At 32.1% G+C, this 71,551-nt stretch overlaps 7 protein-coding genes and 1 pseudogene across 15 annotated transcripts; 2 read left to right on the forward strand and 6 right to left on the reverse strand.

Annotated features, from left to right (window-relative positions):
- Positions 1-3,869: 3,869 nt before the first annotated feature.
- On the reverse strand, positions 3,870-21,127 carry LOC124823914 (uncharacterized). Of its 3 annotated transcripts, XR_015786967.1 has the most exons (5): positions 20,181-21,127; positions 19,286-19,327; positions 16,336-16,439; positions 12,270-12,333; positions 3,870-4,062 (listed from the first exon to the last, which is right to left on the reverse strand). XR_015786967.1 is itself a non-coding variant. In XM_088116666.1 (2 exons), exon 1 carries the CDS (start codon positions 20,838-20,840, stop codon positions 20,202-20,204), a length of 639 nt encoding a protein of 212 aa, XP_087972792.1. In that variant the 5' UTR covers positions 20,841-21,127; the 3' UTR covers positions 19,028-19,327; positions 20,181-20,201. The 3 variants fall into 3 exon arrangements, 1 of the variants encoding a protein (XP_087972792.1); XR_015786966.1 differs by lacking the exon at positions 16,336-16,439; XM_088116666.1 differs by lacking the exons at positions 3,870-4,062; positions 12,270-12,333; positions 16,336-16,439 and having other exon boundaries at positions 19,028-19,327.
- Positions 4,150-8,039, reverse strand: LOC124823913 (calcium-transporting ATPase 12, plasma membrane-type-like). The gene has a single exon (XM_088116665.1). The coding sequence runs from the start codon at positions 7,669-7,671 to the stop codon at positions 4,519-4,521; it is 3,153 nt and encodes a 1,050-aa protein (XP_087972791.1). The 5' UTR covers positions 7,672-8,039; the 3' UTR covers positions 4,150-4,518.
- An 8,981-nt stretch (positions 21,128-30,108) lies between the features above and the next one.
- On the reverse strand, positions 30,109-31,018 carry LOC124835819 (uncharacterized). The gene is made up of 4 exons (XM_047310819.2): positions 30,870-31,018; positions 30,618-30,775; positions 30,452-30,529; positions 30,109-30,362 (listed from the first exon to the last, which is right to left on the reverse strand). The coding sequence occupies exons 1-4, from the start codon at positions 30,943-30,945 to the stop codon at positions 30,228-30,230; spliced, it is 447 nt and encodes a 148-aa protein (XP_047166775.1). The 5' UTR covers positions 30,946-31,018; the 3' UTR covers positions 30,109-30,227.
- A 6,497-nt stretch (positions 31,019-37,515) lies between these two features.
- On the forward strand, positions 37,516-45,653 carry LOC124835824 (Cyclophilin-like peptidyl-prolyl cis-trans isomerase family protein). Of its 5 annotated transcripts, none has more exons than XM_047310826.2 (14): positions 37,516-37,665; positions 38,148-38,335; positions 38,547-38,601; positions 41,626-41,714; positions 42,203-42,227; positions 42,334-42,372; positions 42,494-42,611; positions 42,766-42,926; positions 43,035-43,377; positions 43,470-43,597; positions 43,708-43,927; positions 44,039-44,290; positions 44,415-44,495; positions 45,023-45,653. In XM_047310826.2, exons 2-14 carry the CDS (start codon positions 38,258-38,260, stop codon positions 45,393-45,395), a joined length of 1,962 nt encoding a protein of 653 aa, XP_047166782.1. In that variant the 5' UTR covers positions 37,516-37,665; positions 38,148-38,257; the 3' UTR covers positions 45,396-45,653. The 5 variants fall into 5 exon arrangements, with proteins under 5 accessions (XP_047166782.1, XP_047166779.1, XP_047166781.1 ...); XM_047310823.2 differs by having other exon boundaries at positions 37,517-37,665; positions 44,039-44,326; XM_047310825.2 differs by having other exon boundaries at positions 37,517-37,665; positions 43,473-43,597; positions 44,039-44,326.
- Positions 45,654-48,301: 2,648 nt separating this feature from the next.
- D27 (beta-carotene isomerase D27-like protein) lies at positions 48,302-56,961 on the reverse strand. 3 transcript variants are annotated; one of them, XM_047310828.2, is made up of 8 exons: positions 56,426-56,923; positions 56,213-56,352; positions 55,677-55,772; positions 51,294-51,355; positions 50,029-50,135; positions 48,922-49,014; positions 48,725-48,773; positions 48,302-48,533 (listed from the first exon to the last, which is right to left on the reverse strand). In XM_047310828.2, the coding sequence occupies exons 1-7, from the start codon at positions 56,643-56,645 to the stop codon at positions 48,733-48,735; spliced, it is 759 nt and encodes a 252-aa protein (XP_047166784.1). In that variant the 5' UTR covers positions 56,646-56,923; the 3' UTR covers positions 48,302-48,533; positions 48,725-48,732. The 3 variants fall into 3 exon arrangements, 2 of the variants coding, with proteins under 2 accessions (XP_047166784.1, XP_087971643.1); XM_088115517.1 differs by lacking the exon at positions 48,922-49,014 and having other exon boundaries at positions 56,426-56,961; XR_015786735.1 differs by lacking the exon at positions 48,302-48,533 and having other exon boundaries at positions 50,025-50,135; positions 56,426-56,961.
- Positions 56,962-58,500: 1,539 nt separating this feature from the next.
- Positions 58,501-61,886, reverse strand: LOC124835821 (calcium-transporting ATPase 12, plasma membrane-type pseudogene; annotated as a pseudogene).
- Positions 61,887-64,609: 2,723 nt separating this feature from the next.
- On the reverse strand, positions 64,610-65,934 carry LOC124835818 (histone H2A variant 1-like). Its single transcript, XM_047310818.2, has 2 exons — positions 65,751-65,934; positions 64,610-65,121 (listed from the first exon to the last, which is right to left on the reverse strand). Exons 1-2 carry the CDS (start codon positions 65,862-65,864, stop codon positions 64,825-64,827), a joined length of 411 nt encoding a protein of 136 aa, XP_047166774.1. The 5' UTR covers positions 65,865-65,934; the 3' UTR covers positions 64,610-64,824.
- Positions 65,935-66,117: 183 nt separating this feature from the next.
- Positions 66,118-67,315, forward strand: LOC124835817 (uncharacterized). Its single transcript, XM_088115493.1, has 4 exons — positions 66,118-66,540; positions 66,639-66,755; positions 66,893-66,972; positions 67,071-67,315. Exons 1-3 carry the CDS (start codon positions 66,208-66,210, stop codon positions 66,968-66,970), a joined length of 528 nt encoding a protein of 175 aa, XP_087971619.1. The 5' UTR covers positions 66,118-66,207; the 3' UTR covers positions 66,971-66,972; positions 67,071-67,315.
- The last annotated feature ends 4,236 nt before the right edge of the window (positions 67,316-71,551 follow it).

Below are 71,551 nucleotides of genomic sequence, written 5' to 3' on the forward strand. Positions count from 1 at the left end.
CAAGAAAAGAAAAAAATGTGTATTTATATTAAGTTTTTATAGTCATGTTGAGTATTCCTTGATGATAAGAAAAAGAAAACCTGCTTCTGCAATCCGATTTATTCAAATCTACTTGTACAATGTTAATTTATTGCTATTTAAACTCTCCAAATTTGAATTTGCCTTTCTGTTTTGTTTTATAACATTTTGTGTGTGTCTAATTATATGTGATGGAGAATCTTGAGCGTTTAATATAATATGAGTGTTAGGGTTTTGAGTGACAAGATCTCCCGCGTTTACGTACGGTTGGAGCTTTTTAGAAATTAAAGCTTGAATCCAAGTATAAATTTGCATATATTAATTGAATATATTTTTTTCAATGAGATGCAGTATAAGCATATAAAAGTAAAGGATTTGATTAGTTTACTCTCATGACCTTGGACAGAAGTAATATAAACTATTTTTGTTAGAAATCGCTCTACTATTTTTTTTATGACATTTCATATATAATCACATGCTTTTGTCCACTTCTTAATTTCTAAAGTTCAATTACATTGTTAAAGACGAAGATACCGTAAACGTATTATGAACAAAATTTTAAGTCAATTTAGTCTAGTTCTTGTATATATAATTCATAGTGAAAGAGTATTTGTCGCTGTTGGTCTTTTAATTTTGAAGAACACTCAAGAAAATGAGAAGATAAGAAGGACCAATAGAGAGCAATTGAAGAGACAAAGATAATGTGGTTTGCTGAAAATGGTATTTTGTTGGGATATTTTGGATGAAATATCATCTCTATATATCTTTTGTAGTATGTGGGCTCTTTCAACTACTTTTGTATACTATTTTTTTCTTCTGTATGGGTTGATGTATCTCAACTATATTCACATTTATAAATTCTTTTTGTTTCTAAAAAAATATCATTTTGGAAAATTTTAATAAGATATTTGACTTTTGAGCTTTGATGTATTTTTGTTGATATCATTCTAAGTATATTGATCTTATTCAACAAAACATGTTTGTTCTTCATAGATTTCAATACATGAGTGCATTTAGTCAAAATCTTATCAATTACTCCTGGAAAATTTGATAAAGTTTTGACAACTTGTTAAAAAGTTCATAGTTCTTATCGTTTGCTTTGTTGGTATATTCTACTCTTTTTTTACATGTTTTGACAAACGATTTGGTAGTCTTATATATTAGTCTAATAGAACTGAAAGATGAATGATTAAATATTATTAGATAAACTTATATTCACAAAAATAACTTTTGTTACACTCTTTCAACAAAAAAGATAAATTCGATTAAGCTAGTGAACATATAAATTCTTTATCGATAATACATTTAAATAAGGGTTATTTTGTGATGAGTTGTATCCATTCATTAATAAATTTTGAAAAAAAAAATAATCTAAAGTTTGAAACAAAGACAACTATGACTTTGAAAGTTAAAGGACTAAAACTATATCTAACCTTTTAAAAGAATTATAAACATTTTACTTTTTAATATACACAAAAAAAAAATAATGTGTCTTATTCTTTTCAAAATAATTATTAAAATTTGTTTCAATGAGTTTAACTTTTATATATATATATATATATATATATATATATATATATATTAATAGATATGTTTTTACCAATTAATAGTAAAATATTTTTGTTAGTTAACTATAAAATAACCATATTAATATTATTTTTCAGTCCAAGTGCAACTAAACTTATCTGGCTATATCAAAAATGGAACACATCACTGGTGTAGAAATGCATTGAAATAGCATAATATATACGTTTCAATTTAAAGAGAAAAATAATGTCTTCCAAAATAAAGTGACATTTTTTAAATTATTTACATGACCATAGACTTTAATTCTAAAATATTTGAAGCCTATAATAGTACAGGTTGTAATTCTACAAAGAACCTAAGCTTATTTTTATGGTTAGGGTTAAATTTTTAGAATAGTTACTTTCTTGTCCCAAGATTGTGTTATCGTATAACCTTCTCCATTGAAACTACGAAAACTCACACTCTTCCTTCTCCATTGCAATTGAATGATTCATTATTAGTCTCTTCTCCATGTGAAGCCCTTCATTGCCATTGTTGGTTGTTGTGAAGCATCTTGTGTTGTCTCCTCTTCTCATGAAGCATTTTGTTCTTCTCTCTTCTTCAGTTCCATTCTTGGTACGAATCATTGTTTGCTTCTTGGAGATTCTTTTTTCTCTTTCTCACATATGTTTTAGTTCGTTTAATGTTTATTCGCAATAAATAGAAATACAATGATACGTTTTGATTTTTGTCGTGAGTTTGTCAAGATGACACCTTACTTCATGACACCTTACTTCATTACAGCTTACTTCATTACACCTTACTTCATTGCTCACGCCTTCTCTTTCCATTATTGAGGTATTGTTTGTTTTTCATTTCATTGTTTTCCCAATTTTGCACTAAAAATAATTGATGTTAAATTTCTTTTCTGTATTAATGCATATCATAAAAATGTCAAAATAGTGGACCTATAATTCTTTTCCAAAAAAAGTATGACATTAAAACCCTACAAGAAAGTGGTTGCATATTCTTTTAAATCTTTATCTTTTGCATAACAAAAATTGTGAAATACAAATTGTAAAATTAAATAAAATAAAATTATAATAAAAAATATATATAATTTTATTTTATTGAAAATATCATTTTTTGTATTTCTCTTTTTATTTCTTTTTTTTTATCATCTATCGAAATATAAGTAATGTTAAAAATTTTATTCATAAGCACTTTTTATAGAAATAGTCCTTTGAAAAAATGTAATGATTTATAAACACTTAAAAGGTATAAAAGAAATAGGAAATAAATAAAAAACCTACCAAATTACAAGAGAATAAAATAAAATTTAAATACTTACATTTTTTATTTTTATTGTGTGTTCTTATAAGCAATAAACTATAAACTATTGATTACAATTTTGTTCAATTTATACTTTTATATATTAATGTGTAGCATATATATATATATATATATATATATATATATATATATATATATATATATATATATATATATATATAAAATTTATATACTAAAATGGTTAGTTAATACAATTTAAATAATACAAGATAAAAATAAAATAAAAAATTAAGTAATAAAGAAATAAAAAAATAAAATTATAAAAATATATTAGAGATAGAAACGTTAATAGAGAAAATAAGTTAATTTAAGTGTTTTTTTATAATAAAATTCATTATTGATTATCTAAATATTATTATTTAATTAATTAATATTTTAAATTTTCAAATTAGTTATTGTAAATTTTCAATTAATTTTTTAATTATGTTAACCAAATTACATTTTCAATTAAACATTATTTTGTTTAATCATATCTATTTTTTACTTATAAAATAAAAAATTAATTAATCAAAATACATTCTTGTTTAATTTTAGTTGAAGTTTTTACCTTTAAATTTAATCAAAATACATTCTCAACTAAAATTAAAAATCAAACTCACATGATGAATATATTATGTAGATTTAACCGTGATAATTTGTTACATTATAAAAATTATTATTTTCATTTGATTAAAAGACAAAAAACATAAATAAAAATAAATCATAATAATAATTAAAAAAATCATTTTATTATAATATCATAATTAAATTATAACAAAATCAATATGAGAGACTTAGTATTCCATGAAATAGAAATAACATAAAAATATAAAAAGAATAAAAAAAAAAAAAAGGTAAGGAAGATGTAGAATCATTCCTAGATTTGTTTTACCAGCTGAACTAGAAGCTTGACCAAGAAACCTGATTAACAATCAAACTATGTATTTGAATAGAATAAGCTCTGGGTACCGGTATTTAAGCAGTCAAAATCTTCCTATAGATGCAAAGCAATATCCAATCCAAGATTATATAATAGACTAACAGCTAAAAAATTCGTATAGCTTGTTTAGCAACAATATTTGAAGACAATGCCAAACATACATATTTATTAAGCACATGAAATTTTACTAGAGGAGGCCTTCAATAGTGCCCCATAAGAAATCCTTTTTCTTCTTTCTTCTGGGTTCTCCTTCATTCTGTGTTCGCCTGGAATTTTAGTTTAGCATGAAACTCAACATACCAAAGTCAATTTAACCAAGAGTCATAATATAACATATCAATAACAACCTAAGGTACAAATGAAATAGTGGTCTTTATTCAGAGCCTTGAGGGATATCAATTTTAAGTTCCCACAACCCCAAATATTTTTTATATACTTTTCGGTACAACAGAGAAATTGATTATATCCTAATTCCAACCCACCCCAATTCACCATTAAATAATTTCTAGACTGAATCAAGCATAAATTCCACAAAATTCCAAGCATCTTGCACACTATTAAATATGTGATATTTAGGTATAAGATACATATAAATTCAAGATCCTGTATGTTTTAACCATAAAGGATCTTGAATTTCCATGCATGGTATACACGAATATTTCATATTCCAGTGTTGAAGATGCTTCGAATTTTTGGTTCCTCACGCGAGTGACGAGGTAAAATTATAAATAATGCTTAATCTTCAAGACCGATAATTTTACCCACTTAAAGTGGCTTAAAAAGGGTTTATCTGAAACTGGTATAAGCTTTGTAATCCAAGCAATTGGCCATGACACAGCTGCAATTCCAATACAAATTCCCCATTGCTCCCATGTTAATCTCTCTGTATCAGCAAACTTCCTTAAAAGTTCCACCATCACAACTTGAAGAACAAGGGTAATCCCCACAATTCCAAGAAACAAATGGTTTCTGTGAAGGCCTCGGAATACATTTAATTTCTCCATACTTCTAGAGTTGAACTCGTTGAATACTTGGCAGAGAACAAAAGTATTAAAAATTAGAGTATCCTTTACCTCGTCTGTAACATTGAAGATTGACTTTCCCTTGAATTGTAAAACCAAGAGAACAGAAATCTGATATAAAGCTTGAGCTAAAAGGTTTCTCCACATAATACTAGTAATAAGAGGCTCAGTCCTACCCACTGGCCTTTTCTCCATTAACTCCTTTGTAGGTCTTTCTGTTGCCAGTGCCAATGCTCCTAGCGTATCCATAATCAGATTTACCCATAAAAGTTGAACTGTTGTCAGGGGAACATCTCCCGAAGAAACTGCTGCAATAAAATTGATCACTAGAGCTGCAACATTCACTGTTAGTTGAAACTGGATGAATTTTTGGATGTTGTTGTAAACACATCTTCCCCACCTTAAAACAGTGGCAACAGAACTGAAGTTGTCATCTAAGATGACAATGTCAGAACTCTCCTTGGCAACTTCAGTTCCTTGGATCCCCATAGAAAGTCCAATGTCAGCTTCTTTCAAAGCAGGTGCATCATTTGTGCCATCTCCTGTGACTGCAACAACATGACCTTTCTTTTTCAAGCACTGCACCATCAAATGTTTGTCCAAAGGGGATGATCTTGCCATCACGCGGATCTTCTCTACTCTCTCCATTCTCTCTTCTTCAGAATAATTCCTGAATTCCACACCCTCCACCACTTCTCCCGCACTCACGTGGCCATCAAAGTCTAATATTCCGCATTCTGTTGCTATTGCTCTAGCAGTGAATATGTTATCACCTGTGATCATCTTGATACTAACTCCTGCATGTTTACAGGTTTCCACAGCCTTCTTGACGTCGGATCGGCATGGATCCTTGAGGCCAACAATACCTAGCAAGGTCAAGCTATCTTTTCTAAGGATTTGGTGTGCTTTCTCCTTATCGCTATAATCAATATCTTCTGAAATCTGCATGAAAGCAAAAGCAATACATCTAAGGCTGCTAGCAGCCATGCCTTCAATTATGTTTTCAAGTTTACTCCGTTCTTCATCAAGGGACTTCTCTATGCCGTTATTGTCAATATAATTTGAACACATTGCAAGTATAATCTCTGCAGCACCTTTCCAGTGAATGTGAACTGTGTTGTTAGTCTCCTTCCTTATTGCGACGCCACTTCGTTTCTTTTCAGAGTTAAACGTTTCAACATGGAGAACTTCGTGTGTGCGCTTCAGTTCATCCATGTCCATGCCTAAATCTGACAAGGCCCACAAGAGTATAGCTTTCTCTGTTGGGCTGCCAGAAATTTCAGGTTCAGATATTGATGAAGATTTATAGATACTTCCAGTTGTGTTGAGGCCAACTCCTTGTTGGAATAATTCAAGAACTTTAGGGGCCATTGCATTGGAAAATTTGTCCGCGACATTTTGCAGGCCAAGCCAAAACTTGGTGACTCTCATTTGATTCAAGGTTAAGGTACCAGTTTTATCAGTGCAAATAACTGTAGCCGATCCCATGGTTTCGCAAGCAGAAAGTTTCCTCACCATTGCATGGTCTGCCATCATTCTTTTCATGGAGTAAGCAAGAGTGAGAGTGACGGCCAATGGAAGACCCTCTGGGATTGCCACCACCACAATCGTCACTGCAGCAGCGACAATCCTCACAACCGCATTGAAAATGTCGTTTACATCAGTTTTACTCCCCTGGAACTCTGTGTTCCCTTTTTTATCTTCTGTGTTTCCAGTGAAATAACGAATTAACAAGACTACAAGAACAAGAAAAGCGACTGTGAGGCCTACCTTTCCAATAGAAGAGGTTAACTTGTCAAGGCGAGCCTGTAATGGTGTCCTTTCGTTGGTGTCTCGCGATATCGAGCTCATCATTTCACCCCATGCTGTGTTGGTTCCCACAGATGTCACTAGCATCTGAGCATATCCATCGACCACTTTTGCACCAGACAACAAGAAAGGGCTTCTTGAAGACTCAATTTCTACATGATCGCTCTCACCTGTCATACTGGATTCATCCACTAGCAAAGAATGGCCACTCAAGAACAATCCATCAGCTGGAATCTGATCACCAATCTTAAGGGATGCAATATCTCCCACTACAACATCAAAGATGGATATCTGTTGTGGCCTTCCATTTCTCACTACTTCTACTTTGATGTCGTTGCTTATCTTTGACAATTTGTCAAACTGTCTCTCTTGTCTGATGTTGCTGAGTGCGGTAACAACCACCACCAGAAACACTGCTACAAATATACTCCCACCTTCATACCAGCCTTCCCCCGGGCCATGTTCTTTTATGCCAAAACCAAGGGAAAGACCGGCGCAAACAAGAAGAATCAGAATAGTAGTGTCATTGAAAGCTTCCACTACAAAACTCAGGAAAAACTTAGGCGGTGGCCTCTGGTAAGTGTTGGAACCGAATACTTGAATACGTTTGGCAACATCATCATGGCTGCCAGTGATTCCCTTTGCTGGAATGGTTCCAAGAATGTTTGCAACACCTTCAACTCCTCCAAACTCCGTAAAGGCTGACAAGTTTTTGTCCTTGACCATACTGGTAATCCTGACCTTGTCAACATCAGGAACCAAAGGACAATGATTGGTCCCATGTTGCGGAATCAAGGACTCAATGATATCAAGAGTACTGCTGCAATTTGAAGATTGGGTTTGGAAGAGGTTAGAGTAATGACTGGTTTTGGTATTTCTCTTAGATATGACTTCTTTAGCCAAGGCAAGCATGACTCGCCTAGAATAAATTGCTGTGTAAGCAAAACGCCATCTCTTTTTGGCTATGTTGATGGTGTAATTAACAGTGGAGGTTATGTCAATGAGGAATGAGGTGCCATCATATTTAAGGCTTTGGTTGCTCATGGTGGATTTTGAGAGAACTTCATTCTGAAAACTCAATGCTGCTTATCTCCTATATATAAGACATAATATGCTAAAATTTCGTGCCAGAGGGTACATAGAGGCAACTTCCGAGTAGCTTCCTCCTAGAGGCAAAGTTGTAAAACAAACAACTGTCTTTTTATTTTATAGTCCAATTTAGTCAAACTTTTAAAGGACACGCTCCGTGAATACAACATGCTTGCCGCATAAGTGAAAGTGATATCTGAGAACACAGTAACTACTTTGCTAAGAAATACCAATTCACATTTGAAGACCACTCTTATTGCTTTCACGGGTGAGCTAACCAAACCAATTTATATTTCATTTCATAAGCTTGAAAATGTGCAAAACTTGAACCATCTAATTAATTTAATGTAAACGTGTCTAGTTTTGTATAACAGAAAACAGAATACGAAACAGTACAATAAAAAAATTTATGTTATTTTAAAAATCATATGACTCTTATTATTAGTTAAGCGTGTGAAACTGTTGCATATGCATTAAACTCAACGGAACTAAAAATTTACAATAAAAACTGCTCCGCTGGCGGGTGTAAAAGACTTTTGTTATAATAATTTTATACATTTTCTTGAAGCCGACATAGAGACGAGTAGTGGGTAACCATAATCTCTATTGCTATTCAATTCAGATCCCAGAATAGTGGGAACACTTACTACAGTTGTTGTATAAATCATTTAAACATATTAAATATATATAACCAGATAGTAACATCATTTATAGTTGTCTTATTTTTCAAGAAAACCTGTTAAAAAAAACTCTTAAATAGTTGAAGGATCCAGAAATACAGTGGTTTCATAAAAAGGGATGAAGTAGAAGAGAAATACAAAAATATGCAGTTATTTGAGTGGAGGTAGAACAAGCTTCGCGTGGAAGTTAATGGCCTAATTAAAGCTACCAACCAACTTTAAGAAACTAAAAGAAATTGAATTAAAAACGTACCGTGCAACAAGTGCTTGTTGACTGGGTCTGAGAGAATGTGATGTACGATAATATAATTGTCTTTTTCGTAAAGCCTATGTTTCTAAAAAACTCCGGGTAAAACCATGCCGTCCTGGGCGGGCATGGATTTTGCGTGGAATATGCGTGCCCACAACTACAAAATTGCAGACTAATTTTTGGCATTATATTCTTCTTCCTTACAAAATGTTTCTATTCTGTTTTTCCGTTTGCTACAAGGCTATGGCGTACTATTTTATAGTCAAATATCTATGATTATTCAGTCTTGGAAATGTAAACTAGATAGCATAGCACGCTTAAAAATGATGAATAAGTTCATAAGAATCAAACAATTAAGATTTACAAACATCCACTCACAACACAATCCAGTTAATTAAGATTCCAAGTTTATTGAAGAGAGCAGAGATTCAAACAAATAAAAGTACCTATGAAAAAAAGAAATTAATAACTGAACTTTAAATCTAATTTAGTTTTACAAAATTAATTTGTAAAATAAAATTTACATTCAAATACATATATATACTCTAGATTAATTTTATTTTTAATCAATATAAAACTCTTAATATATTTTTCTTACACTATATGAGATTAAATATTAAAAAATATCCAATAACAATCCGATAAAAAATAAATAATGTCCGATAAATATATATTTCACCAGACTAAATATTAAAATATTAATGGATAATACAATAATAATTTAACAACAAAATGAATAATATGTCTCATAATTATTAATCTCACTGGGATAAATTTTATTTGATATTAAGAACTAAACTTCAAGTAAACTTTTATATATTATTTGACAATAAAGGAAGAAGTGTTGAATTGGTGAGTACATGGAGAATGAATATCATCAAAATATGCGGCTGGTTTCACACTCCCAATGGACCAAATGCAAATTCAAAATGCTATTACTTCCTAACTGGTGTGTGAAACCCAGGTGCTGGGCGGCGGCCTTGTCGGAAATTTAATTTTGACAATTACGACTTCAGTGTTTTCTTTTTTTAAATAACCGTGTCAAATTATTTTTAACTATAAACATCAACGTTACACTTTTTTTAAATTTTCATCATTTCATAAACCATATATATGTTAGACATAGAATAAAGTTTAACTTCACCAAACTAATTTATTCAATTATAAGTATTTAATTAAATTATTTCGAAAATTGGTTGATAAAAAGAAAATAGCATGCATAGACATTTATACATTATTTTATACAACACGTTTATTTATTTATTATGGATAAATCTATTTACAATGGACAATTATAATTTTAATTTTTTACTAAATTTATCAATCTAATTATTTTAATAAAAAACCAGCTATTTCAATTACATCTTTATTTCTTCGTAAAATGCATTCTCCTATCAGATGTATTTATGCTCCGATGTTTTCGGATTTATGCTACGTCTGAGTCTTTCACTATTAATTAGATTATTTCAAAGTGAAATTTCACGCTTTAAGACAAAAAAAAAAACTAAAGATATCATATCTTGACAAATGTGGTTAAATGTGAACAAATACAATACTAGTACATAAATTAGCATCTGATAAGTGATATATCAATAGAAAAGAAAAAAATCTATGAAACTGACTAAAAATATTTATGATTGAGGAAGCATTGTAAATTGAGTAATTTTGTGGGAATGAAGTGAATTGACTCGTTACTAGTGGATGAATCCAAAGTGTAGTTATGTCAGTTTATGTGATAAGTCTGCACTTTGCGTGAACCCAATTGCCTACCTCATTTGAGGTTTAATAATAAAAAAATGTATTTTTAATAAGTTTTTTATAACAACTTATACAGTAATTTATGATTATTCGTTTCAATACAAATCAATAAAATAATAATACATAATTTATTGTCAAAAAAATTATTAAAATATCATGGTTATTTGATTGAATAAGCATATTAGCAGCAGACTCTGCAATTCATCTACCTTACCCACAAATATATCTATTTTATAGACTTGCTTAATATTCTGAAATAAAAAATAAATAAAAAAACTGCAATTGCCCGTTTCAGCCACGACACTGCTGTACTATGCAGTATAATACAGTAATACATATCTGTTAAATTGTTCGATTTTCATCTTTATATTAACTTCAGATCCGACGCTTCAGAATATTGGTTTTAAATTTGAATTACTAAAACTTTATATTAAATAATGACATACATATATCAAATATCATATCACTTTATAATTTTGTACCAAAGCATGAATAAAATTAAATGGCCTAATTATTCAGATAATTCTTTTGTATTACACAAGCAAAAATATTAATCATCACGATTTAAATTAGTATTCTTTTTTCCGCAATTAATGATTCAATTTAAATATTTTTTATTTTAAATGTATCTAAGCAATGCTTAAGCATACAGATATTTGTAATTTAAAATAAGACTAAATATTATTAATTAAAATTTGTTATTTACAAAGTTTACGTGTGCTTCACCCTAAAATCACTTGAATTAAAAGAAAGGATTGAAATCAAGTTATTAAAAATTAGGACTTTCAACAATATTTCAACTTTTGGTTAAAAACAAGTTGGAACCAAACATATACAATTCAATTAAATTTGATTATAAAAAAAATCCAAATAAAAATTATATACAATTCGATTTAATTTGAATATAAAAACATAACCAACTTTTCACGTTTGGTTTGTATCAATTTGCCATTTTATTTATAATTTATTCTTACATGTATTTATCTTTATCTATTTTTACACAATAATCTAATATTCTACCACTATAACTATTATTAAATATTTGTTCTCTAATATGGGTATATTATTAGACAATTTATTTATAGATATTGGTAACTTTCTTTCCTTTTTTTTATCAATAGAGGAATTAAAATAAAGGGGTTCTATGTTTTTACAACAAAAGATAAACAAAGATATGTTATTTGTATAGATTGTGACATAAATATGAAATAATCTCCAGAATCTATCTCTCAAAAGTTTCACAAACCTTTTGCGTACGCATGGATAGTATTGCGTAAAATCCAAAACATAAATGAGTCTCTTTTATATTGTTCCATAAATTTCTTATCGTGTCAAGCACAATCACATTAGACACATTAGATTGTTTTCATCTCACACGTCCCTTATAAATGAGTGAAAGAATAATATTAAAATAATTAATTTCAGTTCACGTTAGATCAGTTTTGAAGTGTCAAAGAGTACATTTTGGTTCTGGAAAAAGAAAATCCAAAAAATTTCAATTTCAATTGATATTCCATTAATTTTTTTTGAACCAAACATAAATAAACCAAAATAAAGAAATTCAAAAGCTTCCCAAATACTTTATTATTGGGATTAAAAATATATATTAATCTCATCTTGAATATAGAATTTTATAATTTCTAAGAAATTCAAATATATTAAATTTAAATAGTCTTTTTTCATATTATTTCATTTTTCTAATATTTTGTTGGATGAAGTAATTCAAATTCGTTAAAAAAAATACTTGTATAGAGCATTCAATTATCATCAAATGTAAAATATATATATATATATATATATATATATATATATATATACTATTTCAATCTTGCAATTATCAACAAAAGAAAAAGACTATTACATACCTCAATTGAAAAAATCTTGTGGTATCCATCCAAAGATACATTGATCAGCTTTGGAAACTTGAATCTACATCGACCAATAAATAACCTCAATAATGTTAATGAAAAAAAAATTAAAAAATCATAATGAACAGTGATAGAAAAAATAATACAAATGTCATCAACTATAAATAATGCAGGGTGATGTCAACAACAACAAAAAGGCATGTTTAACGTCACCTAGAAAAGCACGATTAATATAAAAAAGTTCCTTGATCATAACGATAAAAAAATTCACAATTTACTTTTAATTTTAAAATAAATCATTGTTGACACAAGTAAAAGAAAAAGAAAAAGAATTGAGTCAATAACATTAAGATATCTCGTTCCAAGTTGAGCTAAAAAAATATGAATGGAATAAACATGGATTGGAAAGAAGATAGAGTATGAATTTTCTTTTTTAAATTATTACTTTTTAAGTTAAATTTACAATTGTTCATTAAATAAATTATTCATATAAATTTCTATAATGTTAATTTCTTTTGAAATTCTTTGGAAAAATGAACTATCCTCTGAAAATCTTCTCCTGAAAACACAGACTTTTAATAAATTGTATTTGTACTAGTTAGGTAATGCATTATTAACTAAAAGCAAAGAACATGTTGTCCGTCTTTCCAAAGGTGCCAAACTGCACAAAGATGGGAAGAAAAAGACTTGACTAATAACTCCAACACTTTAACGCATGCTTCAGAAAAAAGAGTACTCTTACCCAAAGCAACGCATTATTTTTTAAACACGCTATGTTGCTAACTAAATTTTATTAAAGATATCAAGTATTTTAATGAGTTTTCTAATCTAATAATTTTGAATATATTTTAAGTAACTGAAGAGTTATTATTTAAAGAAGAATATTAAAGAGAGTACGGCTAAGAGATAGTAACTGGTGATGGTAGACAAATAGAAAATACCTAGTAACTTGGCAACCGAAAATGTGTGGACTTTTCCCCTCTATATTAAATCACCGACTGGAGGCGGAAACTACCAGGAAATTTCTTGGAAAATGATATTTAGAATTTTATCATACTGAAGTGAACAAATAGTGGAATCTGAAACGCAATCAACAAACAAATTCTTCCCTATACAACTTCCTAGCATCTTCCAACGTCATTCTTAATCAACTATTATATACTTTCTAAAAGCTATTAGTCAAATCATCCCCATCATAGGGTTGCTTTTATGCCAAGCAACTTCTTCCGTTGGCAACTACTTCCAACAATGGAAAGGGCGGCCAATAAGTCCAAATTCAGACATTCAATCTGATAAATCATCACAAAATGTAAATATTTCCTAAGTAACAGTTACAGAAGAAAAAGTTCACAATCGCGTGCATGACTTTTTTTCGCATCTTGTTCAGACAACGTGCTACCCATTCCGCCGCAAATAGGTAGCAATCCTACTGGAAAGGAATGTTGTGGTAAATGATGGGCGTAATTTGCAATCCACCCTAAATTACGCCCAAACTATATCCTCACGCGGTTTCCACACTTATTTGCTAGGAAAAAAAAGACAGACAGCTAAGGAACAAACTTTCGGGATTGAACTAAGTTACTTATAAATTAAAATTAAAATAACTGAATAAAAACATCATTTTTTTTAATTTGACGTAGAATATACTTCAAAAAAAGCTAATGAAATATACGAAAATAACCTGTCTATAAATAGAAATATAAATAAATCTATATGTTGATGATCAAAACTTCATAAAAAAAACTAATTATTTATCATCTTGAAACGACTAATGTATATCATGTTATGAATAATATTCAGGCAATACTCACCACGATTATTGATAAAAATAATTAATAATCTTTATCCTATACAAAAAGAATATAGATTGAGTAAATAAATATACATTTTATTAAAACAGAATATTTATTTTTTCTCGACATTATGTACAAACTACAAATCAATGTCACATTAAGGCTTTGCAACAGTGTCGTTAATTATTTAGAAAATTTGGGTGAGACAACATTTATTTTTCTTCGACATTATTTACAAAATTACAACCATTTCATCCCTAGTCAAGACAAAAAAAACTGCCTTATGAATTTTGCACTCCCTTATATAATAACCTAGGTGAGATCTCCAACAATAATAATAGATAATAGAAATGCTGTACGTAAAGATGGTGGTGACAACAAATATAGTGAATTCATGATTGTTATAACGTGGGTAGTGATGAGAGTGTTAGTGTTGAGCGCAAGAACAACGGTGACAAATGCGGTGATAGTATTTCTAATGCAGGCGAGTGGTATAAAAATAGAAAGAAAATGAATTCTTTCATCCAATTGCCTTCTAACCTAACTCTCATCGATAGAAGAAATATATTGACTTCTAACCCAACTCTATTCGGCATAAGAAATATACTACTCTAGCAAAATTGAATAAACATTGAGATAGAGAAATCATATTGTATTGGTGCACCAAACGAATGATTATAGCTAGAATTCATCCTATTATATTCCGACCAAAGATCCTTAATGTTTTTTATTTGCACTTTATTACCTTGACCGTAGGACCAATTCCTCGTACCAAAAAGCTTTTATATGAATGACCGTTAAATAATATTAGAAATAAAAAAATGCAATAACTGATGGATGGCATGTTAGCCAACACTGCTTTGATCCATTGATGTATTGTTTGCGCATAAAAAAGCAGACTGTTGTTGGTTGTTTCAACAAATTCACGCAGAAATGCAACTGGGGAAAGATGAGGGGTTGAAGGAGAATTGCCCCTCGTAAGTGTGATGAAGAGAATGGAATGCTAAGTGGCATGTTTGTGTTTTACGGCTTTTCCCGTCCTTTAGACAGAATCATGATATTTATTGAAGGTTTACGACTTTTAAAGAAAATTTTAATTGCACTCGAATGAAGTTGCTCCGCTGGTTTAAAAAAAAAAAATAGATCAGTGTTTTAAAACGACTTTGTACGACAGCGACCACAAGACAACACTAGTTGGTTCAACCTACGACATCAGCATAGTGAAACATGTTGGTTCAGAGAAAGGAAATTCGATGGGATGTTTGGCCTCCGGTGAGAGACTGGTTTCGACACCGAAAGATGGCCACTTGGTGGAGGTGAAGATGTTTTCAAACGGCAACCCTTCTCTACGATGTATTCAACAATTCATGACCTAAATTCCCTTTATTTATTGAATTTTGTTTTCACATATTATTTTTTTATTATTCTCTATTAGAGTTGCGTTAGACTGTGGCATTTTTGTTGGAAGATGGAGTGCATGTGAATTCTAGAAATTTATCTAGGCAACATTCTCTTAATTTTGTGAGTATTGGTTTCGATTTGCAAACAAAAAATAAACAAATAAATGCATTATTTGAATACATATTGGAGACATGGTTACGTTCTGGGCTGAATTTTTCAATACTGTACCATTCCATATTTCTCATCTATACAACTAATTTTAATTTTTTTCGTATCCCATCATTTACACCTACAATTTTTTTATTAATTTCTTTTACTCTTTTTCTCTCAAAACCCAAACAAACTCATTATACTTTCTTAAGGACTTCTCCCGACACCTCCAAGCCTTCTCCCTACACTTCCAAGTTAACATTTGTGCCCTTCAGTAAATATATATATATATATATATATATATATATATATATATATATATATATATATATATATATATATATATATTAGGTAATTAATAATTATTGTTTACGGAATCATATTTACTGCGAACTATATTGCCATGCATCTCCAAGTCGTCACTCTTCACACTTAATCATTATTCTTCCTTCGCTCTCATATATGTGTGGCGGTGCTTGTTGTGGGCTCTTGCTTTCATTATGAAAACAAAACCTATTTGTTCACTTTCATCTTCTTCATTTCATCTCATCTTCCAAGCATAAGCTTTTTACATGAAATTTTATATTTGTTCCTTTTGATATATTTATTTTTATTATGCTTTGGATGCACTGGATTTCAATTCAGTTTAAAAAACGCACTGGATTTCAATTCAGTTTAAAAAACGCACTGGATTTCAAAAATCTAGTGTAGAAAATTACCGGATTTCAATATCTGGTTTGAATGCACACGGAAAAGGCTTGGAGATAAAGGAGAAGCCCCCAATTTTCTTTCTCTTTCGTTTTCTCCTTTTCCGCTCTTCCCTCTGTTTCAAAGATAGCACAAAAAAACAGAGAATAAAGGTAGCAAGGTGTACTGAGTTATACCTTTACCTTACGTTATTATATCAATAGTATTATTAGACCGCCCAGGGACAAGAACCAAAGCATTGTCATACACATATGGCGGATGCCCAATAGAAGTCATAGCAGATAAAAATAACAATATATATCTAAAATAATTGAAAAGAAGAAAGAGAAAATATATTAAGAAAAACAAAAATCATAGACTGAAATCCAAGATATCTCAACTCAAAATAATTTGATTTTTTGTGCTTGACATTGTCCTATGAGTGAAAAGAATGAGGTACAACGTTGTAGGTGGTTTAATAAAAGAACATAAAATAACATGGTTCTGAAACTCTGTATCGAACGTTCAGAAAAACAGAACTAAATTCTGAAATTTTGAAAAAATAGAGTAATAAGAAGAACAATAATAGCCTCACTGACAATAAGAAGAGAAAAAAGAGATGAGGCACATCCGTAGAAATGAAGGGTAAGCAGAGAAAAAGAAAGAAAGGGAAGGAAGAAGGGGAGAAAACAAAAAGAAAACCTATTATGAGGCACCGGATTTGTTCATTGGAAAGCGGGGAGGTGTAATTTCACCATCGCAGATATGGCAACAGTACCTTTAGGCAATTCTTATCTAATGCTAAAACTACAATCTTAAGGACCAATCCAAGAGGAAAATCCGAAAATAATTTGCTTAATGGCCTCTTTGGTTGCCTCAACAAACAACTGTGCATAATCTCAACAATCATTACATCAATAAGCAAAACTTGACAAAATCTTAATTTGATGCCTAGGAAAAAAAATATACAAAATATCAAGATATTTATGTTTGAAAGTTTTTGGGGTAAGAGTTACTTTCTATTGTTTGGATGCTTGAGTGGATAAAAGAGGGGAACTCTCGTATGTCCTCTTGTTTGATAGCTAAGATAAAGGGAAGGGATAAGTTACAATATGAAAATTCCAATATAGTCCGTATGTAATTTAATAAATCATTCTCAGACAATTTTTACAAGCAAATCTATCTTATTCTACCGAAAATGTGAATAAAACATTCTCACATATGAATTCCCTAATATGATAAAATATTTCACAAACCAAAGGCTCCATAATGTCAAGGATATTGGAAAATAACAATTTGAAATGCCCCATTTTTAAATTGCAACAGGAGAGTTGAGATGCGCTTATGGAGAACAGTCGAGAGAAATAGGTCCCAAAGCCCCTAAGCATATCCAAATTTCCAACATTCACGTTTGGCAAGTGCAATTGCTAAACCTTTAAACTTTATTCTTGCCTTCTACAGTAGTGCGCAAAGACAGGAAAAAGATATTTGGCCCATAAACTCCAGGTTAAAAGAAGACTTCGACACATCTATCACCAGCTGAAAAGTACCCAAGTAATTGGGGAACTCACTCAAAACCTAACTACTGAGAGGGAGAACCAAACACTTAAATACATCAAGCATCTCATATTTAATGTGGGTACCCGAGTTCCTATCATAGCACCATTCTAAGAGTTAAACACCTTCACTCTACAACACTTCACTATTGCGAAATCTTTAAACTTTATTCTTGCCTTCTACAGTAGCATTCCAAACAGGCAAAAGAAGTTTGGCCCATAAAATCCAAGGTAAAAGAAAACATCAAGACTTCTATCCAAGTGAACCCATCACGTAAAAAGCTAGCTATTAAGGAGTGAGAACCAAACACCTAAATACTCGTTTGAGCATTTCACATTACTCAATGTAGGACTTGGGCATCCTATAATGCAAAGTTTCTATCCTAGTACCGTCATAAGAGTCAACCTCTACAGTTTTCACTCTACAACACTTCACTCAACTCCCTCGTTGGTTAGAACCCTTCATGGGTAGCCATTTCTAAGACATCAACAATCAGCACTGACACCAAATAACAAGTACCCAAGCATTAGGGGAACCCACCCTCAAAAGCTAAATATTAAGGGGAAGAATCAAACACTTAGATACTCCACCATGCCCAAGTTCTTATCACTAGCTCCCTTCCCATAACAGGAAGCATCATTGGTTTACATCCAAGAATATACCAATGACTTCTAACCCAAACCCATTTCTCCCCTGTTACTTGAGCTATTCTTTATTGGCTAAAAGGAAACACAATTTGTTTAACTTCTGAATTAAAATTACCATACAGATGCACGGAGAATGGAAAACCACAGTAAGTACTGGTGCGTCAATAATTAAGAAATCTGAAATGTAATGTATCACACTTCTCATAATGTCCGAACTCTCAACCAATGACACTAGTAAAGCTAATAAAGAAAGAACATGTACTAAACTTACAAAGAAACTTGATCCCAAACTCAATCAAACATGATCTAAATATGAAGACTCGAATTATAACCTTTAATCCGCCTGGTCTGTTTAGTAGACCTCAAAGTGAATAAATTGTAAATATTACTTTTATAACCCTTGAACACTAGCAACCAACCAGCCATGCAATAGAAGGCAAATAAATACATATTAGAAAAGTAAGCAGCACATGGAAGTCTGGCTTCTGTAGAACAAGGGAAAAAAGTACGCCAAACAAAAAAAAGCAACAACATATAATACTTAATGGATATAATTTTCAGATTCAATTCAATTAGACTCCAGCACAACCCCTCAAATTATTTTACCTTATGATACGTTCATATACATCGGACTGCAGTAACTGCAGTTATTTTTTATGCTATCATGCCATGCAACTACACAAGTCTGAACCCTTTCTAACCTACTAATAAAAATGTTGTAACTTACTAATAAAAATGACAATCAGAACATAATTCAAAAGTTAGAGTCAAGTAAAACCTGGATACTTGATTCGTTATGAGATGACATTTTTTATAACCTCTGCACCAAACAAAGAAGGAATGAGTTACTGTTATGCCACCGGCTTTTCAAAATTATTCTTCGAGACAACAATTATTTAAAGTTATGCACAATCAACATTATGTTATTATATATTTATTGTGTGCAGCATCAAAACACTCCAGTCTCCACCAACACAGCTGACATTTTCAAGCAGGCATAACATACCAATGCTAAAAAATGGTGGATAGTCGTCTGTTAATACAGTTTCTATACACCAGTCATATCTTTATCCACATTCTGAAAACCATCCACTTATTTTTTAAAAATGCATATAGGCAGAACGTTCCTCCTTTCTCCTAGTACAAACAATGATGGTCCATACAAAATTTTCACATCAAAGTATAAGATTCAACAAAGAACACCCAAGTATGGAGACCCTAGATTCTTATGTTTCCAATTTTCCTTGAGACTGACAGCCTAAACGTATGAATACAAAATTCCATCGTATCTCGTATACTAGACCAAACATAGCTATGCACAACACGTCCACCCAGTTCAAAGGAGAGATTTCTTGAAGGATAAAACTTAGATGTAGTTCAGGTTTTCTTCGTAGTGTTCTCTAATCAAGTGAAATTTCACCTCTGTAATCCATTTATTAAAGGTTTGTATTAAAGCCAACATAAACTAGCCATGAAATACGCATGAAATATTCCAATTCTAATTGGAGTATAACACTAAAAGAAACCAGGGAACTATAAATAAAATTCGTCCTCTACTGCCCTCTTTAACCAATAAACTTTGCATAGGAACTACTTTAGTCTACCTGACAGACCAACTGTCTAGTCCAGAACCCAGAAATATAAACACAAGTATTTGGGTTTCAAAACTCTACCTCCGGTATCAGAGGACAAAATTAGTTTTCGGTGCCTTGTTCTCGTTCACCCAAAATGCATTGCACATAATCATCAAATCCCAGCAACTCGCTAGCCTTGCAATTCGTTATTCCCAAATCACCACTAATCAGACCCATTTGATTCATCAACCACGTGCTCCTCCCACTCACAGGCATCGATCCCCAACCAATCAACTTGCCAACACCCTTGGGACTCAAAACCCCTTTCGCAACCCTAATCCTCGCATCCCTAAAGGGAACCAAACACTTCTCCCTGGCAAAGCCAGCACATTTCTCCTTAGCCACGGCGAAACAATCCGCCATCTCCCGCACTTCGCACTCCTCCCGTTCCTTCAGATCGTGAAGTGTGAGGCCCGCCAGAGCCTTCCACCACGTAGGCTTACAGTTCCTGGAAGCGCTCACGGCGCATCCGATCCTCGCCCCCTCCTCGCACTGCTCAACAATTTTGCGCTCACAGGCAACGAACGAAGACGCCCACGCGCGCGAATCCCTAAAGGCGAGCACGTACGGTCCAGCCGACGGCTCGACGGAGGGACCCGCCAGTAATGGTCCCCGAAGTAAAGGAACGGGGCGGTCGAATTCGATAACGGTTGAAGAAGGTGAGTAGTCGACGGCATTGTCGGGGGGCGATGCATCCATTATTGCTAGTTAGGGTTTTAGAGGCTTAGGATTAATCGCTTGAGAAACTCGAAAATCAAATGAGTGCTTAGCAGAGAAGCGGAATTGAGAAGTGAAAGTAAATCCAGACGAAAATTCAAAGGTCGATTAGAAAGTTCTCTGAGCAAATTCTGGACGGAGAAAAGGCCGCAACACAGTGCCTTCCGCCGCCACGCCGCTGCCCTCGATAGCCGATCTTACATCTCAAAATTTTCGTAATCATAGTCGCGTACAAGGGTATAAAATAACGGCATCTTGCCAAGAGTAAACAATGACATATTATGTTTCTAATTTATAGGATATACACTTTAAACCATAATAAAACAAAATTAAAGTCAACCAAACACAATCTTCAAAATAACACAAAATTAACTAAAAGTGAAAATCAAAACACACTTAAAAATTGGATATTTGGCCGTGTATTTTTCTTACACGTCACAAAACTTCATACATTCTAGAATTTGACATTTCTAAATATAACCTTCTATCACGTCCCACTACATTTGGAAAACATGTTTTCATATATTTCTTACACGGAATGTTTATAATGTTACTCTAGTTCTCCTCTTTTTCTCTCTAAAAATTTATTGGTTTTGTTTTCTATCAAGCCGATTAAAGCAAGTTTTGGACGGTTTCCTTTCCAAGATCCTTTGTTTCACTCTTTCTGTCTAAATCATTTTTACAGTTTTTTTTTTCACATAAGTTTCCCAGCTGTCGGTAAACTTTTTACTGTAAAAGTTGGTAATAGTTTAGATTCAAAATTTGAAATTTGAATCTTCATTCAGTAGCCAAATGTTTGTTTTACATTTAGAATGGGTTGATTTGTTATAATTTACTCTTATGATAAATTAGTGGGGATGGATTTGTGTGAACTTTCATGTTCATTTTTACTTGGTTATAAGCCATGAAAAAGGAAGATTTTGAGAAAATGTCATATTTCACATCGGTTTAGTATAATCAAATTACATATAATAAAAATCAATTTTATATTATTTTTTTTAATAAATGTTTCTACTCGATTGGGATGAGATGGATCATATTATTTTTTTAACGAACGTTTGTTCCTCTAATTATTTTGAACGACTGATAAGTTTGAAGGGGTAGAAGACACTCTCATACTTGATAATTTGATTACTTTAGACCATTAGAAAAAAGTTGAGCGTCAGAGTATTTTCTGCAAGTCACTCCTCTTCAAACTAATCGATCGTCCAAAACAATGAAAAAGTAAAGTTCGTCCAGATAAGAAAAGTGAGTAGGATTCATCCTAGTCCCAATCCAGTGGAAACAATAATATTAATTAATAAATATTATAAATGAAAATAAAGATACATAGTGTTTCGGCAGGATTTAGAACCCTAATCCAAGACATTCCAAGTTGTCTGTTCCGATGTCCAGTTGTGCTGTCTTCCCTCTTCTCCTTGTCCAAGCCGCGGGGGAGGGTGCCTGCAAAAGACACTCCGACGCTCAAGTCAGTGACTTTGCGTAATAATCTTGTAATCAAGATTTAGTTATCAGAGCCCTAAGCTTTCAGTTCAAGTTCAGTTAAGTTACCTGTCTCCTTTGCCAGAAATATATTTATAAATTATAATGAGCTTACCGTTGGGTCTAACTCATTAACCACCAATGAATGACTATTAATTGTCAACTAATTGTCAATAAATGATAATTATCCTCATTAACTCCCCGATAGTTATTACTATTAATTACCTTAACGGCTGATCTAACCGATCAATTCACTATTCTGAGGAGTATCATCGGTCGGGCTGATTTTACCGATCGGTCGGCTATGAGCCCATAGTAACATAAGCCCCCCAAGCCCTAGCAAAATTTGATATTGCGTTGGGTTTGTAAAGTTATATCGATCGGTAGAGGATTTTACCTGAGTTTCGATTCTTGCTAGCATGCGTTCTTTATCGTCTAAGCGGGTTTTGCGCTAAGAGTTCCCAGACCAAGGCGAGAGTTCACGAAAGAGCTTGCTTGAGCTTGCTTTGCTGCTTGATTTAGGTCTTAGGAGCTCTCTAGAAGCGTGCCCTAAGACCAAGGTGAGAGCTCACGAAGAGACTGCCTCACCCGCTCGGTTTAGGTCTTAGAAGCTCTCGAGGAGCGTGCTCTAAGACCAAGGTGAGAGCTCACTAAGAGACTGCCTCACCCGCTCGGTTTAGGTCTTAGAAGCTCTCGAGGAGCGTGCTCTAAGACCAAGGTGAGAGCTCACGAAGAGACTGCCTCACCCGCTCGGTTTAGGTCTTAGAAGCTCTCGGGGAGCGTGCTCTAAGACCAAGGTGAGAGCTCACGAAGAGACTGCCTCACCCGCTCGGTTTAGGTCTTAGAAGCTCTCGAGGAGCGTGCTCTAAGACCAAGGTGAGAGTTCACGAAAGAGCTTGCTTGAGCTTGCTTTGCTGCTTGATTTAGGTCTTAGGAGCTCTCTAGAAGCGTGCCCTAAGACCAAGGTGAGAGCTCACGAAGAGACTGCCTCACCCGCTCGGTTTAGGTCTTAGAAGCTCTCGAGGAGCGTGCTCTAAGACCAAGGTGAGAGCTCACGAAGAGACTGCCTCACCCGCTCGGTTTAGGTCTTAGAAGCTCTCGAGGAGCGTGCTCTAAGACCAAGGTGAGAGCTCACGAAGAGACTGCCTCACCCGCTCGGTTTAAGTCTTAGAAGCTCTCAGGGAGCGTGCTCTAAGACCAAGGTGAGAGCTCACGAAGAGACTGCCTCACCCGCTCGGTTTAGGTCTTAGAAGCTCTCGAGGAGCGTGCTCTAAGACCAAGGTGAGAGCTCACGAAGAGACTGCCTCACCCACTCGGTTTAGGTCTTAGAAGCTCTCGAGGAGCGTGCTCTAAGACCAAGGTGAGAGCTCACGAAGAGACTGCCTCACCCGCTCGGTGTGAGAGCTCACGAAGAGACTGCCTCACCCGCTCGGTTGCTCAAGGTGTGCCAAGTAGTTTGTATACAGAGTCCCGTTATCTGCACCGAAGAAAAAACAACATACAAATTTCGAACGATTAGAAAACTGTAGCTGAATTTAGTTTGAGTTGAGACCGGTCGTGACCACTCGGTCAACAGTATTGAGGCCGGACGTGACCGGTCGGTAAAAAATAACGAGGTCGGACGTGACCGCTTGGTCAAAGATGTCGAGGCGAGATGAACGAGCAAGTGAAACCGTTCGGTCTTGATGTAAACGTGACCGCTCGGTCAAAAATGTCGAGGCGAGACGAACGAGCAAAACCGTTCGGCCTTGATGTAAATGCGATCGCTCGGTCAAAGATGACGAGGCCGGACGTGACCGCTCGGGCAAAATGTACCTGCTTTAGTGTTTTATGACCTGCATAAAAGAATAAGAGAAGATGTTGATGACAACCACATGAAATACCACCGCTTGGGAGACACTAGCTGAAGTAAGCTCTCGTTTGATCAAGTGGCTTGCAGGTCTTGGCCTCTACACGTTCGGTCTTCATTTGAAGGTTTGAAGACCAAAATGGGAAACTTCATTAAGATGTGTCACGGGTGAATTGTAGGTACGTTCAACAATTTTAATGAAATCCAACGTCAGCCGCCTGTGATTGGAATTGAATGAGAACCGCTTCGTTCGTCTTTTCGCGTGTCAATGTGTCCGAGTCTCCGAGCTTCGACTTAGTCAATGTCCCGATCGGTAAAATATTGAGGCCAGGCGCACGAGCAAATAAGATCGTTCGGTAAAAATGTTGAGGCCGCTCGGTCAAAAATGTTGAGGTGAGACGCACGAGCAAGACCGTTCGGCCAAAATGTTGAGATCGGATGTGACCGCTCGGTCAAGATGTTGATGCTGGACGTGACCGCTCGGTGCCGATAAACGAGTCTGATTCTGGTTACCGAGCGGTAACTTCTTCACTCATGTCAAGGAAACCTCACGTCGACAGGCATACGATCCTATCATCTATACTGGGTCCTATCATCTGCAATGAAGTAAAAATAACACTTCGAATTTGAATGATCAGAAAATATGGGGCCAATCAAATTAATACTAAAATAGTTGATAGGAAGCTGGATGGTCGGGCAAGCGATATCGGTTGACCGTTCGGAGTGGCGGTTAATCGGGCCAGTGATTGTGGTTGAATTATGGCCCCGATGTGGAAGCGTGTCGTCATACATTTTTATTACTCCAGCAGAATGGTTCTTTTTACTTAGAAAAAGAGTAGTTAAAGCACAAATATACATTAAAGGAGAATAAAAATAAAAATTAAAAAACTTCAAACTTTTCCATCATTGTCATCACCCTTGGAGTTCCGGTCGTTGACGAGAAAGGTCTGGAGGAGGCCTAAGGCACGACCACCGCCGAGGAGCTTGGAGTTGAGGACGTCCCGATGGTGGCCGGTGAGGACTGCAGTGACGACTTGTGCCGCTGTTCTTGGCCGACCAAAAAAAGGGGGGTGACGCTGCTGGGTTTCCTATGAATGATCTCTAAATTCCAAATGAATCGAAATCGAGGACGGAACGAAGCAATAATAGCCAACATATTAAAAACGAAGCTATATAAAAAAAAGAAAAATTTGAAGTCTTGATATTAGTTCATATTTTATTGCTCCTTATGTTTTCGTTCTGACGAAAAGGAAAAGTCAAGATTGCTGCCACTTAATTCTCGTGAAGACCTATTGCCACCAACAGCAATCTGAAAAACGTCTGTAGAGAAAAATCTTTGCCAAGATCTTGATCCTGTTCAACAATAAATCCAAGAAAATATTGGATGCTCCTTTGTTCCTGAACAACATCACTTAATCGGATAAAATAATTAAGTTATTCAATAAAAAACAAATTTAAGATAAATATAAAATATAACTATAAAAATATATGAATCTTTGATCAACGCCGAATGCACTGGTGTTGATGCTGGAGTTATTTTGATGTTGTCGGTGAATCCTTTCGTAGGTGATGCATCAATCACAGAGGAGGATGGTGTATGATCTAACACTCTCTTGGTGGATGGTAATATCTCGTGTTGCAAACAGTATTTGAAAGACTCTTTTCCAACCTTTTTCAAATGAACGACCTGCAAACTAAGCTGTTTGCAATAATAAAAATCTGATATGAATTGTTATTGAACTGAAGCAGGGAGCCCTCCTCATTGTCCTGTCCATTGCACCGATCGTTATATATTATATTATATAACTATTATATGACATAAATGCTTCGGTTAGAATATATTTTGATTTGCACCGATATTAGTTACATATTATATTATATTATATATATATATATATATATATAATATATATAATATATAATAAATAAAAGCCGAAAGAGAAAATTTACATTCTTTTAGTTACTCTCAAATAAAAATTGTAACACTATATAATGTTTCTTGTAACAGTATATAATATTTATTATGTGATGTACTGAGTCGGTATATATATATATACATATATATATATATATATATATATGTATATATATATATATATATGTATATGTATATATATATGTGTGTATATATATATATGTGTGTACATATACACATGTGTGTACATATACACATGTGTGTGTACATATACACATGTGTGTGTACATATACACATGTGTGTGTACATATACACATGTGTGTGTACATATACACATGTGTGTGTACATATACACATGTGTGTGTACATATACACATGTGTGTGTACATATACACATGTGTGTGTACATATACACATGTGTGTGTACATATACACATGTGTGTGTACATATACACATGTGTGTGTACATATACACATGTGTGTGTACATATACACATATATATACATATACACATATATATACATATACACATATATATATATAATATATATATATATATATATATATATATGGGGTTTGCTAACGCGCGTATGCCTGTTTTTCAGTTGGTACATTTTAGCAATGTGTACCGGATTTTAGTAGACAAAAATACCCTTATATATTATGGATTCCAAGTTTTAAGGTGAAGAGTATTTTAATAATTTTCATTCTCAAAACTTAAAAAAAAAAAGAAACTCCCAAACCCTTACTCACCTCTCTCATTCCTCTCAATCCTTTCTTTTTCATCTCTCTCACTCCAACCTTTTCTCTGTCGTCCCTACGGTAGCCCTAATTGAAAAAAATCAGAAACACATGCCTTTAAAAAATTTTCATTCAAGATCTCTTCAATTTCACCATCTTCACTAACCTCTCTAATTTCATCATCTGTATTTGTTGAATCATCATCTCTAAAAAAACCCTCCAGGCCATATACCAATTTTCGGATGTCATTATGCTTATGAAAATTAGATAAAATTATATACGACAAAAATTATAAAATGAAAACTCATTATAAAGTCATTTTTTGTAAGAAATTGTTTAACAACTGAGTGTTTCTGATTTTTTTCTAGGCCAATTACCAATTCCTTTGATGTCATTATGCTTGTGAAAATTACATAAAATTAGATAAGACAAAAATTATAAAATAAAAACTCATTATAAAATCATTTTTTGTAAGAAATTGTTTAACAGAGTATTTCTGATTAAGATTGTCAAAGAGCAAGTGTTTCTGAGAAAAGATTGGAGTGAGAAAGAGGAAAGAGAAAGGGTTCAGAGGAATGAGAGATGTGAGTAAGCGTTTGGGGTTTTCTTTTTTTTTTTTAGTTTTGAGAATGAAAATTATTAAAATACCCTTAACCTTAAAACTTAGAATCCATGATATATACGGATATTTTTGTCTACTAAAACTCGGTACACATTGCTAAAATGTACCAACTGAAAAACAGGCGTACGCGCGTTAGCAAACCCCTATATATATATATATATATATATATATATATATATATATATATTTAACATCTATATAAAATAATTGTTGCAACTGCTCAAATGGGATATTTAAATTTTTCAGTATCTGTTGTAGAATTAATACTATTAGGAATACAAATTTTATTTATTTTATTTTTATATGAAATATTCACATTTCAAAAATACTTATCTCTCTTGGTTGAAATTCCACGCCGAGATGATAATCTATGTTGTATAGCTTCCGCTTTGCTTTGAAGTAGGGATGCCGAGACCGAGCGCTTATCTTGGTTCTTTGTAGTTTTTCAGCGGGATGCCGCTCGGTCCCACGGTGGGCGCCAAAATGTTTCGGCAGGATTTAGAACCCTAATCCAAGACATTCAAAGTTGTCTGTTCCGATGTCCAGTTGTGCTGTCTTCCCTCTTCTCCTTGTCCAAGCCGCGGGGGAGGGTGCCTGCAAAAGACACTCCGACGCTCAAGTCAGTGACGACTTTGCGTAATAATCTTGTAATCAAGATTTAGTTATCAGAGCCCTAAGCTTTCAGTTCAAGTTCAGTTAAGTTACATGTCTCCTTTGCCAGAAATATATTTATAAATTATAATGAGCTTACCGTTGGTCTAACTCATTAACCACCAATGAATGACTATTAATTGTCAATTAATTGTCAATAAATGATAATTATCCTCATTAACTCCCCGATAGTTATTACTATTAATTACCTTAACGGCTGATCTAACCGATCAATTCACTATTCTGAGGAGTATCATCGGTCGGGCTGATTTTACCGATCGGTCGGCTATGAGCCCATAGTAACACATAGATTTTGTCACAAGTAACTTTAGTTACTTTCTTCGCATGCTTGAGAGATTCATGAGCTCATAAAATACATCATAAACAGGTCAACACGAGATTCTTAATCATATTATTTCATTTTGAAATTTTTGAACCCTTCACAAAGAGCACTATGCAACCATTAAATATAGTTAATATGCAACCATTAAATATAGTTAATTGGTTGGTGATATAATAATTTCCTTTCACAGGTATAAGCTTAGTTCTCGGGTGTAAAAGGTGTGGTCTTCGAGTTCCTCTTAGAGTTTTCAGAGTGTTCAGTGCATTGAATAAAAAGCTAGGATTTTTGTTGTGGTGGAGGAAGTCTTGTTGAGCACTCTTTTAGGTGAGTGGTCATGTTTAATTGGTCATTGTGGTATTATGTTTGTTTCAGATAAGGTTTAAACATGAGGTTGGAGATGAAGATGAAGCAGCCGTTACAGACGAAACCAGTCCCCTACTGTCAGAGCTTCGTGGGTTAATGCATGGCCACTGTGAACGAGGTTGAAGAAGCACCGTTAATGAAGTCGAAGAAGCCACGGTGAGATTGAACATGAAGACCTTGCAGATCAAGAAGATAGACAAATAAGAGGAGTAACTGATTCCAGTTGGTCATACTCCCCACGTAATTAAGTTAAATATAATTTTATTTTATTTTTTTAGTAAATTTTAATTTTTTCTACTTATAATATTTTTTATCAATAGTTATTAATAAATATTAGTTTATATTACTTTTATCACTAAAATTATTTTATAATCTTTAATTTCTATTAATTAAAATATTTTATTTATTTATCACATGAATAAAATTTTACACAAACTTTAATTTTAAATTTATTATTATCACTTTCAAATCTTTTAAGAAAAATAACACATAATTTATTCTTAAATCTCTCAAATTCATCCATTCTTCTCAAATCCACACCTTTAAAAAAAATCAACACATAATTTTCTCCTTTACCAAACATACCTAAATTATAAATTTAATAACCAAACTTACCGTTAAATTTTATGAATTGGAACATTCTTTTATATTCAATTGGAACATATTCTTTTTATATTCAGGGACTAAATATCATAACTCTTCTTAAAAAGACTAGATTATCATTTCCTTATTAGCACTAGTTATTTCTCATTAGAAAATGTTAAACTTATATGATATGAGTTATACATGCAAGAAGTAAGTATAGAAATTTTTTTGATTACTTATAAGTTTATATAATTGCTTAAATTATATATTTAATTTCAGTAAATACTCGTTATTCTTTTTAAATCCTTATATCAAAATATAATAAATATTTGTAGCGGAACCTTTTTAGAAATATTTTTAATGATTTTTTTTAGGATTTTCTTTAAAAAATACTACACTCTTTGCCTCTTTAATTTTTATTTTATTTTAAAATTGAATTCGTATATAAATAATTAAAGATAAGCATTATGGATTGTAATATAAATAAAATCTATCTACAATATATATATATATATATATATATATATATATATATATATATATATTACAAATTTCAATCATAATATTCTCTCTGTATAAGCGTATTTGATTAAATGGGAACATATTTAGAAATTATTTTCCAACAAAAAACATTTTGAGCATTTTTAAAGTGAGATAAAACTATTTGCATAATTCAGTTGTCTGTGAAGTCTTAATATAAAGAATAGTGAACCTTTGTACGTCTTTTAAATTAATGTAAAACTGTATAGAACATAATCCTTTTACAACATTTCCCATTGTACAAAGAAATAAATAAATAAGTTTTTACGAATGAAATCATTTGAGCATCATAATCCTTGCAAATTCATCAAAGTTAACTTGCCCATCCCCATCCAAATCTGCCTCTCTAATCATTTGTTCTGCCTCTTCGTCTGTCAGCCTCTCTCCCATATTCATCATCACATGCCTTAGCTGAAAAACATCACAAACCAAATTAACAAATCAAAGATTGAATGAATGAGCACGAATCAAAACCATGAATAAGAAAACCTTTTCTTTACCTCAATGGCGGATATGTATCCGTCTTGATCTCTATCAAACACTTTGAAGGCTTCTTTCAGCTCTTCAGATAAAGTTTCCTACAAATTTATACAACGGTATTCTCATCGTTAGCCTCAAAGAGCTAAATTTAATCACTGTTATCTAATATATGTTTATCTATCTTACCTTCAGCTTTCTACTCATAATATTCAAGAACTCCTCAAAATCTATACTTCCATTCCCATCAAGGTCCACTTCACTGATCATGTCTTCGATTTCTTCTTTTGTTGGGTTCCCTACTATTGATCGGAAAACGGCTGTCAATTCGTCCACGCTAATGAATCCTATAAGGGTCCAACAAGTCAAAATCCAAAACCCCTTTTCACATCAAAATGGAAAAACAAACGATGAAATCATCAAGATGCAAAAAGAACACACCATCACAATCCTTGTCAATGAGGCAAAAGGCATCTCGGAATTCAGCTATCTGATCATCTGTCATTGCACCTGCCATTGCTTCTTATGCAGTATCAACTATCTGAGTTGGGAAAGCAACAAAAAATCTGAATGACCAATGTGTTGTTGAACCGTTATCTTTGATTGAGTTGAACCTGCATAATCATTCTTACATATATATAGATGGGCATGTGACGTGGCCATTTTTTTCAAATAGTCAAAGATCAAAGTAGAACTTGCAATTCAAACTCAGAGGCTACTTTTCTTCGGCATGGAAATTTTCAAATCAGACTTGGTGTTTGATCTCAATTATTCATTCACAAAGTCAATGAAAATGCGACTTCAAAGTTCTTCCCCCGGTTAGGCATTAGCCTACAATTTATGAAAAAGTAATAGTTTTTGTCTAGCCATGGAACTGCGCATTTGTTAAACTTTATATTCATTAAAATCAACTCAGTGTTGAATGTTCTATTATCTTTGACTCGGCTCTGTGATTTCCAGAAGAATAATGCTAGTCGTTTGTTGTGTTTTTGTGTGGTCTAGAATAGTTCAACCTCCTAAGTCCCTCTTATTGAATATTAATTTATGTATGACTAAGAAATAAAATAACTAATTTACATCATGAAAAAACTAAAATAAATGGGTTTCAATAATTTATTAAATGATACTGTAAAATTTACAGCAACAATATACCGTTTTTAAAATTATATATATAAATATTTAAAAATGGTTATTTCATGTCGATAATGGTTGTAATTTATTAGTAAGCAAGTTATCGTATTTTATTAAACAAATTGTTATAATTCCTAACGTGTTTCATGTGATTTTAATGAAAAAAAAAATCATTTTAGTTTCTTAATCTTTACCTACTTTCATGGGTGAGTTTAAGGTCATTGATGAAGATATCAACATTTAATATATTTATGATTTTTTAATATAGGATATGTTATGTCTCGTGTAATAATATAATTAGATATTGAGCGTAATACCTTGGAATAATAACGGACGACAAACAACTATCCCAAGTAAAAATAGTTATTTGAAATTTGAAGAAATAACTCTACTGTGGCCATATAGATCCAATGTAAGAAAACAAGTCAAATTAAACTTACGAAAATGTAATAGATAAATAAACTATTAAATTCGTATGATTTTGAATAATAATGTTGCTTTAGTATTTTAAACTCATATAAATGTACCATATTGTTCTCTACAAAAGTTTTAATTGTTCTTTAATATTTAAGAATGTTGTTAAATATCACAACACTTTTTTATATAAAATAAAAATTCCATTAAAATATATTTGAAATTTCGATTAAATATACTCTAAAGTTGTTTTTAAAAGATATGTGATAAAAAAAACACAATTTCTATCCACGGACACATGTAATGTTGCTTGACATATTAGTAAGTGAGTTTTTAAACCTAACGCTCTAACTATGGCTCTGATACCATATTAGAAAGAGGGTTTTTAAGCCTAACTCAACCCCACAAAACCGGCTTTTAGGGTGAGGTTTGCACCCACTTATAAACTATGAATTGACCTTATCTCTAGTCGATGTGGGACTTCCAACATGATACATACATGGATCAATTATTCTTTTCTAACAAATCGATTAATTCATTATGTTTTTGTTAGCTGGTTTTGAGTTCAATAAAATATTAACAATTTTATATATCTTGTATACTTAGATATTTGTTTGATAGTATATTTTAACTTTACTATTCTCAATATGTATATATTTTTAATTTTTTTAGTAGAAAATTGAACATATACTTGTAATCATATATTTCATGAAGCTGACATTGTAACATCCTAAATTTTTTTTAAATTAAACTTAACAATTTACTTTACATAAATAAGAAAATGGTAAAAAAATCATACTTCCTATTATACGTCTTTGTTCCATTGTTCACTAACACTTACTCAATCTTGATATCTTCTAAGTTCACACCATTAAAGTGATCATTTCAAAAAAAGGAGACAAAACACACAAACAGACAACACAAAAACAATAATAAGTTAATATATCAAAAGAAATCAGTTATTAATCAATTAAACAATCATCATACATAATTAGTTATACTAAATATGTTCATATAATACTGTTAGAATATTTACCCTAATTATCATGATTATATTGTGTCTAGAGTTACCCTATTTATCATGATTATATCGTGTCTAGAGTTACCCTATTTATCATGATTATATTGTGTCTAGAGTTACCCTATTTATTATGATTATATTGTATCTAAAGTTATCGTATTTATCATGTATTCTTGTATCAATTTATTTTTATAAATAGAAGATTATGAGAGGGATCAATCAAGTCCTCTAGAATTATTTCTTTTCAATCTCAAGTTGGTAGCAGAGCAGGTTGTCTGAGTCTCTTCCTACTTTGTGTTTGTTGCCGCTAGTGGCGGCACTGGCCACTAGCGGTCTTAAAAATGTCATTTTTTCTGAAATACTTCAATGAGTAGTCCCGTTCTGATTTCTGTCTAGTCTCCAAACCTTAGTTGTTGTCCACAATTGTCAAGCACTGTTTGCCACTGTCCAGGAGCCGTTTGTCGCTGTCCAGGCGTTGTTTGCCGCTGTCCAGGCGCCGTTTGTCGTTGTCCTTGCGTCATTTGTCGTTGTTTAGGCGTCGTTTGTAGTTGTTTGACGTCCTTTATCGTTGTCTGGTGCCATTTGTCGTTGTCCACCTAGCATTGTTTTCCACTGTGAGGAGAAAGTTTGTCACCATCAACCTTTGTTCCCGACGTCGTCCGCCACTGTTTGTTGTTTCCAACTATCTATCATTGTCCGCCACTATCCGTTGTTTCCTACCGTTTGTCGTTGTTCGCTGCCGACCACTATCTGTCGTTGTCTACTGCCGACCACCGTCTACTGTCTGCCGTTGCCATTTGCCGCCACAGTTTAGTTCGACAACTAGTGGATCTAGATAGTCTCCTTGAGCGAGAGGGCTAGTTCTCATGCAAGGCTGCCACGCGCGCCATATCTGTCTGACGTCCGCCTCCATCGTCGTCACATTTTTCTCTAGCGAAGTTAGGGTTTTGTGAGCCTTGAGGAGCGCGATCCATCCCTAATTGTTGCTTCATTATCATTCACACGCGCTGTCACGCACGACTTCTCACCAATAAGTTTCCGGCGCATGTTTATCACACGCCACCTTCCCGGTGTCGGAATCACACCATGCCACTGCCGTTTGTCTTGTTCGATCAAATAAAAGAAAACTCTCTGTTTTAGCATTATACCTTTGTTTCAGCATTCTTTCTTGGCTTCCTTTCATAATATTTGTTTAGTTTTGCATATTGTAGCAGCTGTGATGTTCTTGATGACTTGTGTCATTTATTTACAAGTATCTAAGGAGAACCAATGTTATCAACAGTTAATACAAAGGAATTTCAACACTAAAGTCATGGGTTGAAGGTTGCTCATGACATGAGGGGAAGTTTATTTCTGGAAAGATTAAGAATCTTAGTCAAACAATTTCACTAGCCCCTTGTCAAATTTGTTTTTGGATGCTTTGATGCATTATGGAGACCATTATGATCTTCAACCTTCACGATTTGTCATCGACGTGTCATCATTTTCGTTGTTCGCCGTGAGGGGGAGTATGTTTCAGTCACTACAGGCCCCATCAATCAATGATGACAATTTAGTCCCTGTAGTTTGTCGCTTTCAACCACTGCAGACCCCCATCAGTCAATGATGACAATTTAGTCCCTGCAGTATGTTTCAGCCACTGTAGACCCCATCAATCAGTGATGGAAGTTTTGTCACTGCAGTTTGTTTCAGCCACTACAAGCCCCATCAATCAGTGATGGCAATTTAGTCCTTGTAGTTTGTCGCTTTTAGCTACTGCAAGCCCCATCCATACTTGATGGAAATCCAGTCTCTGCAATTTGTCATTGTCTACCGCTTTTCATCCACTTTTGATGGAAATCAACTTTGTCAAAGTCATCCTACTTAAAGGTTCATGGTGCTAGTTGAAGTTTCGTGGCTGTCAAATATTATTCTCCATAAGTTTATGAGGAGTCTCTTTGGTTACACTGGTTTGTGAGTTCAATTTGGTTTATAAACATTCTCTCTCGATGGTCTAAAGCATATGTGCATCTTGTTCGAAACCAAAGTTACCATGTCTATTGTCTCAACATTCGAGACAAGTTCATTTTGTTGGAGTGAGTTTATTTATTCCAAGCTTGGTACATACATTTTGTATGCTCCAACTTGAGGGGGAGTGTTATAATATTTACCCTAATTATCATGATTATATTGTTTCTAGAGTTACCCTATTTATCATGATTATATTGTGTCTAAAGTTACCCTATTTATCATGATTATATTGTGTCTAGAGTTACCCTATTTATTATGATTATATTGTGTCTGATGTTACCCTATTTATCATGTATTCGTGTATCAAATTATTTTTATAAATAGAAGATTATGAGAGGGATCAATCAAGCCCTCGAGAATTATTTTACAGTTTAATTCTCAAGTAATACATATAACCTATTTCTAGACTCGATCATCCAGATAAAGTATTGATATTAGATCCTGGTAAGTTGTGCACTTGTGGTGATCTTAAATCCTCTATAGAGTCGTTACCAACTTGGTTTTATGTTATCACCACAAGGTTAATCCTTGAACGCCTCAGGTCACCAAACCTCAATACTAAGACCTTCTGCTACTTTCAAGACATAATTCACTTATCTCTACTTGAGTATGAGTGGTTATTAGAGTGTCAAAATAACCTCTCACTCATCTCTACATCAATATTTACAGTGTTAAAACTGTCACTGTAGAATCCACCAAAGAGTATGGAATTACGCCATAAATATACACATACATATCTCAATTAATCATCTCATAACAATCATCATTATCATCACATACTTAAAGTATTTAAAGTATAAAATCATTTATAATATTATGGAAACAACAACCACATAATAACACAATTTTCTTCATAGTAACTCGATACACACACTAGGCAAGAAAAATAACTTGGAAACCTTCACCAACAACTCTAAAAGGATCTAAAGAATGTTCAAAATCAATGCTTACCCCAAATTTGAGATTTCCAACAACTTAGTTCCTACCAGACAACTCGTACCACTAGACGCTTACCACCAGACAACTCCTTACTAGATGACTCCTGACTAGATGACTCCTTACCAGACGATCTACCATATGCTTACCACCAGATTTTTAGTACAATAAGAGGTCAACTAAGTCCTAAATGGTCCCAAGACAATTCCCAAAATTGTTGACTTTCCCCAAAACCATAATTTTGTAATTGTACCTGTCAAAACCCTTTTTTTATGTCCAAAACTCACCCTTCTTCTAATTTAGTCCAAACCAAAGTTATGTAACAATTCATCAACTCAGAGTTACCAATTCTACATTCCCAAGTTCATCAATAAACCAACTAATATAATTGATTTCTACATAAACATAAGCTGAACTTAAATGAAATTGCACTAACACATCCAAAGAATATTTATACAACTAAAAAACCATTTTTTACATGTTTTTATATCTCATGCTCAATAAACCATGAATCTTAATCAAAACAATATTTTAAAGCACAAAATTCAATTAAAAATCCAATAATAAAGGCTTAACGAGAACATAAATATTCATTCATCATTGAGTCAACCCCCACTTAGATAAGGGTGGACCCATCCCTACATTGCTCACACTATTGCAAACTCCGACATGGTTCTCAAATAGTCGTTTTAATGTCGAAATCGAAAAACAAACGTTAAAGGAAGTCGGTCCCTATTCCAACCAACATTAATTGACCACTGAGTGAGAAGACCTACACCGTTGAGCGTAAAATTATGAAAATGAAAAGAAAAAAACTGACATTGGTTAATGCGAAAACAAAGGTCAATTGACACATGAACCAATTTAAAGAAATAAAATAAAAATTGAGGAAGACAAAAAAAATTACATGATACATATTTAACATTATTAGTATATTACTAATGAAAATGATCAAATTAAATCACATTTTAAAAAGTATGAACCTAAACGAGAAAAATAAAAATTTGAAAACCAATTTGAGTTTTTATTTTACAAAAATGGGACTAAAAGAATAATTAAACATATTTTTTATGTTTTAACAATTATTTAACATTTAAATTGTTATTTAGATTTTTTGATAATTAAAATACTTTATATAAATAAATAAATAAATAATTTACTTGTCTTATTAGATAAAACATTTTAAAAAATAAAATAGTTGAAAATCAAATCAATTTAAATTCAATATCTTTGAAATTTATGAAATTTTATATGAAAACACAATATTTACACATTTTTAATGGTTTGTTTTAAAACCTATACTTGTAAAAGTTAGCCCTGTAAAAGTTATTCCATCACTCTGTTAAATAAATAAGTGTTTGCATGCAGTAGCGTTACAGATATTCTTTTAATGTAATATCTCTAAAGTGTATGATTCGGAAGTCCTTTTTAGGCGAAAAAATGTTTTTTAGATTGTATATTTTGAAAATTATTTTAAACTTTTAGGTTGTAGAATTCAAAAAGGGAGAAAATGCAACATGGAACTTTTTTTTGTATGGGTGGCAGGAAGAAAGTTATGGAGGTACGGGAAGAACGGGCTTGAGTTAATATGGACAGCCCAAATATTGTTCGTCATAGCCCAATAAGAATGAGCTTGCTCGCACAATGTCTGAAGCTGAGGAAGAACCTTTCTTGATTATAGTCAGCTAGACAGAACCATCGCCTCCATTCATTCATGCCTTCAAGGTGAGTCCATTCTTCTGTCTCTCTTCCGTGTCTTCTGTGTCCGCGTAAGGAAGAACAGTTTGAACATGTGTAAAATTCTTAACTCTCAAAAGTTTTTAGTCTCTTCCACTTTTGCCTTTCCATTTATGATTTTTCTACTCTCTGATTAGATACTCATTTCCTTCTCTCTAGATGTAAAATGCCATTTCCTACGCATGTTCCGATACAATTTTTTCTAAATTGCACTTCCAGGAACTTGAGTCCAGTTACGCGTTGAAATGTATACTTAGGGTTTAGGGTTTTGTTGCATTGCGCGTGTGTTAATTGATATTTCGAAGCATAAGTTCTTAGCATATAAACTGTGTTGGTTTTTAATGGACATGTAGCTATGACTATAAACAACTGGTTAGTGAGACTATAGTTTTTCATTTTGAAACTTGTTTTCACACAGCACCTTGGAAATTCAGTGTGTTTAAATGTACAACGTTTGCTCTCTGTTTAAGGGGATCGCTGGCATAGAATGCTGTTTACGACTCGCGCCTGGAACATTTCTGCTGATTTCTGATTGTTTTATACCTCTACTTTACGTCTGAAGCATCTTCTGAGCCAGGTGATGGGTCTGGAAAAGAATATTTGTGTATTTCTTGATGTCTCAATTGATGCGGACCCCGTGGAAAGAATTGTTATTCAGGTAATAAGAAAATTAAGATTTTTCGTATATAGTTTTTTTGTTTTTGTTTTGAAGTATATCTTACGTTTGCCTCAACATCTTAGGCTCGTATGAATACACTCCTTTTTAAATTAAGATTTTTCGTATATATTTTTCTTGTCTGTAAGTATATCTTACATTTGCCTCAACATCTTAGTTTCGTATGAATAAACTCTTTTTGAAATGCGTGCAGCTTTTTGATAGTATTGTCCCAAAGACAGCCGAGAATTTTCGGGCGCTTTGTACAGGTATCTTTAAATTCAAATAGGTGTCTTTCTATGTTTTTCCATCATTCTAATTTTCTTAATAGTTTGGCTGTGCTTGTGGAGCATGCATTTTGTAAATGTATTGGGTAATGTGAGACTGTGGAGCTTCTTGTTGACCAAGAAAAGTGTTGGTTTCAGTAGTGATATATACACTAGTTTGATTGGGGGTCAGGAAGTTATATGCATCCAGAATCAATACCTACCATTATTATGCTTCTCAACTTATGAGCAAGATTCTATTTTACCTATAGATCCCTGCTCCTGCCCCTTGCATGTCTGGGGCCGTGAGAGGAGCCCTGAACTTGAAAATATCAGTGTGAATATGAAATGAAAGTGTCAGTTAAATTCTTATCGCCCGACCCTGACTTAAATTTATAGCTGTTCTGTTGGTTAACTCACATTAAGCAAATAATGTTAATTTGTAAGAATGGTGTATACTGAATTAGGTATAAAGGTAATGTTTGATTACGAGTAAAAAACAGACGATAGGCTTGTTTTATTACTGTATTCTTTTCCTTGGTTCACAGTTGCACATAAATATTGAACGAATAGTGCCTACTCATTTTAAGCACTTGAAGAACTTGAAGCTTATTTTCTCATTACACTAGTACAATTTTACTATTGTATTTATAGAGTACAAAAGAGTAGAATACAAAAGGTCAAGACACTTCCTTAAATCCTAACCTAATAGTTGGGTTCCCATACATAAATAATAATAAAGATTACATTTCAACACTCCCCCTCAAGCTGAAGCATTTTTATGCACCAAGCTTGGAACATATAAATTGAATTCTAGACCCCCTTTGAGATTTAGTTAGAATGTCTGCAAGTTGTTCATTAGAGTTGATAAACTCAGTAATAAAATCCTTGGAAAGTAGCTTGAAAAAGTATCACAATAGTCAAGGCCATAACCTTGAGTATATCCCTTAGCTACTAGATGAGCTTTGAGATGATCTATTGCTTTCAATGGGGAGATACAAATTCCAATGAGATGAGCCCAATCACATAAGGAAATGACACCACTCTTTACCCAAAACCTTAAGGCAACTCCATCATAACCCACAAAGGTCTCAAGACATAACACCCACATTTTATACCTTGCCAAAACAGGAAGGAAAGTTCCATTGAGAAACCACCAAAACATCAGAAAGACATGATCACAACACTACATACTCATACAATCCCTCACGAGTATCACACGTTACACACACCAAACAAACAAAGTAGAGTGAGCTCCCCTTACCAATTCACGTAAACACCCACTTTGCATGCAATGTTCCACACACACACATTTAAGCATTAAAGTGACCCATGAAATTAACAAAAGTGACTTTTCTCTTTCCAAGATAAATAACGTGGGCCCCACTCACCCAAGTTAAACTTTCTAAAACTTAAATTCAACTTATTCTACCAAGTGGGTTATGCAGAACTTGACTTTCCCAACCAATGCACACGGCCCCCACAACACTCAAGGTTTTAAAACTTAGTTACTCTCTCATCTACTCCCATGTAACCTCAATTTAAACATTCACTATACTTCCTCTGTTCCTAAATCACATCCACCATTATCATGCAATAAACCCCAAAAAAATCATTTTAAACCTTCCCAACTCATAAACACATGCCTAACTTCCAACCCTTCTATGTTTCCTATACACCAAGTAAACCATAAGCATCCCTCAACAAAACCCACTCAACTCAAAAGCTACAGGAACTGTAGAAACTAAACCATAAAATACAATCACCCATACCCTAACAATATACCTCTCTACCTCTCACAACTTCTAAGACTTCTTGCTGAACAGATTGCCACAAAACAACACATAATTGAAAATCCAGGTTCCGCCACTGAGGTTTTTCTTCATCTGGAACAGTAGAGACATCTTGTTCAAGATGATTATGGTGTCCTTGACTAAGAAACCATAACTCCACAGAAGCAGACCAAGATAAGTAATTTTTTCCAGTTGAGCTTTGGAATGGTAATAATAGGAGTAGAAGATAGAGAGGAAGTCATTCCAATAGGAGAAACCATTAAAAAAAAACAACTTTGAGAGGAAAATCCTAGGATTCTAAAACAAACCTAGCTTTGAGGGAAAAACCCTAGGTGAAAGCTACGACCAATGAAATAGAAGGACAAAGATATCAACATGTTCAGGAGGCTCTGGCGAGACCAACGACAATGGTGCAGTGCAATTCTGACACTAGGAAGGCAACTTGACAAACACGTGCCCGAAGCTGGCCAGAAAAAGACGGCGCGTGATGACGCATGTGAGGGTTTCTGAGGCAGCAACCACTAGGGATGAGTTGCTGTTCTCAAGGAGCACCTAACCTTGACTTTGCTGGAGAAGATGTAAGGGCGACAGTGGCAGCAAACACGAAAACAGAGGAGGACAACGGCCCCGTTGATAGATAGTGAGGATGGAATGGTCTGACTCTTGATACCAACTTGAAGAACTTGTCTGAAGTAAAACAATGTATTTTCTTATTACACTGTTGCAATTTTATTACTGTCTTTATAGAGTACAAAGGAGCATAATACAAAAGGTCAAGCCACTTACTTAAACCCTAACCTAATAGTTGGGTTCCTATACATAAATAATAATAATAAAGAAACATTACATTTCAACATAAGCTTTATCCGTAAAAAAAAACTCGAGGCAAAAGACCAAAGCTATTTCAAAATTTTTATGATATCTTTGTAGAACCTTTTTTTGTTGCTTCTTTGACAACCTGTCTAGTTGGATATAAAATTTTATAGTCTATGTGGGTGAGATACCTTTCACTTGTAATTTTATGGTGGTACATGTAACTTGCTGTTGATACAAATATATTCTAGCCTACTACTGTAAAATGATGCTTAATCTATAGGCAAGATGGTGCTAAACCTTTTTCTTAGAAAGCCACTGGAATATTAAAATTTGACTCTAATGATAGTATGTTTTTCATACTAATTGGTGCTTTAAAATTTGCACTCTTCTTTTGCTGTAACTCTGCTTTTGTTTGTAGGTGAGAAGGGCATTGGAGAATCAACTGGGAAACCTTTGCATTATAAGGGAACAAGCTTTCATCGTATAATTAGAGGATTCATGGCTCAAGTAAGTTGGCTTCATGTTTACTTTATTCACGATTGTCTTGTCACAAAGGGGGACCCGGCATACGAGGCTCCCTCCTAGTGGGATTTGGGGATGATAGGTGTACATAGCCTTACCACTCCATTCCCCATAAGTGGAGAGGTTGCTTCTAGAATTTGAACTCACAGTCTCCAGGTCACAAGGCTCTAGCTGCCTTACTGTTTCCCGAAGACTCACCATCTATATTCATGATTGACATGAGCTAACTGATAACTATATAGATGCTTTTTTATGTTGCATGTGGATTCTATCTATGTCTAAATGGAAAGTTAGCCAATTGAACATTGGAAATGCAAACTCTGTTAGTAAAGTTTTGAAGAGGTGAGGTGAGGGTACCAAAAGAATGTTTTGAAGTTTGCCATTTTTTTGTTCCTTATTTATCCAAACTTTTTTAAAGTTCATTTGTTTGAAAACGTGATAATTTACCAACTTCATTTATTGTGTCTCAACAGGGTGGTGATTTTTCAAGGGGTAATGGTATGTTTTTTGTTCTGTTATTTACCTAATATGATATGTTTTTTCCCTTTTTGACCTCATATCTTGTACAAGGAGTTTTAAGGAACAACCCTTGATTGCATTGCAGGCACTGGCGGGGAAAGTATATATGGTGGAAAATTTGCGGGTAAGTTTACCTTTTTGGAATAGGAGGGTTTTATTTATTCTACATTCAAGGATAAAAGAATAAAAAATTCACTTTTTTTCGTTATTAATCATTTATACCACCAACTACTCCTGCCTTGCAGATGAAAATTTCAAACTAAGACATGATGGACCTGGCTTTCTTTCTATGGCTAATAGTGGCCCTAATACAAATGGATCTCAGTTTTTTATTACATTCAAGCGCCAACCACATCTTGATGGGTATACATCTTTGAATGTTTTCATAGTACTAATTTGACGTGCTTCAATTGTTTTTCTCACCACTGGATTACAATCTGCATTTCTTGCTCTCGTAATCTATGCTTTGTTAAGGTATTGGTGAGGTTTTTTACTAGTCTTTCACTTGTTAATGCAGGAAACATGTTGTTTTTGGAAAAGTTGTCAATGGATTGGATGTTCTGAAGAAAATTGAGCTGGCAGGAACATCTGATGGGAAACCTACCCAGATAGTTAAAATTGTTGATTGCGGTGAAGTTTCTGAAACAAAAACTCAGCATACTGCTGAGAAGGAAAAAGGTACTTGAGATAGGAAATAGATATTGATGAATATATACTATAAACTTGTTGCTTCAATATCTTGCTAAATGATATTGCTTGTAATACATACACTGCTTCGTGTTATAGGGAAAATGAGAAAAACAGGAAAACCCCTTCCTTCTGATGATAGTTCCGACTCTACTGACAAAAAGTCAAGGGGGAAAAGAAAAAAATCTTCCAAAGACACAAGGAAAAAGAGGAGAAGATACTCAACATCTGATAGTGATAGTTATTCCTCAGATTCTGAGTCAGATTCAGCTTCTGATTCTGAATCGGATTCATCTGATTCTGATTCTAGTTCCTCTAGCTATGGGAAACACCAGAAGAGGAGAAATAAGCGCAGGCATGGGAAGAAGAGGAAATTTGGACGAAAGCAGAGCAAGAAAAGCAGGCACAGTCGAAGCAGAAGATCAAAGCACAAGTCTAGGCGGTCTGATTATAGTTTCCTTTGACATGCTCCCCCACTTTTATCTCTTGTAATCCTCCAGTAAGCTTTAAGTGATTTTACCTCCCTTTTTGCAGCAGCTATGATGATTCAAGTGATAGCTCTAGTGGTAGCAGTAGCAGTAGTAGTTCTGGCGATGAGAAAACTGATCGTCGCACCTCAATTCGTCAAAGACATGTTGGCAACAAAGCACAAAGAAATCTACGTATGCTATTTATTTAATTCTTATGATATGTCCTGTGCCCTCTTCTCTCCCTTTTCCCCTCAACAAATTCTCTATGTTGTGGTCTAAGCTTATAGCTGCCCTTGTTGCAGACACAGAAAAACAACCTTCTAGTCTTCCTCGGCAAGATCAAATTATTCCAGAGCAAACAACGGATACCGAGGTTAGAAGAACTGTGGACAAGCAATCACATGAAGAAGGTGAATTGTCTCCAGAAAATGGGGCATTTGTGAATAACGGGCATGATACTAAAGCTGAATTTAGTGAACCTGCTAAGCAACATGCTAATTCAGATGATTCAAAGGAGAATAGGTTTTGCCTCTTGCTTTCTTAGCAGCTAATAATTATTCATGTCATGTAAATTTTGCTTCAATAAATTTCAACTCCATCCTGAGAAGTTTGCCTGACATCTTTTATATCCAGAAGTGCAAGAACTGGGCGAAGTCCTACCAAGGATTCTGGTGAGCTAAACCAGGGACGTGCTTTGTTGCTGGCTAGTTCTGGTCAAAAAGCATCTGAACATGCAGCCCCTAAACATGGTCAAAGGTTTTCAAAAAGCCCTTCACCAAATGGCACACCTAAGCGTATTAAAAAAGGACGCGGCTTTACTGAGCGTTATGCCTTTGCCCGCAGATATCGTACTCCATCTCCTGAGCGGTCACCTCATGCATATAGGTATGGTGATAGAAATATAAGAAGGAACTTTGATAGGTATGTCTAATTGTCTACATTATTTTATTAAACCGGATTATTTAATAATGTTGGACATTGTTCTTAATTGGTATATGTTTGCTTGAAGAAACACAAGCTACAGAAGTTATTCTGAGCGCTCTCCACCACGACGTTATCGAAGCCCACCTGGTGGCAGAAATCGTCCAAGGTTCTTCCTCACTAGATTTTGTTTGACTTTGCTATGTAGTTAGACCATGATGCTTCCCGTTCGTTGCATAATTTTAGCATTTTCTTAATTATATATTACTAGAAAGGTTTAACATGTAGTATAAATGTTCTCTGAATTAAAATGCATTTCTCTGTGCATGCTTATTTTGTAATGTTCAAATACAAATAAGGGTCCATTTGTTTGAAGTTTTTATTTAAAAAGTAAATTCTTTCCAATGCAGACTTTGTTGATATATTTTTTGTAAGCTACTATTTTTAATATTAGAATAATACCGTAATAGTAACTTTTTTTAGGTTTTCCCTTTGTGGAAAGACAAACATAATTACTATGAAATTTGATCACTTAAATCTTTTTCTTAAAAAAAAGCTTAAGCAAATGAGACTTAAATTATGGATATTGAGGCCAAATCATATGCATATCACATTGTTTTTTTCTCTCTCAAAGAATAGGACAAAATACGCAAGGAAAATGCATACATGAGCTTAATTTCTTATCTATGGTTTTAGATACCAAAGCAGGAGAAGTCTCAGTAGGAGCATCTCTCGCAGTCCAGTGCGTGGGCGTTTTAGAGACCGTGACCGGAGTCGGAGCCCAAGACGTAGTGTTAGTCCTGAAGACAGGCGACCTCCAATAAGTGACAGATTAAAATCCCGACTTGGTCCAAGAAGCGATGAACGATTGGCAGACAGAAGGGGGAGGTCAAAGTCCAATTCTAGGAGCAGTGGCTCATCTCCGTCCAGATCCCCTGATGCTACACCACCAAAACGATATGATAAAAGGACTTCCCTATCTCGTAGCAGGTCTAAGTCCAGCTCTTCTTCCGGTCAGAAGGGTTTAGTTTCTTATGGAGATGCTAGTCCTGATTCTGGAGTAAGGTGAGTATTATGCTGACTTAATCCCAACTCTCAAGTCTTAGCAGCAGGGGCGACGTTAAATTGCTGTACTTTGATTCTATTACTGGTCCCCGAATGAGTTATGTTGGGCATTTTATGGCAGCTTATTTCCCATGTCCTCACTGAAGTTCTGATATTGATCCTGAATTCAAGGACCTAGTATTGTGCATTACCTTAAAAACGAGCATATGTTAGTTCAACAAAGGTTATCGGTGCCAAAACTTGAATGATGCGCCTTGAATCATTGTGTTCATAATATTTTTTTGTTAACGTCAAATTTTTTTCTGAATTTCATCCTACCCGAAATAAAGAAATGGCTGTTTTTCATTTATTTTTTAAACCAATACATATATTTTATTCCAAAGCAATGTTCATATGAATTAATCATACATTTCATTAAAAAATATATTAAGTAATAAATCATATAGAAATTCATTACCTGCTAAGTACAAGTATAATATATATATATATATATATATATATATATATATATATATATATATATATATACCTTAGTTTTTGTAGATCGAAATGACCATTTTTTTCATTAAATTAAACCATCAAATTCCCTTAAACAACTATCGAAATTCTAGTAATTCTTTTCAACTTTTGTCCAGATCTGTAATCGTAACCTTGTTAATCCTTCATAATTGTTAGGATATTTATTTTATTATTTATCATGTATTTTTGTATTAATTTATATTTATAAATAGAAAATTATGAGAGAATCAATAAATTTTTTAAAATTATTTTATAGTTTAATTTTCAAGTATAATCATGTTAGCTTGAAGTGCAAATTGTTGCGTTGCAAATGTAGGTGGGTCATGGGGTTGTTTCAAATCTGGGTCATGGGGTTTTTTCTATAGGTTGAGACGGGGTTAGGAACTGTATGGTCAGTGCAAGCATAGATCAGTTAGATGGCAACCTCCATAGTGGTTCACTCAAAGATGTATAGTTCATGGAGTTTTTGGATGAGAGATATGGGGTAAATGATGAAGGTAAAATTAGTGGGTTTGGGTGGTTTTTATAGTTAATTTTATTTTTCCTTTTCTGCGATAAAAAAAATTATTGAAATAAGTTATGGTTTAATTAATTGTGTGACTAATTTCTATAATCTACAGACTAGAAAATAGATATATTAGTGAGTGGTCCTAGTAAATTTGGTGTTTAATTTTTGTTAAAATCTCTCTAATCTCCATACCTCCATTGATAGTACGGTCACGTGTTGTATTTTAAAGTACCATGGACTATTATTTTTAATTATGACTGCTATTAATCCACCATTATAGAAAAAAAGTGAATAAAAAATATGCATTTTATGGTGTTAGTTTCACTTTTGTTGACTGCATGGATTTGTTGATGATTGCTAATTTCAACATAAGCATTGCGAAGAAGAAATTGGAGGCAATGTAGTATTATTGTATTATTAGACAGTCTTCTGCTTGCACTGTAAGCAGATACCTCCACTTAAACTCTGCAACATGTCTAATTTCCCATACTCCCAATTACATCATTCTGATGCAACCCATTCATATACACTATTCATGCTACTATACATTCTCTACTCAAATTCTCATCATCAACTCCACTAAATTCACTTTCCTACACCAAACACGCATCTCATATTTTATTACTTCTCTATATCTTCTTAAATCTTCTTACTTCAAAATCTAATATTAATTTTTTTCCCAACTTAAAACCATATGTAGTTTTTAACAATCTCCAAATTTCACATGTTTAACCTTTTTTCTCTATGTTGATTATAAGGTTAAGTGTATAATCCTTTATATGAAATTAAATTATTATATTTAAATAATTCTTTAAAATAAACGATTGATAAAAAAAATGTTTATCTCTGTTCAGAGAAATTTTTTCAAAAATATAATAAAAAAAATAATCAAATGTATTTTGTAAAATTGATTTTGATATGTTTTGAATATAATTGACTTTGTAGAAATGCAATCAATTATAACAAGTGCTTAAAAAAATGCAACCTTTCGAAACAATTGATTAAGTCAAGTTATAATTGATTAACTGTCTTGAACTATTTTATGGTCGATGAACAAACAAACTCATTGATTATTTTTGTTAATAATAGCTTATCTTATTGAATTATTGTTTAAAAAAGGTTCTATTACTTTCAAAAATATAGTTTTTATATATTTTAAATTTAGAGGGCATTATTCTGAGGAAGAAAGTTTCCTAAATTTATAAAATTCCTCGAGATTTGAAATATTGTTCAAGAATCATCAAAGGAGGATGATTTTCATTGCATAATCTATCACACATGAAGTGATATATTTCTCTATTTTTCTTGCAATTTGAAATTGAAAAACTCTGCGCCAATGTTTGGTGTATACATTAGGTAATTAAGTGTATCAATTAAAAATTTCAAGAATTGATTGTTTTTGCCTTGTTCTAGTTTACATCAATATTTCTTAGTTAGGTGTTTAAGAATTTTAGTAAAAGATTTAGTCTAGATTGTTTGGATAAACCGAATGTAGATTCCATAAGAATTAAACCAATATACAATAACCTATAAGTTTTTTATTTTTTTTATCTTAAAATTTTGATATTCTGTGTTCATAAATCACTTCATTAAATTTTTTTATCAATAATTTTAATTAAAATTTTCTTTGATTTTTTTCAGAACACCACTTTTTAGTTAATTCATCCTCTCTTGATTGTATTTTAGCCCTTTTTTTTGGTGGTAAAGGAATTTTCCAGCAAGAAAAATAGAGCGGTTTCTCACAACAGTCACACATGGTTTTCAAAATTTTAATGAATCATATTTTCTCTCTAAACTAAAGCATGCAATTCTATTATTATTATTATTATTATTATTTCAAAATATACTTTATTTAAATTAAAAAAACTTTGATCACACGAAAATTTTGTTCGAATACTACATAGGGAAAGGAGAAAAACATCATATGGTGGTTTTGTTTACATATTGGAAACGCAGAAGAAAGAAGAAAGAAGAATGATGGAAATCTACTTGCAAATGATTGGTTGGAAGTGCGGTGGAGCACTTGGTTGTTTTCTTAATGAGAGAAACTATGGCTGATGAGTCTGAGCTTTGGCATGTCAATGTGGGAGACACTCTTGTTCCATCCATGTTCACCTGAATCCCCACAACAAATCTTCAGTCAAACCACTACTTCCCATAAAAGGAAACTATTTTCATTTTCCTTTCAATTCAAACACATACAATCCTCTTTCATCACTCATCACATACCAACAATATTTCTTCAAGATACAAACCAGAAATTATATAAAAGAAGAAATATTATATCCTTGTCCTATCTTCCATACCTTGAGCATTAACTGAGGCAGTCGGTTCCATGACTTTTATATGCCTTGCCTGCATGATATACGAAAATACAATGTTAATTAGTTAATTCTACTTTTTGTAATGTAGATTTGACTTTTGGCAGTTCTGAAATTTTTTATTTCACGGTGCACTTGGTAGACCAAAACGAATGTGGTGAATCTTGCAATGAAATAATTACATAGTTTATAGCATGGTTGCTTCAGTGCTGGATCATCACTTGATCCAGGAGGATCCTCTCCAAATATCATCTCACAACTCATGTCATCAAAATCTGCATATCAATACATAAATAAAACAATCACATTCTACTCATCCATTATTATTAGCAGATGTCTTAGTGGGATTTATTTAATCATTTTATTACAGGAATTCCCCTTCTCCAATACGAGGTCCTGTTCGTTTCACCAACTCAAATTCACATAAACAGAAATTACTGTCATTAATTTATTGTTGAGTCGACCATCATTATACAATTTCAATGATTTTGGTATGAGAATCAATATCTTATTTATGGAATATAACACTATCAATGAACACTACACTCATTACTTACTGTTATTATATGGTTTTAGATACAACTGAGGTATGGAACTAATACACTGTGCAGATGTGAAACTGTTTTCCCACAACACATTATTATAAATTCATTCATAAGTTTTTTTAGTGTTTTATTTAATCTAAAGCTCTAAAACAATATGTTCATAGCTTTTTCTTTATAAATACTCAACTTTTTTATTCCTATTCAATATAAAGTTTAAGTTTACATTTGGATTCTATATATCATATTGGTTTTGTATATTCTCAACTGAGTTTGGATGGATTTATTTGCACTTTTGTATCTTAGTGGTGTGTGCATGGGTCCTATATTGAAATCATGATTCTGACCCTAATACTAGTGGACTTATAGAGACCATGATTTTTAGTTGCTTATGAAATTTATTTATTTCTTTTCTTCATATCTTTCTGCGGAACTAACCAAAAAGAGATAATCTTTTATATATATACACTATGTTCCTGTTCATTTCTTCATTTCTTACATCTTGCAAAGATCAGGAACACATGATAATCATTTTTAAAAGAAAAATGTTATAAGATAGAACTCAATGAAGTATTATGTAAGGATTGACTATAACTGTACTTTGGTAGCTTCAATCACATTATAGTCCTTTTCAAAATGAGTATAAGTCAAACAAAATTAAATAATAACTGCAGTAAACTGATTAAAAGTCGAATAATAATATAGTAATAATAATAAAGATATATTGTGTCTGGAAAACCTACTTACTGGGTACCATGTTGACTGACATTCCCAGAGAGTCCTTTATAAAAGTTTGAGATGGCATTTTGCAGAGATTGATACACATGCCTACACAACTTGTCTCCTCTAAAAACCTACATAAATTTTGTCTGAGAGAGGAATAGAGAAGCAAAGAAAAGTAACATGTTTTGGCTATTTTGCTGAAACAATCATAAAATGATATATATTTATATAACAAGTGTTCTTTAAATACTAATTAGAATTTGATAAATACAACTTTATGCTGCGAATTATTGAATTTAATTGGAATTGACAATATTGTCATCAGGTTTTATAGACTTCTTCTATACTATAGTTGTTTTTTTAATTAATAATAACATATTCATATTATTCTTTACAAATAACTTGAGACTTAAATGCTTTTTTAAGTATATACCTATTTCAAGGAATAAGTGAGTGTTTTATTTTTTCCTTAAATTCTAAATAATATTATTAACATGATTATGAATTTTGACTTCGCATATTGATTATTTAAAATCCATCAATTATTTATTATCATAATATATATATATATATATATATATATATATATATATATATATATATATATATATATATATATAAAGTATAGACAAATTTTTTTATAAAAAATACAAATAAATATATGAAAATAAAGTTTTAAATTGTTTATTTTATGAATCAAAAACTGCTGTTAATAAAGATAAAACATTTAATAAATTGAAGACATAGCATTTTAATCATGAATAAGGTTGAAAATAAGTTAATATTTTATATTTCCACGTGTAAATAAAATAAAGATTAATATTTTTTATATAACTTTTCATTAAGAAATATAAACTTTTACAAATTATTTTAAAATATATATTTAAGATATATTTTTTATTGATAAATAATATAAAAAGTCTTCATCCTAAAAGTATAAACGAATTAAACTAAAAATGCAACAGAAATTAATATTTGAAAACTTTTAAAAGAAGAATCTAATTTGAAAGTTAGCAGTGGTCAGTATTCTCCATGTAATAATAATGATTTTGGTATTGAAAAAATAAATTGATGGTGACGATGATAATGATGATGGGAATAGAGAATAGAATGATGGAGAGAAGGTGAATCATAATTAGCAGATTGTGCGTCACCAAAATGTGCTGAAGGTGGGTGAATTGGGGGACCATTTTTTCGTTAAAGATGAACATCATATGAAAATGAAAATAAAAACACAAAGAAAAGAAACACGAAAAACAAACTTTTTTAGATTAAAAAAAAAACCTAACCTGCATTTTGGGATGTAGACTACATTTTTTTCACTTCTGCCGTTGACTTTCGATTCCCTCACCTATGAATGGTGAGATTAATGAGTTTTAATCCTTAAAAATTATTGTTAAATCGTTGTCGGAAAGTAAAAGGATGTCCATATAGGTCAATTAGCTTATTTATCATCTATACATTAATTTTAGTTTTAGATCACATCATAGTATGAAATTTCGACAAAACTGTATTTATCAACCACACAAGATAAAGAAATGTCAACTTTTTAAATAAAAATGATTATAATCTCATTAGTATGATAAATTTACGTCTAAAAAATATAAAAAGTATTTTATAGTGAAAATACTCTTATTATAGATTCTTTTATATATATTCTTTCTAATTTAACATTTATATCACAATGTATTAGTACATCTTTTTTCAAGCAACTGATAAACAATAATAGAAGAGTGATAAACTAAACATGCTATAATGTGAGTAATCGGTAAACAATCACAGAAGGGAGTGATAAATTGATATACAATAAATGTTATATAAATGTTAGGGTTAATATGTTTAAATGTTATATAAATTAAAATAAACTTAATTAAATTAAATTTAAGTAATTTATAAATTTGAGTGTTTTTAATTAATATTTTTATTACAAATTAGATTTATTGAGTGTTTAAAATATATTTTACTTTTGTTTAAGTATCATGTTGGTTGATTGTTTTCTCATCTCTAACTCAGTTATTAATCCGTTTATTCCTTCTTTAATATTTTTTGATTTGATGATCAATTTGTTTATTTCCTTCTCCAATAGTATATTGAGCAATAAGTTGATCAAGATTAAAGATGTGGAGTTGATCAACGTATTGAAAATAAAAAAGCAAAAATAATAAATAGATCATTCTGTTAATAGTAAAAATAAATAGTAAAATACTTAAATAAAAAAAATATATATTAAGCATGAATACATTTTTTAATTAAAATTTATAAGATATTTAAAATTTAATTAGACCATTAAACTACTGATAATAGAGAGAACGAGAAACACTTTAAATAGAAACTATTCTTAATTTTCACAATTCAACAATGTTTTATTTTCTCTTTTTAAAGATGCATTTCATTTACTCTTCATGAAATTACAAAGAAAAGTTATCTTAAATCATCTCAAGTATCACCCTTTTTTTCTCCCTATCTCTTTTATCCATGGATCTAAACTAAATTCAACAATTTAAATGCTAATAGTAAAAATAAATTTATTAATTTAAATTGTTAGCTATAAATATAAAATATGATTTATATATTTAAGATACATTTTATTATGATATATGTTTACAAATATTTATTTAGAATGATATATATATATATATATATATATATATATATATATATATATATATATATATATATATATATACACACACACATATATGTTTACATATATTATATTCAGACTGAAATATTATAAATTGATATTGTTAAAATAACCCGACTTACCCATAATCCATCCTAAAAAGCTAATAGGACGAAAATACGAATGGTTATTGTGAGTTTGAATTAGTCATGTGTCTTAAGTTTAAAACTTAGTTAATTACTGTATTTAAAATTTTGGATAGATATAGTTTTGATATCATAAATTTATAAAAAGAAATTATTTTACTCACAATTTAAAAAAAAAACATCGAATTTTGAAAAAGTAAAATATTTTCTTAAAACTATTTTTAGTCCTCCAAATCTAATTTTAAAGGAATAAAATTACTTTTTAATTAAAGAGACTTAACCTTTATAAATTTGGAGGACCAAAACACAATTTAGCTTAAATTTCAGCGACTAAAATCATGAAGAAATTTAAAATTTTATTTGATATCAAACTAATGATGTTTTAGTTTAGGTCATATTAAAAATATTTTAATCAAGATTAAAATGAAGAATTATAATCAATATTAAGTTAAGGATATCTTAGATTAAGGTGAATTGATTAAGATTAAGTTGAAATATCTTGATTGAGTTTAAGTAAATGGTGTGTTTGTTTCGGGACGCGGAAAGTTTGCGAGAAAATAAATGCATTTAAAGTATGAATTTCAAGAAATAAAATAATATTAAAACACTAAAAACCATAATTTAGTCGTCCTTTGAACTAACTTTCTTTATTGTTATTTAAAAACATTTGAAGGAAAAACACTATTCAAAAATTAAATATAATTACTAAAATTTTAAATTAATTTTATTATATATTGATAAATTAAAATGTAAGATATAATAATTAAATATTTGTAAATATATTTTATTATATAAAATAAACAATAAAAACAATTAATAAATAAAATGCATTTTTAGTAATAATAATAGGGTTAAATATGTTTTTGTTCCCTTAACTTTCAACGAAAATTGAACTAATTAGTCCCTCTTCAAAACTTTGACCTAATTTAGTTCCCAAACTTTTGAAATGTGTGAATTTAATCCTTTTAACTAAATTTTGTTAGGTTTATTTGAGTTGTTTATACCGTTTGACACATTTTTGTTTCAATGTTCACTAAGAAATGCCTTTGAAACATGAAATAAAGTTAATAAAATTTGGTTAAAAGGACTAAATTCACACATTTTTAAAGTTTGGGGACTAAATTAGTCCAAAGTTTTGAAGAGGAACTAATTCCAATTTTCGCTGAAAGTTAAGGGACCAAAAACATATTTAACCATAATAATATCATTTCATTTTATTTTAATATAATTTCATGGATAATTTTTTTTTATTTTAAATATAATAACTTATATTTTATTTTAACATAATTTACAATAACAATATTTTATTTCAAAATAAATTTAAACACTAGAATAAAATTATATTTTATCAATTATTATATTTTTTTAATCTATTACACAATCACAGCGTTCATAAATTTTTATAAATTTTTATAAATTTTCTTCTCATTTCTTACCATCTTTCTCTTAATTAAAACAATTTCACATTTGTCTTCTTTTTCTCTCAAATCCATCTTAAAAAAATAAATACACAAAATAAGGTTTATAAGTGACATTAATGTTAAGATATTCTAAATAGGCAAAGGTGAAAATATTTTATTTGCGAAGAAGCAAAAATTATTTTAATTGTGGTTGAGTTGAAGATATTATGGTTGAAGTCAGTTTGAAATTACTCTAAATATGGTCGAATGAAAAATATTAGAGTTGAGGTTGAGTACAAAACAATTAAATAAATCAACCTAAAATTGGAAGTTATGATAAATAAATTAAAAAAATTACTTTGATCGATGTTGAATTCAAAATAATATTTGGTGAAGATGAAGTTAAAAATACTTTGATTGAAATTGCATTAAAGATACATATAAGTTGAAATTTTACTGAAGGATGAATTGAAACTATTTTAAATGAGAGTACAGTAAAGATTAAGTTGAATTTAATCTCCTCAATGTGAAGGTGGAGATCTTTTGAGCCATGTTGAAATTATTATGATAAATTTCAAATGAAAAATATTCTTTAGAAAAAAATAAAATTACTTTTGATCAGCAAAATAGTTTAAAATATTTTAACTAAATATGAGTTAAATATATTTTTATAAATCTATTGAGTAGAAAATATTTGTAAAAGAGTTCTAAATTGTGACTTGTTTTCCTTAAATCTTAATCCAAACTCCTATAACGAGTTAGAAGCTTTTAAACTTATTAAATAGAAACAAATTAATTACGGCCGTTAATTATAGCAAATGATATGGAATAATAGATTAGTCCAAGAGAGAAAAACGACCTCTAATTATAACTATAATACCTCCTACAATACTAAATATTGTATATATTGCTTCTCTCGGGCTGCTAATGCAAATGATTATGGTGAACTAATTATAAAGACCAGTTTGACACTGTTTCAAACTATGTAAAAGAATAACTTAAAGTAATCATATTTCATATTCATGATATAAAATAAGGAAAATAAAATTATCAATATGATAAAAAATACAAAAAACTTTAATACTCTATACCAATCATTTTATGATAGAAAATCAGAGAGAGTACTTGCGCTTTTTTTCTTTCTTATAAAATAATCCTTTTTGGATAATGATGTTTTGAATTCGCTTTTAATTTTATTTGATATTATTTATTTTATAAATTGAAAATTTTAATTATTATTTTATTTTTATAATGAATTGTCAAACGATTATTCTTTTTTATGGAAAATAATATTTTTCCTAAAATAGGTATTTTTCTCCTTATTCTTCAATACTTGCTCTACACCTGTTTGTATTTATGTATTTTCTTTGAATTAAAGGCCTTCCTTCTCCTAGGCTTTTTAAATATTATTGAGAAACAAGTGAGATAAAACCACAGAAAAGTACAAACTAAAATGTCAATTGTTAAACGAGAAATAAATAAAAAGTAGTCTGAATTGTTTACCTTGCAAGGCCCGACTAACCAGGCAAAGAACAAAGTGGTGAAAACGGCAAAATATTCCCGTGAGAGTTTAGATGCTGGTGGTAGCACTGTCTTTATCTACCATTCCTCGTATACAACAAACACAAAACATTCATCCTTGAAAATCACAATGCTCAACAATTCAAATTAAAACCATGCCACAAAACATAACATGAATAAGCCATTTGTCACAAAATAGCATAAATCTAATAAGCTAAAAACAAAGGCAGCTTCTACAGAGCAACGAATAATTCCCAAAATTTCCTTCCCATAGAGAAACTCCACGAATGGCTTATTTCGTTGTTCAAACTTTAAAATAGAAGAAGGAAAACACGAGAGCTAGGCTCCAGAATCTTGCAACCCAAGCTTACATTATGTTACCTTTTTATTCAGTTCCTCAATGCAAACTGTGCTTTTATTGTCAGATTCACTAAAGTTGCGGTGTCATACACAAGACAAGAAGATCAAATGTTTGAAATCAAAATTCCAATACAATGAATAGCGAGTAACGAACTCACGAATGAAAGTATTGGCCTGGGGAAGGCTCTGTCCAAAGCTTGGATGATAACCTCTTGCTGCCCAATAGGGTCAAATTTGTGTTTAGCCACAGTAGCTGCTTCGACCAAGCTCTCATACCCACTCTTGTTGTTGCTGAGTCCTGCAAAAATCAAAAGCTGTAGGAAATTCTCTCCTTCAAAGAAACTATAGCAGAGTGGCAAAAGGGTATGCACCTGTGGCTTCTTGAACGCTTTTTGAAAGATGGTTTATTGCTAAACGATCAAACAAGTTATCGTTGTAGGCATTAGTTTTTCTTGGTTCTTCCGTAATACTCTCTGAAGGTCTTCTGAGCATTGCAACGGCACAAGGGTGTTCTGGTTTACGTTTGGTGTGGTTCCAATGAGTTGAACACAGTGCTGAACTCTTGTTCAGCCTAAAGCAATTTGCAACCATTTTTGAATGTTATGAGTTTGGAGTGAGAGAAAAATAAGGAATGGTGGTTGTTGTTTAAGAATGTCAACAGAGGAAGAAATGAGAGGCAGATATAAGAAGAAAGAGTGTGTGAATAGCACGTCTCACACAGTTCCTGCTATAGATTCCGGTCTTGGCATTTCCTTACTATATTAGATGCTTTCTTCTGTCGGCTTCGGATTACATATAATTCACATCAAACATACTTTTATTTTATTACACGGCCTAAGTGTCAAAACTTATTCCATGTTTATACAAACACTAAAAAATTCACGTCATAAAATGTTGAAAAGTCGTACATAGAACATACAAGAAAAATCCCTAAAATTACTGTGGGCATGGAGAGGCTTAAAAATGCTCTGAAACTCAAAGTAACTAAAAACGATACTGAACAGACTTAGTTTTTTCCAGATATTCCTGTTGTGTAATTTAGTTTTATTTCAAATTTCTCGGATCTAGATGAGGACACTTGTAATATTGTTATCCACAGCAATTTAGGTTTAATATTGTACTCTTCGTCGACAATCATCAATAAAAAATATCTGTCTTTACTTTATTCTCTGTAACTCACAAGCAAGATTTTGGAATTTTTCATTAGCATGAATTTTAGTACTCCAAAAAATCGACTTAAAGTCATTACCCGCAATCAACTAATCGCATTAGAAATTTTAAAGTACTTGAAAATAAGAGAAAAAAAAGCATTTATTAAAAGAGACATATTTATTCTAAATATATATATTTCTAGTGAAATGAAAAAGAAATAATAGAATTATAACTTTTAATTATACTTACATAAAAGGACGTAATGTCTTTTCTCCTTCTCACCAGAGGAATTTTTATTGTGCATCTCTCCACTATTATTTTCTTTGATTTATCTATTTATCTGCTAGACAAAATAATGAATATATTTTTTCTTTCTTTTTTTTTCATTGTTTAAGTCGGTAAATAAAAGTAATTTATTTAACAACATAGATCTAGAAGCTCCAGAGTCAATTTCCACATAAATAAAAGTTGCAATTTTAAAGTTTATTATAGGATGTAACACAATCAACTCTAAAATTCAAAAAGAATCAAAAACAAAAAACTTAGTCACAAAACCACACAGGTCTACCCGGACACGGAAAATCTAACAACTAATTTAGTAGACTTACACACTTTAAACTTAGAATTATCACAATTGCAAGATTTGAATGAAATAACCTTTATTGAGTGGTCATAAATTCAATCCAAATTCAGTTCAAATATAATATTTGGATCAGATGTGTGAATCTAAATCCACCTCATCCACAAAACTAATTCAGATTTTATAAATCCAAATCCAGGTACTTAATTCAGTTTTAAATCCAAATTATATATATATATATATATATATATATATATATATATATATATATATATATATATATATATATATATATATCAGTGTCACGTACCTTCCGTTTTAAAATTTGGCCATTCCAATTTCAAACAAAGCTCCCAAATTGTTGTTCTTTCAAACTAAAACAAGTGTTTCTTCTTACGCCTCTCCACAATTCTGTTTCTTTCTGTACCTCCACATCTTTCTAAAATTCTAAAAATATCCTTTGCATTTCAAAAAAATCTTATACTTCACCTTTTTTGCTTCAACGATATAGAGAGAAATGTGTAGAGGTGCATGAAAAAGCACTCCCAGTCCAATCGGATCCAGACAACAATCTTTTTTAATCACATTCGAGCTGTACCCATTCGTTCCAAAAAAAAACACTTGAAAGCAAAGGTGAGAACCCCTGCCAATTTAGATTGGAAATTTTAATGTTCCACTTCTTAAAATCATACATAAATTTACGGAAATCAGATCTGGAAAATCAATCTTTAATACATCAGAGCACGGACCAAAAATGAAACAGTTTGATCCAAGCAAATCTTTAATACATCAGAGTTGTGAATTTTGGTTCCTCAAGCGAGTGACTAGGAGACCAATAATTTTACATACTTAACGTGGTTGAAGGGTTTATCTGAAACTGGTATGAGCTTTGTAATCCAAGCAATTGGCCATGACACAGTTGCAATTCCAATACAAATTCCCCATTGCTCCCATGTTAATCTCTCTGTATCAGCAAACTTCCTTAAAAGTTCCACCATCACAACTTGAAGAACAAGGGTAATCCCCACAATTCCAAGAAACAAATGGTTTCTGTGAAGGCCTCGGAATACATTTAGTTTCTCCATATTTCTAGAGTTGAACTCGTTGAATACTTGGCAGAGAACAAAAGTATTAAAAATTAGACTACCCTTTACCTCCTCTCTAACATTAAAGATTGACTCTCCGTTGAATTGTAAAACCAGGATGACAACAATCTGATATAAAGCTTGAGCTAAAAGGTTTCTCCACATAATATTAGTAATAAGAGGCTCAGTCCTACCTACTGGCTTTTTCTCCATTAACTCCTTTGTAGGTCTTTCTGTTGCCAGTGCCAACGCTCCTAGCGTATTCATAATCAGATTTATCCATAAAAGTTGACCTGTTGTCAGGGGAACATCTCTCGAAGTAACGGCTGCAATAAAATTTATCACCAGAGCTGTGACATTTACGGTTAGTTGAAACTGTATGAACTTTTGGATGTTGTTGTAAACACATCTTCCCCACCTTAAAACAGTGGCAACAGAACTGAAGTTGTCATCTAAGATGACAATGTCAGAATTCTCCTTGGCAACTTCAGTTCCTTGGATCCCCATAGAAAGTCCAACGTCAGCTTCTTTCAAAGCAGGTGCGTCATTTGTGCCATCTCCTGTGACTGCAACAACATGACCTTTCTTTTTCAAGCACTGCACCATCAAATGTTTGTCCAAAGGGGATGATCTTGCCATCACGCGGATCTTCTCTACTCTCTCCATTCTCTCTTCTTCAGAATAATTCCTGAATTCCACACCCTCCACCACTTCTCCCGCACTCACATGGCCATCAAAGTCTAATATTCCGCATTCTGTTGCTATTGCTTTTGCTGTGAATATGTTATCACCTGTGATCATCTTCACACTAACTCCTCCATGTTTACACATTTCGACAGCCTCCTTGGCGTCGGGTCGGCATGGATCCTTGAGGCCAACAATACCTAGCAAGGTCAAGCCATCTTTTCTAAGGATTTGGTGTGCTTTCTCCTTATCATTATAATCAATATCTTCTGAAATCTGCTTGTGAGCAAAAGCAATACATCTAAGGCTGCTAGCAGCCATGCCTTCAATTATATTTTCAAGTTTGCTCCGCTCTTCATCAAGGGACTTCTCTATGCCGTTATTGTCAATATAATTTGAACACATTGCAAGTATAATCTCTGCAGCACCTTTCCAGTGAACGTGAACTGTGTTGTTAGTCTCCTTCCTTATTGCGACGCCACTTCGTTTCTTTTCAGAGTTAAACGTTTCAACATGGAGAACTTCGTGTGTGCGCTTCAGTTCATCCATGTCCATGCCTAAATCTGACACGGCCCACAAGAGTATAGCTTTCTCTGTTGGGCTGCCAGAAATTTCAGGTTCAGATATTGATGAAGATTTATAGATACTTCCAGTTGTGTTGAGGCCAACTCCTTGCTGGAATAATTCAAGAACTTTAGGGGCCATTGCATTGGAAAACTTTTCCGCGAGATTTTGCGGGCCAAGCCAAAACTTGGTGACTCTCATTTGATTCAAGGTTAAGGTACCAGTTTTATCCGTGCAAATAACTGTAGCCGATCCCATGGTTTCGCAAGCAGAAAGTGTCCTCACCATTGCATGGTCTGCCATCATTCTTCTCATGGGGAGAGCAAGACTGAGAATGACGACCAACGGCAGACCCACTGGGATTACCACCACCACAATTGTCACTGCAGCAGCGATAATCCTCACAACCGCATTGAAAATGTCGTTTATATCAGTTTTACTCCCCTGGAACTCTGTATTCCCTTCATTATCTTGTGTGTTTCCAGTGAAATAACGAAATAACAAGACTCTGAAAACAAGAAAAGCGACTCTGAGGCCTACCCTTCCAACAGAAGAGGCTAACTTGTCAAGGCGAGCCTGTAATGGTGTCCTTTCGTTGGTGTCTCGCGATATCGAGCTCATCATTTCACCCCATGCTGTGTTGGTTCCCACAGATGTCACTAGCATCTGAGCATATCCATCGACCACTTTTGCACCACACAACAAGAAAGGGCTTCTCGAAGACTCAATTTCTACATGATCGCTCTCACCTGTCATACTGGATTCATCCACTACCAAAGAATGGCCTCTCAAGAACAATCCATCAGCTGGAATCTGATCACCAATCGTACGGGATGCAATATCTCCCACTACAACATCAAAGATGGATATCTGTTGTCGCCTTCCATTTCTCACTACTTCTACTTTGATGTCGTTGCTTATCTTTGACAATTTGTCAAACTGTCTCTCTTGTCTGATGTTGCTGAGTGCGGTAACAACCACCACCAGAAACACTGCTACAAATATACTCCCTCCTTCATACCAGCCTTCCCCCGGGCCATGTTCTTTTATGCCAAAACCAAGGGAAAGACCGGCGCAAACAAGAAGGATAATGATAGTAGTGTCATTGAAAGCTTCCAGCACAAAACTCATTAAAGACTTAGGCGGGGGCCTCTGGTAAGTGTTGGAACCGAATACTTGAATACGTTTGGCAACATCATCATGGCTGCCAGTGATTCCCTTTGCTGGAATGGTTCCAAGAATGTTTGTAACACCTTCAACTCCTCCAAACTCTGTAAAGGCTGACAAGTTTTTGTCCTTGACCATACTGGTAATCCGGACCTTGTCAACATCAGGAACCAAAGAATAACGATTGGTTCCATGTTGCGGAATCATGGGCTCGATTATTTCTAGAGTACTGCTGTAATTTGAAGATCGGGCTTGGACGAGCTCAGAGTAATGATGGGTGTTTGTATTTCTCTTAGACATGACTTCTTTGGCCAAGGCAAGCATGACTCGCCTAGAATAAATTGCTGTATAAGCAAAACGCCATCTCTCTTTGGCTATGTTGATCATGGAATCAGCAGAAGATCTTAGGCCAAAAAGATAGAAGGAAAGAACTAGATTATGACTCAAAGCTGGCTGTCTTATTTATGACAAACGTATGGTAATATTTCGTACCAGAGGACCATAGAGGCAATTTCCGAGTAGCTTCCTAACATATGTTTATCTTTTTTATTTACAGTCCAATTTAGTCAAACTTTTAAAAGAAACCCTCCGGGTACCTACTTTGCTAAGAACCAATTCACATTTGTAGACCATTCTTATTGCATTCACGACTGAGCTAACCGATTTATATTTTATTTCATGAACTTGAACATAAGCAAAATTTCAACCATTATTGATGATGTTTTATGACTTTAAATGTGTCTAGTTTTTGTATAACACAAAACAGACTAAGAAACCATACAAAAAAACAAACTTGTCTTGTCATCCATATTTATGTTATCTTAGAAATCATGACTTTTGTGGTCTCTCTTTTCGTATTTTTTCTTTTTCTGTATTTTTAGTAAAGATTGCTATTATTGAATAGGAATGCATCACTATTCTTTCTTCGTTAATTTTCTTTTCTTTTGCCCTTCATTACAGGGTAACCATAATCACTATTGCTATTCATTTCATATCCTAGAATTTTAGGAACACTTACTCAGTTAAATCTTAACAAAAATTAGGATTTAATTGAAATTTTTTTAAATTAAATAATTGAAAAAAAAATTATAATCAAATGAATTTTTTTAGCCTTTTTTTTTCTTTTTTTTAACAATTTTTTGCAATCTCATTATTTTAGTCCAAAACAAGTTATTTCAATTACGTCAACCCCGACAATATATTTACTTACTGGATTTATGTTACGTTAGAATCTTTCCATATTATTGGAAAAAAAAAAAAGATACCCGTCAATTTTCAACAAAGTAGAATATATTTTATTAGCATTGTATATATATTATTGAAAAAAAAATATCAAAAGATAAAATATATCGAAAATAACAAATATCAGTTGGTAATAAATTGATGAATTACCGACAATAAATATCCGTCAATAATTTTGTTGTTGTAATCATTACTGACAGATATAGATTATTAGTAATTATCACATATATATTCATAGGTAATTATTAAAGGATAATAGTCAATAATAATTATCAAAAGATATATCTAATAGTATATTTGTTGATAAGTGTCAAGACAAAAACTAATGGAATTTGTATTTTGCTTATTCCACATTCATATTATTATTAAATATGCACAATTTGTATCTAAACAATCAAGGATATCGAGATACATCTTGGACTTCATAGTGAAAGGTTTATCTAATTTAAGCTTCCTTAAAAGAGTAAGGTTAGACTGCAAACGATTGGACCTTTATGTCATTCAATTTGGTCCACGTTAAATAATTCCAAATTTCCTTTCTCCTAAAAAAAATTATAATGTAAATGGATGAATGTAAGCTTTGATACTATGAAAAATGCAACAAATTTAATAAAATTGAATTATACTATATTTTTATTGTAACATTTTAAATACATTATTTATAAAAATATTAATTTTTTTAAAAAAAAACTTTTAATCCATAAATAAATAATAAAGTTTAAAAAATCTTTTAGATGAAGAAATAAATGGTAAAATGACATTCATATTAGTACAACACAAACAATTGAATTCGCTAAAAGTACTACAAGTGATAGAGTCAATGTTAGTGAGGTAGAAAGGCAGATGAGTGTAGTGTGGGTAGAGTTGTTAAATAAAACTATTATCTATTCTCTAAAACAAAATTGTTGGCCCATATGCAAACAATATGCACGGAGGAGAAAGTACTTTTTTAAAATGCTCTGAAACTCAAAATTACTGAAAAAAACACTGGACAGACTTAGTTTTTTCTAGATATTTTCCTGTTATTTAGTTTTATTTCAAATTCCTCGGATCTAGATGAGGACACTTGTACTATTTTTATCCACAGCAATTTAGGTTTAATATTGTACTCTTCGTCGACAATCATCAATAAAAAAATATCTGTCTTTATTTTATTCTCTGTAACTCAAACAATATATAGTTTTTAGCATTTTTCAATAGCATGAATTTTATTACTCTAAAAAATCAACTTGAAGTTATTACCCGCAATAGTACCTCATTAGCAACTTCTTTGTATAAAGAAGACAGAGCAGGTAGAAAGGAAATATAGAAAAATATAAAATACAAAAAGTAGGTAAATTTTTCAAGTATTTGGATTAAAAAATATAAGAGAAAAAAACGAGCATTTATTCACATATGAAGGAGAAATAATAAAATTATAACTTATAATTATACTTATGTAAAATTTCGCTTCTCCTTCTCACCAAAGGATTTCTATTGTTCACCTCTCTGCTATTATTTTCTTTGCTTTATCTGTTTATCTGCTACACAAAATAATGAATATAACTTTTCTTCAATTTCTCTTTTTCCAATTTCTATTGAACCATAGTAAATACATCCTAATAACAAGAACCATTTTTTAAAAAATATTTACAATTCTCTCTTTTTTGTTTAAGATGGAAACGGCAAAGATAGACCACGTATGATCCTCACATAGTTCAGTCAAACAAAAAAAAAGTACAAATAATAATTAAAATAGATCTAGAAGCTCCAGAGTCAATTTCGACATAAACATAAGTTGTAATTTTCAAGTTTATTATCGTGATACTAGAATAAGGATGTAACATAATCAACTCTAAAATTCAAAATAATCCATAACAAAAATTAGTCACAAAACCGGACAGTTCTACACTGACACTGAAAATCTAACAATCAAGAAAACTTGTCACTTATTGGGCAAGATTCTTCCCCCTTTTATTTTGATGAACCGAGTCCACTAAATTGCTAGTAGTAATAGTTAATAATATTGCACGACTCTATTAAAATATAACAAGCAAAAAACCAGAGAGTTGAATGAGTAGTCAGAAAAACAAATCACTTGCTAAAGCTAAAACAAAGAACTCATTAAATCCAACAGCATTACAATTCCAGGAGTAGTACATCAACCAAGTTAAAGACAGATAGAATGATCATTTACACTCTAACATTAACATCTTGTTCTTAAGAAACAGAGAATAAAATCTAGTACCTAACTAACACACAACCTGATGGTAAATAAAGAGACAGATTAAAGGAAAAGTAAAGAGGAAATTGAGTCTCATTCTTTGGCAGCCTTGTTGATCAAGGACTTGTGGATGTGAGGGATGACACCACCACCAGCAATGGTCCCTTTGATGAGGGTGTCAAGTTCCTCGTCTCCCCTGATAGCCAGCTGCAAGTGTCTGGGTGTGATCCTCTTCACCTTCAGATCCTTGCTTGCATTCCCAGCCAACTCCAGAACCTCAGCAGTCAGATATTCCAGAATTGATGCCAAGTATACTGCAGCAGTTGCCCCCACACGTCCATTGGCTTGCACCCTTTGCTTCAACTGCCTGTGGATACGCCCCACTGGAAACTACAGCCACAAAAACAAAATCAAAATAATTCAAACCGTACATCAAACCATCTCAACAAAATCCAGGATTTTATCACAGATCTTTGATTTAAACTTAACTGTGGGCATTATACACAAAAAATTTCCAACAATCCCCAAACATTTCAATTGCTATCAAAAACTATAATTTTGAAGAAAGAAAGAACAAAAAACTCAACCTTTCTTTTAGATCGTGATATAATTCTAGTCAAGTCAGGAATTTAAAGAGTAAATTCTTTTTTCAAGACTCAATTTTGGGACTTTCTTATACACATATGTCTCCTATGAACAAAAGGAACGCAAAAGGAATAATTATTACTATAAAAAAAAACTTAATTTTCATCATCTGACACTGTTCTGAAAGAATTTCCCTCACCAATAGATAATTAAAAATAAAACAACAAAAGTTGCTTGCTTTGTGGTTAAGAACAGGATGTGGGCAAAGAAACTTCCACAACAGTCAGGAGAACACAAATCAGATCTAACATATACCATAGGTGTGACCAATGAAATCAAGTCAAAATAAGTTGCGTAGATGATGTTTTCAATTGAAAACTAAGGCAATTCCGGAACGGAAAAACAAAATCTGAAGAAAAAGGAAAATAGTTTACCTGGATCCCAGCACGGGATGAACGAGAGACAGGCCTTTTCTTATCCTTGTCTTTGTCCTTGTTGGCAGCGGTGGTTTTCCCAGCCACGAGCCCCTTCCCTCCTTTTCCCGCCATTGACACAGAGAGAAACCTAGAAAACCAAAGCAAAAGAAGGATGCTGAAATAGTGACTGTGGTTGAATGCGAAAGCTATCTTAATAAACACTTTAAACTCCTATTTCTCAAACAATAGGCGGGCCGGGGGCGCGGTCACTTTTGCGTGGGAATTTGATTTTCAAATTATTTCACTTTTTTTTATTTCCCGGGTCCACCCAATATTTTCGCTCAAGTAGGCTTATTAAAGCCCATCAACCTACCTCAGACCCATTAAAGACTATCAACCTACCTAAGGCCCAAACTTAGGATAAGGTTCTACTGGCAGTACCTCAACTCCCAATTTGTGAATTAGAAAAAATATCATGGCGGCCAGTTGCGGTGGCAGCTTCTTAACACTGTGGTGTGCCGGTGCTATCCAAAATCAACATGTATCACAACCTACAACATTTCTTGGAGCTCCCGACTACCACCATAGGAAGAGGAAAACACTGTATAGGTTAGTTGTGGTAGCTGTGACCCAAGGCTCCGCCGAATCAAGTAAATCAGAGGAAAAAATCCCTTCCTGGGCTAAACCAGATTCCGATGAACCACCACCATGGGCCAGGGATGAGGCCAACAAAAACACTTCGGAGCAAGGATTTGAAATCCCATTCTTCGCCTATTTACTTGCCTCTGCCATAACAGCAATTGCTGCTGTAATTAACCAACTTCTTACCACTATTATTATTATTATTATTATTATTATTGTTTTCTTTTTATTTGTTTCTTGACAGTGTATCTTTTGCTGCCACAGATTGGCTCCATCTTTGAATATGTGAACCAAAGACCGGTGTTTGGAGTATTAACCTCGGACAGCGTGTTTTATGCTCCCTTGCTTGGTTTTTTTGTCTTCACTGGCATTCCCTCTTCGGTAAGAATTAATTACTCTCCTCAATGTTCAGATTGATAATTTTAATTAAAATTAATTAATTTAATTTAATTTTTTTCTAAATTATATGTAAAAGTAAAATGTTACTTCTTGCCTGTTTACGAACTCTTAATGGTCAGGCTTTCCTTTGGTTCAAATCTGTTCAAGCTGCTAACAAAGAAGCAGAGGAACAAGACAAGAAGGATGGATATTTATAGAGGTGGATTCTGATTTGCATTTCTTTATTCTATAAGTTATGAAGAAAATGCACGTACTGCCGTGTTAAACGTGAATATTAACTTTTATGTATGAATACAGATATTAGTATGGTAGAATATGGAGCACCATTGTCGTTGTGTAATCAATACAAGTAAGAATGGTTTGTGATGATGTTAAGTCAATCTTCTGGAAATGCTTGACTTTGATGTCTGTCTGTGAATGGTGAAAAAAATATGTGAAAATAATCTCTCAATGTTAATGTCAAACAAACTTGAGAAGACCAAAATCTAATAGATGTAACTCTAATTATTTATTTTAGTAATATATGTTGTATCTTCTTTTCATATATTTAAGTAAGTTCTTCATAATCTCATAATTAATTTAGTGATATGATCCTAACCTTATTTTGTTTATACCTTATTATATAATGGTTTTAGTTATATATTTATATGGTTTGGTTTTAATATTTAATAATTATTGTAAATATATATATATATATATATATATATATATATATATATTGGGAATCTTGGAAATTTAAATGAGTAGTATTAAATCATTTATTCTGACTAGCCACTACAAAATATAATACAGTTTGATTTATACATAATTTGATTTATTATAGTTGAAGGTGTAAAACTTGGAGATTTAAACGAGTCTGTTAGCCCATTTATCCTAACCTATCACTATGAGAAAATTCATTTAAATTTTTATAAAGATAGTATAAGGTGAAATGAATAAATTTATCTAAAATATTTTTGTATATTGTTTTGATACCGTCCAATTGTTTAAATTAAGTTGATGATAATGTCATATATATTATGATTAATGTCAATAGTTTATCTTTATATTTTGTAGATGTGTTTACCGTTTATAATGATTGTACTACGTATACGATTAGATATAGATACTAATGTAAGAAAAAAGAATTTGAGAGAAGAGAAAGACTTTTTTTATTTTATTTCATTTTTATTTATTGTAAATATTTGTATTGATATTGAGGAAGTTTAGATTTGTATATTGTATGGTTATAAGCATTATAAAAAAAAAAAATCCTTTGATAGGGTTAAAATTCCACTTATTAGTTCAAATTTTAAGATAATACACTTGTCCGTTTAAATTTTAGGATATTACAAAAAGCATAAAAATTGTCATTTAAATTAGAACTTACAAATATCAATATTTTTTTCAACAAAACTTACCTAGATACATAGTTTGACAAAAAACTTCATAAGTGTTTGTAAATATAATTTTAGTTTTCCTTTATTTGATTCACTTATTTAACTCACCTTGTGTACTAATTGTCTTTTTAATAATAATATTATATGAGTACAATGCTTACTTTAAATATAAACAATTAATCAAGGATTTGTTGGTTATGTACAAACCCTTCAGCTTCATCTATAATCCAATTGCTATTTTCTTCTTTAAAACTTGTCTTGGCAGTTTTTCATTAAAGCTCGAAACAAATGTTTTCGAAGCTTTATGTGACCACATTTTATTATCTCCATCATGGTTGTATTATTTATGAATTTGTCTTCTAAAACTTTAATAAGGTCTTAATGAATAAGAAGTGTATAAATTTTCAATATCACGATCCAAAATCATTTAAATTGGTGAATTTGTCAACTTCATACTTTGTAGAAGTCATGATGATTGGACTCCATGTTCACCATACCATTTTATTATGAAATCAATACACTTCAATAAAATATATATAAACACAAATACAAGAATATAAAATAAGTCACAAATGATTGATGAAAGGTAGATGAAGACCTAAACAAAAGAAAAAAATTAACACATATATGTAACATAGTTCAATTGAAGTGTCAACGAATTTTAATTTGTTTACAAAAGAATTTATCATCACAAATATTATAACATTGAATTTTTCACTTATAATGAACTCTTGCTAAACTCATTCTTTACACAATGTTTGAGTTGAACAAAAATTCCAAGTTAACTATCAATTATTGTTACAAATTCTTATATATAGTACATAGCTACCATAACTAACTTTGTGAAACACAATATATGTTTGTGTGTAGGTAATAAAGAGCTAAAATTAGAGGAGGAGAGCAAGGAACATCTATCTTCTAGAATCACACTTTGTGTAATTGTTAGGAAGTCTTTACCTTTTTATATTTGTTACGCGGTCCTTCTCACTGCAAAAAAAAACTATTGTTTAGTGGAGGTTTTATTTTCAATTTACGGAGATTTTCACTCTCCTCAAATCGATTTACATATATTTTTCAAACCTCCACAGTTGTAGTCAAAATCGTCGCAATCAATTTGCGAAGGTTTTTCGTATTTAATAAGAACTTCATTCTACTTGTAAAAGAATAATATTTATATTGAATTTCAAATACCTTTATATGTATTTGTGGGTTTCTTTCCTTTTCAGAGTGTGCTTCTCTCTTAGTTGTATCTTTAACATTGGTTCATACCGTCACTTATCTTGGATTGATCAATCCCTCAAACAATATTTCCTATCTTCCTTCTTCCACCTCCCTTTCTCTTCATCTTTTGTTCATTATTTTATGTTATTTATGTCATTTTTCTTTATCTTATGTCTCATTTTATCACATCTACATAATTATGTTATTTTTATGTTTAATAAGAATCTTCTTAAAAAAAATTAATATAACACTTAGTACCCTTAAAAATATAAGATAAAATCACATTAGTGTACAAATATTTTCGGTCATCTTTAATTTATACAATTAGATTAAACATATAATATTTACATAAACTCAATTCGACATGTGAATTAAATTAAGAGAAAATATCATAATTATTACTATTAGGAGTTACTAAATTGTTATAAATATTCTCTTCCGTTAAGTGAGTTTAAAAAGTCCATTAAAGGTTTTAAAATTTGCTTAGCAAATGAAGAAAACATTATAACTCTATGAGATCCATTGAACTTATTATACAAAGTCATCTATTTTTGCTTAATCTTTCAAAACGGACTTCAAATCCTAATTATCTAATTCACCCATTCCAACAAGTCTGGAACAAATAACACATAAATCCTAATTTTCATAAGAAAATAATATTATTTAATTTTTTCTCACTCTAAACCCAATTTTATAGACAAAATTTTATTACAGCACTAACATTACCGAATTCAATTAAACCAATACAAGTTATCAATTCCAATTGTTACAATTCCATCAATAATTATATTCAAACCAACAATTGAATTACAGTTCTTTACCTTGCCAATATTTATCCACGTCACAGATGCTAAAAAAGAAAAAGGTAAAATTACTCCTAAAAACAGCAATCACCTAGAAAACATCCAAAACTAAAAATAAAATTTTGATTTTGATAAAACATGTTATCTCCAACACTTTAATTTAAACTTAGAAAAAATTAGAAAATAGATTATAAATAATAACAAACTTAATGTATTAGAAATTATGATAAATTAAAAACACTTTCGCTCCTTCCCTTTTTCAATAATTGTATGTAATTGGACAAAAAATAATAATCAAATATAAAAATTTAGAGAAAAATTCAAAGAGAATAATAAGAAACAGTTTAGATAAATAATGATGTTTTCATAAATAAATAATAAATCAAAATATATAATTTGTATATTTAGGATAAAATAAAATGTTAACTTTTTTTAAAATATATCTGGCAAATTAAAATCTTGGGTCCCAATTTATTTAAAAAAGACATATAATGAGGTACAATATTATAATAATATTACATGGTAATTAAAACACGTTATCTTACTTGCCCAAATCATTTATACACGATGTTTTTTTGTCAGATAAATAACTAGAAGGAAAAATAAATAATCATCTCCTTAATCTGTTTCTATATAACTAATCAATCTATCCTGAATTGTTAGGAATGGGTAATTGGTCAACACATATCTTACAAATGAATTTTTAAGAAGAAATTTGCAAACTTATCCCACACGTCAATTAACCATCCACTATTCAAAATACATGTCATCGTACTGTAGAAGCCGAGGGTCATTCAACGAATGACGACATTAATGTATTTTTAAAAAGCTAGTGTTAATTTGTGAGGCAACGTCTACGAGAAGTTTCATAAACTAACTGGAGAAAGTGAGTTTGATTGATTTGATTGAAAGAAAGCATACGAAGAATATTAAAGTTGATATGATGGATTTAAAGAAATAAAAGGGAAACAGAGGGAAGAGAGAACGCGGTTTTGACGAGGGTGGGTTGATAAAAATGAAGGGAATAGTGTAGGTGCACGTATCTAAGGATTTTGTTCTCTTCCTAAATACAATTAATAATAAAATCAATTTATAATATATAAATGAAATATAAATTTTATTTTATAAATCGATTTTATAAAATTAAATTATTTTTAAATTTATTTTTTAATAGAGTTTTAGAATTAGCTTAAAATCTATTGTAACGATAATTTTTTGTTTATATTCTGTACAATTAATTCAGTCGTTAAGGTGTAACCATTAGTGCAACATTTAACCACCTTTCTTTGCAGTCTATATACTTAAGTGCTGTTTCAGTCACAGACCAGACAGTTTTTTCATTTGCTCACAATACATCTATAATTTTAAACTGTTA

The sequence above is a fragment of the Vigna umbellata genome, chromosome 5 (assembly GCF_029865625.1).
Source record: "Vigna umbellata cultivar VRB3 chromosome 5, Vumbellata_1.0, whole genome shotgun sequence".
Taxonomy (NCBI): Eukaryota; Viridiplantae; Streptophyta; class Magnoliopsida; order Fabales; family Fabaceae; genus Vigna; species Vigna umbellata.

Bases quoted from the DNA above. Each gene is read 5' to 3' on its own strand.
- LOC124823913 (XM_088116665.1), bottom strand. From the start codon at position 7,671: ATGAGCAACCAAAGCCTTAAATATGATGGCACCTCATTCCTCATTGAC.
- LOC124823914 (XM_088116666.1), bottom strand. From the start codon at position 20,840: ATGGATGCATCGCCCCCCGACAATGCCGTCGACTACTCACCTTCTTCA.
- LOC124835819 (XM_047310819.2), bottom strand. From the start codon at position 30,945: ATGGCAGGTGCAATGACAGATGATCAGATAGCTGAATTCCGAGATGCC. The intron at 30,776-30,869 runs GTGTGTTCTTTT...GGACCCTTATAG, and splicing joins CATTGACAAGGATTGTGATG to GATTCATTAGCGTGGACGAA. The intron at 30,363-30,451 runs GTAAAGAAAAGG...GATGTTTTTCAG, and splicing joins GATACATATCCGCCATTGAG to CTAAGGCATGTGATGATGAA.
- LOC124835824 (XM_047310823.2), top strand. From the start codon at position 38,258: ATGGGTCTGGAAAAGAATATTTGTGTATTTCTTGATGTCTCAATTGAT. The intron at 42,927-43,034 runs GTACTTGAGATA...TTCGTGTTATAG, and splicing joins TACTGCTGAGAAGGAAAAAG to GGAAAATGAGAAAAACAGGA. The intron at 44,327-44,414 runs GTATGTCTAATT...GTTTGCTTGAAG, and splicing joins ATAAGAAGGAACTTTGATAG to AAACACAAGCTACAGAAGTT.
- D27 (XM_047310828.2), bottom strand. From the start codon at position 56,645: ATGGTTGCAAATTGCTTTAGGCTGAACAAGAGTTCAGCACTGTGTTCA. The intron at 49,015-50,028 runs GTAAGTAGGTTT...ATTGATATGCAG, and splicing joins GTCAGTCAACATGGTACCCA to ATTTTGATGACATGAGTTGT. The intron at 48,774-48,921 runs GTAATTATTTCA...TATATCATGCAG, and splicing joins GCAACCATGCTATAAACTAT to GCAAGGCATATAAAAGTCAT.
- LOC124835818 (XM_047310818.2), bottom strand. From the start codon at position 65,864: ATGGCGGGAAAAGGAGGGAAGGGGCTCGTGGCTGGGAAAACCACCGCT. The intron at 65,122-65,750 runs GTAAACTATTTT...TTGTGGCTGTAG, and splicing joins CATCCCGTGCTGGGATCCAG to TTTCCAGTGGGGCGTATCCA.
- LOC124835817 (XM_088115493.1), top strand. From the start codon at position 66,208: ATGGCGGCCAGTTGCGGTGGCAGCTTCTTAACACTGTGGTGTGCCGGT. The intron at 66,541-66,638 runs GTAATTAACCAA...TTGCTGCCACAG, and splicing joins CCATAACAGCAATTGCTGCT to ATTGGCTCCATCTTTGAATA. The intron at 66,756-66,892 runs GTAAGAATTAAT...CTTAATGGTCAG, and splicing joins TCACTGGCATTCCCTCTTCG to GCTTTCCTTTGGTTCAAATC.